The 71,979-nt window shown below is 45.4% G+C and overlaps 1 protein-coding gene across 1 annotated transcript; it reads right to left on the bottom strand.

The window, feature by feature from the left end:
- Positions 1-17,656: 17,656 nt before the first annotated feature.
- Positions 17,657-47,757, bottom strand: LOC140197183 (uncharacterized). The gene is made up of 5 exons (XM_072257095.1): positions 47,669-47,757; positions 36,145-36,528; positions 27,347-27,736; positions 25,270-25,369; positions 17,657-19,489 (listed from the first exon to the last, which is right to left on the bottom strand). The coding sequence occupies exons 1-5, from the start codon at positions 47,727-47,729 to the stop codon at positions 19,474-19,476; spliced, it is 951 nt and encodes a 316-aa protein (XP_072113196.1). The 5' UTR covers positions 47,730-47,757; the 3' UTR covers positions 17,657-19,473.
- Between the last annotated feature and the right edge of the window lie 24,222 nt (positions 47,758-71,979).

Genomic DNA, 71,979 nt, shown 5'->3' with positions numbered 1-71,979 from the left:
TCTCCCTGTAACCTTTGATACCCTGGCCAACCTCCACTTAATACATATACCCAATAACTTGGCCTCCTCAGCCATTTGTGGCAATCAATTGCACAGATTCACCGCCCTTTAGCTAAAGTATATCCGCCTCATCTCTGTGCTAAAGAGACACCCTGGTGTTCTGAGGCTGTGCCCTCTGGTCCTAGACTTCCCCACTATAAGAAAGATCCTGTTCACATCCACTCTATCTATGGCTTTCAATTCTTGATAGGTATCAGTGAGGTCCCTCCTCATGCTTGTGAACTATATTGACTACTAGCCCAGAGCCATCAAAGACTCCTCATACTTTAACCCTTTCACTCCTTGAAATATTTGGTGAACCTCTTCTACCACCACATCTTTTCATTGATAAGGGGACCAAAACTGCTGACAACACGTCAATGCTCCAAATACAAGCCATAGTCTTAAGGGGTGTGTGTGTGTGTGTGTGTGTGTGTGTGTGTGTGTGTATGTGTGTTTGTTTGTTTGTGTGTGTGGGGGGGGGTTGGTGGTGAGTGTCGAATAGAGTGAGTAGGAGTGCAGTTTAAAAGATCGGGGCATTTTTTTTTTACATAGAATGTGTTGAGTGCATTGAGACACACTTTGCTGTTGTTCCTTTAAGTTCTAAAAATGACTTTGCTCTCTGCTCGTTTCCTTTGAGTCATAAATGTCAGTGTTGTCGTTTAACAGTTCCTCAAAATTCTACTGCAAGTGTGCAGTTTTGGGCCTCCTATCTTAGAAAGGATGTACTGATGTTGGAGAGAGTTCAGAGAAGATTTACGAGGATGATTCCTGGAATGCAGGGGCTAACATATGAGGAGCGTTTGTCGGCTCTTGGATTGTATTCATTAGAGTATAGAAGAATGAGAGGGGATCTCATAGAAACATTTCGAATGTTGAAAGGGTTGGACAGAGTAGATGTGGAAAGGTTGTTTTCCTTGGTGGGTGAGTCCAGGACAAGAGGCCATAGTCTTAGAATTAGAGGGTACCCACTTAAAACAGAGATGAGGAGAAATTTTTTTTAGCCAGAGGGTCATGGATTTGTGGGATTCGTTGCCACATACAGCTGTGGAGGCCTGATCATTTAGGGTGTTTAAGGAGGAGATTGACAGGTATCTAATTAGTCAGGGTATCAAGGGATATGGGGAAAAAGCCGGAAATTGGAACTAGATGAGTGAATAGTTTAGCTCATGGGGGAGCTGCGGAGCAGACTCAATGGGCCGAATGGCTCACTTCTGCTCCTTTGTCTTGTGATCTTGTGAAGTGAAAAAATGTCAACCTTTCAGGGTCAGGAAGTGGGAAGTCCAAAACATTGAGGTGTGGGTGAAAAATTCTGGAGTTGTCTTTGCAGGGTCCTGCTGTCAGTCCCAGGCTGGAGAATCAATAGCAGATTCATTCTTCACTTTACTTCCTCACACTAACTATGAAGTCCAGAACCTGTGGCCACAGCCATAGAATACAAGGTACCACCGAGATAAGTAGAAATTTCTCAAGCCTTGAGTAGAGAACTTAGAGTCATCTCCAGCTCAGAATGGAGAGGAGGTCAAGTATACTAAAGAAGCAGACAATTTCCTCATGCTAAATCATAAACACAAGAGATTCTGCAGATGCTGAAATCCAGAGTAACACATACAAATTGTTCGAGGAACTCAGTGAGTCGGGCAGAATTGATGAAAAGGAGTAAACAGTTGACATTTTGGAATGAGACCCTGATCTGAGGTCTCACCTAAATTGTTGACTGTTTATTCCATGCCATAGGTACTGCCTGACCCATTGAGTTCTTCCGCAATTTCCTATTGCCAAAGGGATTGAGGGTTAAGAATCCTGAATTGCATGGTTCAGCCATGATTGCATTGACTAGTAGGATTGCTACACCTATTATCTGGGCTCATGGTGGTGGGTGTGTGGAAGAGGAAGGATTGTCCCTGAGGGGGAAAGAAGGAGATGCAAATGGAGAATGCCATTTGAGGGGTAAAGCTGTGGAATGGATGGAGGAGGGCCTTCCAGTTATCGTCTCTCCCCTCCATCCACCTTTTTATTCTGGCATCTTTCCCCTTCCTTCTCAGTCATAATGAAGAATCTCGGCCTGAAACGTCAGCTAGTTATTTTTTTCCACTGATGCTGCCTGACCTGCTGAGTTCCTCCAGCATTTTGTGTGTGTTGCTCTGGATGGTGGAGGAACAACTCCTGAGAGAGAAGCAGGGACGTGGACCTGGGGGCGTGTGGGGTGCGGAGGCTGCGAAATGGAGTCTGGTTTCGGAGGAGGCACATGGGAAGGTTCCAAACATCCAATTATGGCGATACTGCCCCCAGCACATGCTTAAGTGCTGGCTATTGATGCAAATGGCACATTTCATGTGTATCCAAATCTGAATTCATGTGATCATGGACAACCTGTGTATGTTCTTTCAGATCCACTTCGGGGTTCAAAGTAAATTCATTATCAAAGTACGTATATGTCACTGTATACTCTCCTGAGATTTATTTTCTTGCAGGCATTCACAGTAGAACAAAGAAATACAATAGAACCAAAGAAAAACTGTGCACAAGGAGACAAGCAACTCATGTCCAAAATAAGACAAAATGTGCAAATACGAAATCACAATACTAATAACAATAGTGATAATAATTTATCAATTAACCAATTTCACCAATTTAACCAATCTCCCCCGGGATCAATAAAGTATGACTATGACTATGACTACTATGACTTATAATAATAATAACTAAATAAATAACACTGACAATGTGAGTTGTAGAGTCCTTAAAGAACCCCTCTTGTGCCAAGCTGAGCCACCCTCAGGGTGGAGGAGCAGCACCTTATATTCAGTCTTGGTACCCCCAAAACTGATGGCATGAACATTGATTTATCCTTCTGGTGAACAAATTTGCACCCCTCTTCTTCTATTCCCCACCTTGTCCTTTTACTTCTTCTGTCATGCCTATTACTCCCCCCTGGGTCCCCTCCTCCTTCCTTTTCTCCCATTATCCACTCTCCTCTCCTATCAGATTATTTCTTCTCCAGCCCTTGACCTTTCCCACCTACATGGCTTCACCTCTCACCCATCAGATAGCCTCTTTCTCCTCCCCCTACCTTTTTATTCTGATGTCTTCCCCCTTCCTTTCTAGTCTTGGTGAAGCGTCTTTTCTAGTGTTACATACCTCATGAATATCTGGTGACTGTCTTATAAGCATGATGTAATGGTCTTTTGGAGGTCACCTGATGTAATTTTCCCGCCGACGTGAGGTCACGTGATGACCTGTTCTCACTAGGTATATAAGGGTAGACCCCTGGTGACGCAGTTAGTTTTCAGTTAGATCGTCAGATACTCCTCTATGCTGCGTATTCTCCCTATGACACAATTTAGATTTAAAATGGAGTTTTACTTTCTATTGTAACGTACAGAACTGTTGGGCTGGCAGTTTCACCAATAGCTGCCAGCTTTGTTGGTGTACTTTCTCAGTAGTATCGGAGAGTGAAGACATTACTAAGGTACGGAACCTGAAGGAGTTGAGTAAAGCTGATATCGTTCAGTGGTATTGGAGAGGATCGACCATTATTGAATCTTCGTTCAAGAAAGAGTGTATCTGTACTCGGCACAATGACAATAAAATTGAATCTAATCTGATCTAATCTAATCTAAATAACCTCTGCTAAAGCAGAAAAGGTTGTGCAGTGTCTATTCTCCACAGGAAAAGGTCAGTTCCTTTAAACCATTTTACTTCCGTAGTCGTGAGTCCTGCTGACAAGGCAGGTTCCGGCTGGGATCAGCAGTAACGTCAGGTCTTCGAGGAATTCTTTACTTCAGGAAAGTCTCTCCTAATTGACTGTATAAATCTCTTGGACTTTCAAATTTACCATTCGAAGAACTGTGTTCCAATTTACCACTTTAAGACTGTGTTCGCACCTACTGCTTTAAGAACTAGTACTGAGTTTGGAGGTTTGTTAAATGGCCGCATAGCAGTTTACTTCCGGTTAAGGTTTTCATTTGTTTATCTTTTTACTAATGTTGAGCAGAGTTTACTAAATGTTTATTTGTTTGTAAAACCTGACTCATTTCTATATTCATTGTTGCCGGTCACGTGACACTAGAAATGTTGCCTGACTTTGCTTCAGTATTCATTATGGAAAAGGATCTTGGCGATTGTAGGGATGACTTACAGTGGATTGAAAAGCTTGAGCATATAGACATTAAGAAAGAGGATGTGCTGGAGCTTTTGGAATGCATGAAGTTGGGTAAGTCTCCAGGACTGAACGAGATGTACCCCAGGCTACTGTGGGAGGCGAGGGAGGAGATTGCTGAATCTCTGGCAATGATCTTTGCATCATCAATGGGGATGGGGGAGGTTCCGGAGGATTCGAGGGTTGCAGATGTTGTTCCTTTATTCAAGAAAGAAAGTAGCAATAGCCCAGGAAATTATAGACCGGTGAGTCTTACTTCAGTGGTTGGTACTTTTAGGGAAAAGATCCTGAGAGGCAGGATTTATGAACATTTGGAAAGGCATATGATTAGGAATAGTCAGCATGACTTTGTCAAAGGCAGGTTGTGCCTTGCAAACCTGATAGAATTTTTTGAGGATGTGACTAAACACATTAATGAAGGTAGAGCAGTAAATGTAGTGTATATGGATTTCAGCAAGGCATTTGATAAAGTACCCCATGCAAGGCTTATTGAGAAAGTAAGGAGGCATGGGATCCAAGGGCACCTTGCTTTGTGGATCCAGAATTGGCTTGCACACAGAAGGCAAAAAGTGGTTGTAGTTGGGTCATATTCTGCATGCACGTCGGTGACCATAGTCATAGTCATACTTTATTGATCCTGGGGGGAGCTGGATTTTCATTACAGTTGCTCCATAAATAATAAATAGTAATAAAACCATAAATAGTTAAAGAGTAATATGTAAATTATGCCAGGAAATAAGTCGAGGACCAGCCTATTGGTTCTGGGGGTTTCTTGGATGTGGCTTGGACAGGACAAGAGACTACTAGACAGGACAAGGGAACCCCAGAAATATCTAGGCTTTATCGAGGCACAGTAAGGCTCCGGTCTAGCTCTGGCGCTAGAACTTGACAGCAATACAGGGGAGGTTGCAGGCAAAGTCTTCAGGCAGAGGCTGCAGGCAAGCCTTCAGGCAGAATGTGAAGGGAATGGAACAGTCCAGGAACTGAAGCTGAAACAAGGATCTATTTATGTAGCCAGCCCAAAATGTGAATCAGCTGCTTCAATCAGAGCGACCAACAGAAAAAGAGAAAACCAGAAAACCTGGAATAAGGAACTATGGACCAGACCATGAACCGGAATCCGGACTTCACGGACTGGACCATGACAACTTGGACAATACAAACACCTGTGTCAGAATGCTGTTCATTGACTATAGCTCAGCATTTAATACCATCATTCCCACAATCCTGATTGAGAGATTGCCGAACCTGGGCCTCTGTATCTCCCTCTGCAACTGCATCCTCGACTTCCTAACCAGAAGACCACAATCAGCGCAGATTGGTGATAACAGATCCTCCTCACTCACATTCAATACTGGTTCACCTCAGGGGTGTGTGCTTTACCCACTGGCTGATTGATGCTTTTGTTGTTGCCTTTGAGTGGGCAGTGGGAGTCTTTGGAATTCTGACATTTTCTATCATTCATTATTTGGAGGTTTTCATTCTACTTCGTGGATGTCTGCAAAGAGTAAGAATTTCAGGTTGTATATGGAATATGTTCTCTGATATTAATTTCAACTATTGAACCACTAAACCATTGAATCGTTGCATGACAGTGAATCTTGGGGTAGAATGTGGTGATATATATGTACTTTGATAATTATTTTGAACTTTGCAGGGAATCTGGAAGCACAGTCTCAAGTCATCTGCAATCACATCAGTTCAGATTCAGATACAATTATGTATTAATTGCACATGAAATGCATCATTAGCGTGAAAAAACAGTGTGCTGGGGGGCTGGCAGTGCACAAGTGTGCTTACAATTGAAGGATCTATCCTTCCCATGAGCTTGGCCTGATATCAGAGTCCATTTCACAGCCTCCCTCGCACCCCACATGTACCCCAGCTCTTCCTCCCTGATTCCGTCTCAGGAATAGACCCTCCTATAACCATTCCACAGCCTCACCATCACCCTGCACGACATCCAGCTCCACCACCCTGTTTCTCTCTCAGGAACAGTCCCTCCTCTTCGTCCATCCACCACCCTGAGCCCAGTTAACAGATAGAGGGCATTCAGTTGTCCTGCCCTGCTCCACCTGTCCATACGGTCATGGTTGACAGTCGACTTCAGGATCCTTAACCCACAATACCTTTGGCAGTAAGACATTATGCAGGAACTCAGCAGGTCAGGCAGCATCTATGAGAGGAAGTCGACATTTTGGGCCAAGATATTTCATCATGGCTCAACTGTTTATTGCTTTCCATCGATGCTGCAAGACCTGCTGAGATCCAGCAGAATTTTTATGTGTTACTCCAGATTTCCAGTAACTGCAGAATCCCTTCTATTCATGATTTGGCATTACAAATTGTTCCTTCCTGAATATATTCTGAGACTCGGCTGCCTCTGCATTCTATGCCGGAGACAATTCTGTAAGTTCATTTCACTTGGAGACAGGGAAATATCAAGTCACTTCGGTGTGGTAGCATGTGTCTCCTTTTTGCTGTGGCCAGAGGTTTTGAACATCACATTTAGTAAGAACAACTAAAGTGAAGGATGAATCTGCTGTTGATACCCTACCCTGACACTAACTTCAGGAACCTGCAAAGACCACCCTGAGTCCTTCACCCACTCCTCACTGCTTTGGAATTCTCACTCACTGGTCTTTACTTCCTGACCCTGAATTACTGACTTTTTTGTCAGGTGCTCTAGAATATTGAGGAACTGTTAAACTGCACTTATGGCTCAAAAGAACCACACTGTTGATTCAAGGGAGGAAGAGGTCGAGCAGAGAGCAAAGTTATTCATAGAATTTAAGGAAATTACAGCAAAGTGTGTCTCAATGCACTCACCACATTCTGTGTAAAACAAACCTGTCCTGCTCTTTAAACTGCACACCCTCCCCAACCAACACACATTCACAAAGATGAAGACAGTGTCTGTACATTTTGTAGCAATGGAGCAGTTTGAGAACAGGTTGTTCTCCTTATCTGATGAAAGATGTGCTGGCATTGGAGTGGGTCTAGATGAGGGTGACACGAAAGATTCCAGGAATTAAAGGGTTAACAAATGAGGAGCGTTTGATAGCTCTGGGTCTGTACTCGCTGCAGTTTAGAAGAATGAGGGGGGTCTCACTGAATCCTGTCGAATATTCTAAGTCTGAGATACAATGGAGGTGGGAAGGGTGTTCCCTAATGTGGATGATTCTCGGACCAGAGGGCGTGGATCCGAATAGAGTGATGTCCATTTAGAACAGATCTGAACAGGAATATTTTTTGGCAGGTGGTAATGAATTGTGGATTTCATTGGCAGAAACCGCTGTGTATGCCAAATCATTGAGTATATTTAAATTTGAGGAGGATAGGTTATTGGTGTCAGGGCATCAAAGGTTACGGGAAGAAGGCCGAAGAAGAGGGATTCAGTGGGATAATAAGTTTGTCATGATGGAATATCAGAGCATAGTCGATGGGTCGAATGGCCGAATTATTCTCCTATGTGTTAGGGTCGTAACAACGAAACCCTTTATAAACTCACTGTGAACTAAGTAATGTAAACACACAGGCAACAACATGACAATACCCTATCACACACAATTCCAGATAGAGGAAGAGATACAACTGACATGAAATATGACAGATAATCAAACATTCCACAGTCAAAGGCACTTAGCTCACATGTATTCCCCATTCTGATCTTTGTTCTGAGCAACAAATGAACCTCTTGAACATCTCTGCATTGGTTTGATGCCACATCAGTGATTCATGGGGCTGAAATGAGCTGGAGGTCTGTAATTATGGATGTTTCATAGGGATTTGTGCTGGGAGTTCTGCCATTTGTGATGTACGTAAATGACCTGGATAAAAATGTAGATTGGTGGGTTATTAAATTTGTAGATAACACCACGATTAGTGGATTGTAGATTGCATAGCAGACTGGCAAAGAATACAATACGATATATATCACTTGTAGATATGGACAAAGTAATGGCAGATGGAGTTTAACTCAGACAGATGTGAGGTTTTGCACCTTGGTAGGGAAATTGCAAGGAGACAATACACTGTTAGGGCAAGACTGTCAACAGTGTTGCTGAACAGAGGGTTCTTGGCATCCAAGTTCATAGCTCAGTGAAAGTGGCGACACAGATCAATAGGGTTGTTTAGAAGGTTTATGGAATACTTGCTTTTATTAGTTGAGACATTGAATTCAAAGGCGAAGAGGTTATCTTGCAAGTTTAGGAACTCTGGCGTCCACTATCGTCTGGATATTGAGGCTTTGGAGAGAGTGCAGAAGAGATTTACCATGAAGCTTCCTGGTTTAGAGTGCATGTGTGAAGCTGGACAAACTTGGGTTTATTTTAGTGGCAGAGGCTGAGGGGAGATCTGATGAAGGTTTATAAGATCATGAGTGGCATAGATTGAGTAGAAAGGGAGTATCTTTTTTCCAGGGTATAAATGTCTAATATCAGAGGGCATCCATTGAAGGTGAGAGGGGATGTGAGAGGTAAGTTTTTTAATCAGAGAGTGTTGGATGCCTGGAAGGCGCTGTCTGGTATGGTGGTGGAGGCAAATAAATTCGAGTCATTTAGATACCACATGAATATGAGGAAGATACTGGGATATGTAGGTTGGAGGGATTACTGCTGGTTTATTTTTTAATTTATTTTTTTTTACTAGGTTTATCACAATGTTGTTTTCCAAAGGGCCTGCTCCTGTGCTGTACTGTTCTATGTTCTATTAATATATTTGCCCTGGGCTGTGTTTGACTGTTTGTATGCGTTTTGCACCTTGGGCCCAGACGAACACTGTTTCATTTGATTGTTTTCGAGTGTACGGGTGAATGACAATTAAACTTGAACCTGAACAAACTCATTAACATTTCACTCACAGCCACATGTCTCTCAATCTCATAGATCAGACGAAGGGCCTTCAATCACAAGTACTCTGCTGCTTCAAACACCGACACTTATCTTTTGTTAATCCACGGTTCATGAGCATGCCTGAATGGAACAAGTAACTCCAGTACTGGGTTGGAATTGATGCCATGGATCAATAACATCAAGCAACGGATCCATGGACCCCAGGTTGAGAAACCATGCTTGACAATTTACACAGAAGACAACTGTCTTACTAATAGAGGAAAATTATTCATTTATTATTTAGAGATACAGCAAAGGAACAAACCTGCAGCAGTTACATACACCAAAGTGACTAATTGCCCTCCCAACCCATACATCTTTGGAATGTGGGAGGTAACTGGTTCACCCAGAAGGACCCCATGCAGTCTCAGGATGAACGTACTAACTTCTTACAGACAGTGGTGGGTATTGAACCCGGGTCACTGGCACTGGTGTTTTCATGTTATCCCTGTGGCTGTGTGTGGGTACCCCATGCGTGTTCTGTTTCTTTTCCGATGCAACGAGGATGCATGGGATGGTTGGTTAATAAATTACACAGGGGCATTTTGGAGGCAGTTAATGGGCATTTGAGAGAGGATGGGTTAGAAGGAAATAGGGAGGGAATGGGACAACTGGGACCACCCTGCTGGGAGCCAGCATAGTCCAATGGCCGGATGGTCTCCCTTGGAGTAATAAGTAGGACCAAACAGTTCCTGAATTCAAGTTTCTTCCGTAGATGGAGCTAAACAATTCCATACAATACACACAGAATTCTGGAGGAACTCAGCAGGTCAGCTAGCATGTACAGGAATAAACATTCGACATTGCAGGCCGAATCCCTTCATCAGGACTGCAAAGGATGGGGAGAAGCCCGAATAAACAATGTTGGGAGGGAAAAGGGGATAAGCTAGGAGGAGATAATTGAAGCCAGTGGGTTGGGGAGGAGGGTTGATGTAAGAAGTAGGGAGGTGATAAGTGGAAAGGGCAAGGGGCTGGAGAAGGAGGGATCTTTTAGGAAATTATAATGTATCATGAGAAACGGGGAAGGACATTAGGAGGGCACCGGGGGGGTTGATAGGCAGGTGATGGGATGAAAAGATTTAAGAGGGTAGTGTGGGGTATTGAAGAAGAGGGAAGGGGAGGGGGATCAGTAGAAGCTGGAAAAATCGATGTTGTTGCTTTCAGCTTGAATGCAATCCAAACCGGATATAGTGAGCTACTCCTCCAACTGAGAGTGGCTCCATTGTGGCAGTAGATGGGACCATGGACCAACATGTCGGAATGGGAATGGGGATTTTAATTAATATGGTTAGCCCCTGGCAAATGTAACTTTTTGCAGATGGAGCGAAGGTTATCAACGAGGCAGTCCCCCAATCTCCATCAGTTGTCACCAGTGTGGAGGTGGCCACATCGGGAGCAGCAGATGTAGGTGGAACGAAGATGGTCGACAAAGCGGTCCCTCAATCTTAGCCTAGTGGTAATTTTGTGAATTAAATATATTTTTTTTACATATTGCACCTTCTTGTCTGTGGTGGCCAGTGCTATCAGGTTTGCTGTTGTGTGCTGGGGCAGCAGGCTGAGGGTAGCAGACACCAACAGAATCAACAAACTCATTCGTAAGGCCATTGATGTTGTGGGGATGGAACTGGACTCTCTGACGGTGGTGTCTGAAAAGAGGATGCTGTCCAAGCTGCATGGCATCTTGGACAATGTCTCCCATCCACTACATAATGTACTGGGTGGGCACAGGAGTACATTCAGCCAGAGACTCATTCCACCGAGATGCAACACAGAGCGTCATAGGAAGTTATTCCTGCCTGTGGCCATCAAACTTTACAACTCCTCCCTTGAAGGGTCAGACACCCTGAGCCAATAGGCTGGTCCTGGACTTATTTCCTGGAGACACCCTCCCCAACCAACGCACATTCACAAAGCTGAAGACAGTGCTTGTCCAATTTGTAGCAATGGAGCAGTTTGAGAATAGCTTGTTCTCCTTATCTGATGAAAGACGTGCTGGCATTGAGGGGTTCCAGAAGAGAGTGACAAGAAAGATTCTAGGAATGAAAGGGTTAACACATGAGGAGCCTTTGATAGCTCTGGGTCTGTACTCGCTGCAGTTTAGAAGAATGAAGGGCGTCTCACTGCATCCTGTCGAATATTCTGCCTTTCCGTTCATCCTCCTGTTTGCCGTTCATCTCCAGCAACGTTCATGCCCTCGTCTGCATCCCAACTCTATCTCCGTGCCAGTGTCCTGCATTTGGGTTCACCCATTCTTTACAACAATATCAAACAATCCATGGCCAACGTCACTCAAATTTCATGCCTTCCCCATTCAGATATGTGTCTGAAAATAGCTGAAATTCTTGACCACATCTGCATGCTTTTTTGCATTTATTTACTGCCATATGATTAGCTGATTAGGTCATTGGATTAAACAAGCAAGTGTACCTAGTAAAGTGGCCACTGGCATAAGTCACTGATATTAAATTTGACTGGATGCTTGACAATATAAAAAATGAAACATATTTCTCATTTCCTGCATCTGTACTGTTAGGATTTCCAGCAAAAATCTCTGCCTTAGTCTGTGGAAGCTTTTAAGGATACCAAACGTTTCTTTAGATACATGAACTGTAAAAGTGACGCGGAAGTGGATATTGGACTGTTGGAAAACGATCCTGGAGAGGTAGTAATGGGGGGAAATGAAATAGCGTACCGATAGAATAAGTCTTTTGAATCAGTCTTCACTGTGGAAGACACTGGCATATGGTGGAAGTTCCATGTGTCAGAGGACATGAAGTGTGAAGTCACCATTGCTAGTGAGAAGGTTCTTGGGAACAGAAAGGTCTGAAAGTAGAAGAGTCACCTGGACCCGATGGTGTACACACCAGGGTTCTGAATGGGGTGGCTGAAGAGATTGTTGAGGCAGTAATAATCATCTTTCAAGAAACACTAGGTTCTGGAATGGTTCCGAAAAACTGGAAAATTACAAATGTCACTCCACTCTTCAAAAAGGGAAAGAGACCAAAGAAAAGAATTTATAGGCCACATGATAATGTGACAGGATCCTGAAGTACCCCAATGAACTGTTGTTTTGAAGAGAGAGAGAGAGAGAGAGAGAGAGAGAGAGAGAGAGTTATTTAACACCAGCTTGTTTGTAAAAGAGAGAGAGAGAGAGATGAAGATTAACTGATTGGACGGTCACTTTAAGGCACTGGTTAACTTTTGGATGTCTGCTGAATTGGAGAGAGACGGCACCGAGCAGCTCGAAAGTCGCTATGGTGACCGAAGGCAGGCTGTTGATACTTTTCAGCGACTGTTTGCCTGCTTGCATTTCTTTCACAGACAAAGGAAGGAGGAGTTCTTTGAATGACAGTTGATGCTCAGTACGGGAAGATAAAATAGGGGTCAGATGATACAGACCTCAGACACATCATCTGGACACTGAATGAGCATTGGTGTGCCCGCTGGAAAAGTGGGGTTTGGAGGGTTGATCAGGCAGATCGATCCGTCGCTCTTGCAGTGGAAAGAAGGAAAAACGGGTTGACTGGTGGGGAGTTGTCCATGTGCCACCCTCGCCTGGGGGATAGCTCCACCACAGAAAACTGGTCCCCTTTGTTAAAGTCCCAGTCAGTGACTTTTTAAGGAGTTCAAAGGACAACGAGAAGATCGACGGCGTCAGCTCACCTGAAGACTCAAATCTCTCCCTCTCTTTCTCTCCATCACTACTCAACTCAATACCACGAACTGAACTGAACTGAACTGAACTTTACTCATCATCGTAAGACTGTATCTTTTTACCCCTAGACTTAAAGAAGTTTGGTTTTTCATACCTTTATATTCCATACTTACTTTTCTGCTGTCCAATTTGCATGCCATCTTGGACAATGTCTCCCATCCACTACATAATGTACTGGTGGGGCACAGGAGTACATTCAGCCAGAGACTCATTCCACTGAGATGCAACACTGAGCGTCATAGGAAGTCATTCCTGCCTGTGGCCATCAAACTTTACAACTCCTCCCTTGGAGGGTCAGTCACCCTGAGCCAATAGGCTGGTCCTGGACTTATTTCCTGGCATAATTTACATATTACTATTTAATTATTTATGGCTTATTACTATTTAATTATTTATGGTGCAACTGTAACAAAAACCAATTTCCCACGATTCAATAAAGTATGACTCTGACTATGACTATGTAATCATTGCTAACCTGTTTGATTTATCTACATTTATATTACTGTATTGCATAATTACTAATAAATATTATTAGTTAATAGCAATACTGGACTCCAAAGTGTTTTCTATTTCTGCTGGTTTTTTATTCCTGTCACGAGGTACGTGACAATAACATAGGACGTAGTCAGCATAGATTCTTCAAGGGAAAACCTTGCTGACAAGTGTGTTTGAATTTTTTTGAAGAGAGTGTAAGCAGGATAGATAAAGGATAATCGGTTCATGTTGTGTATTTGGATTTTCGGAAGTCCTTTGGCAAGGTGCTACACATGAGGCTGCTTAGCAAGCTACTAGCCCATGGTATTACTCTGAAGATCCTAACATGGATAAAAGTAATCAGGGCAATGAAGGATCTTGGCCCACAATGACGACTGTTTACTCTTTTCCATAGATGCTACCTAGCCTGCTGAGATCCTCTCGCATCTTGTGTGTGTTTCAGAAAGGGAGCCTTTTCTGGTTGGCTGCCGGTAACTCGTGATGTTGCACAGGGGCCTGTGTTGGGACCGATTCTTAGGTTAATGATTTCGATGAGAGAATTGTTGGCTTTGATGCACACTTTGCAGACGATACGAAGAAAGGTGGAAAGCAAGGTAGTTTTGAGGAAGTGGAGCGACTACAGCAGGACCTAGACAGATTAGGAGAATGTGGAAAGAAGTGGAGAGGGAATACATTGTCGGTAAGTGTATGCTCATGCACATTGGTAGAAGAAAAGGAAGGTTGACTTTTTAATGTAGAGAAAATACAGAGAAATTACAAATCAAAGACAGCTGAGTAAAATGACTTGGGAAGCTCATGCACACAGTCATGCAATAGAATCAACTACAGGGACCCGGATTACTTCCCGTGTGCCATCAGTCCACCAGCGGTGTCACCCAAGGACTTGGTCAATATTATATTTTAAGACCATAAGATCTTGAACTGGAACTAACTCAGTAACATCTCACACCGCAACCACATACCTCTCGATCCCCTAGGCCGGAGGAGGAGGCTGCAATCACAAGAACTCTGCTGTTTCAAACTCCTACACTTCGCTGTCGTTAATCCAAGATCCATGATCATGTCTAACAAGGACAAATGCCTCTCATACAAGGATTGCCAAACTTTTCCTTTTGTCATGGAGTAATACCCTTAAGCAAAGGGACCGTGGACCTCCAGTTGAGAAATCCTGCTCTCGAATTTACACAGAAAACTATATCTTAGTAATAGAGGACACGTTTAATTTGTTATTCAGAGATAAAGCACGGAGCAAGCTTGCGCTGCCCAAATAAACTCAAGTGTCTAATTATCCTCAGAACCATACGCCTTTGAACTGTGGGAAGTAACCAGAACATCCGGAGAAAACCCACCCGGTACCGGGAAAAACGAACAAGCTCCTCAGAAACCCCGGCGTGAATTGAACTGGCGTCACTGACACTACTGCTGCTGGCGATTTCTGTGTGAGGAATCTGCACGTTTCTACTGTGAATGTGGGTGGGTGTCCCATAGGTATTCTGGTTCTTTGCTCACGTCCCAGGATGAGTGGGATGATTAGTTAATTTCATAACATAAATTATCCCGTGTGATTGGCAGGAGACTCGGGGGCAGTTAATGGGTATTGTTGAAACAGGACGCGTTTCAAGTAAACAGAGAGGGAATGGGATAGCTGGGACCGCTCCGCTGAGAGCCAGCATTGTGCAATGTGCCGGATGTCCTCCCTTTGAGTAATAAGTGACACAGAACAGTTATTGAATTCAAATGGCATCTATAGATACAGCTAAATAATTCATTACAACACACACAAAATGTCGGAGGAAATTCAGCAGGTCAGGCAGCGTCGATGGACATGAATAAACATTTGACATTTATGGCAGAGATCATTCATCATTTTGGAAAGGAAAGGGGAAGAAGCTAGAACAAGACAGAGGAGAAATGGAAGCTAGGTGAAGCCAGGTGGGTGGGCGATGGGAGATGAAGTAAGAAGCAGGGAGGAGATAGATTAAAAAGGTAAATGGCTGCTGAAGGAAAATAAAATTCTCCGAAGAGAGGATAGTGGACCATGCGCGAAAGGAAACCACAGTGGGAGGGCCACCACGGGGATTAGCCGCTGAGGAGATGAGAGAGGTAAGGGAGTGGCAGAGTGGAGAATTGAAGAGGAGGGAACGGGAGGGGGAAGTACGGGAAGCTGGAGAAATCGGGATGCATTCCATCAAGTGCAAGGCCAGCCAAACGGAATGTAAGATGCTACTCCTCCAACAGGTAAATCCAACCTTTGGCAGGTGGAGAGAAGGTGATCGACCAAGCGGTACTCCAATGTAAGTCGGGTGTTAGATATGCAAGTTTAATAGTTATTTACACAATGCGCATTCTCACCTTCCCAAACTTTAAAAAGTTAAAAGTTTTAGTTAATACAATGCGGTTACAGGGATTAATGCCAAACATGGTGACTGCTTCGGATGGATTTAGAAAGAAGTTGTATAGTCAGCACCAAACTGCTATTCTGCCTCGTATCATTGATTCAAACATGCAAGATAGTCCTCCATAACACCCTCACTCCCCCATCGATGTACTTATTTAAACTTCTCTTAAGTGTTGTCACAATTCTGTACAGAGCAAAGTTTGTCCTGCGGACTGAAAACGTCGCCTATCTACACATCCCAATTGACCCCATGAAGTGCGTAGGCTTCGACGCCTTGCCTATTTAGGTATTTTCTGATTGCATCATGAACGTTCCAAGTGAAAACTCTCGTTCCCACAAAACTCCTTTAAAACCCTTTGTTCTCCATCTGTATAATCTTATTTTGGATCCCCTTTTATGTTAAGTCTGTTGGAAATGGGAAAGATACCAACAAGAAGCAAATCTAACTATATCAATAAATGAGGGCCAGAGATGATCCTCTACTAATATTTAAGACGAAGCACCAATGTGCAAGAAAGGAAAAGCCAACAACAAGTGGTAGATACAGGGAGTCTATCACAGGAAAAGCCCCCACCCAACACCACCCCCTACACTGAGCTGATTTACAAGCAGCGCTCGTCATCAAGGATCCCCCATCATCCAGAACATGCTTTCTTCTCTCTCTTGCCACCGGGAAGCAGATACATGACTCTCGTGTCCCACACTACCAGGCTGAGGAACAGTTATTACCCTTCAACTACCACGACCGCTGTGAATAACATCACTCAAGTTAACACAAATCTGAACACTGAATACAATTTATGGACTCAGTTTCAAGGACCCTATAGATCACGTTCTTCATCCATCCATCTACCTACCTACCTATATATCTCCATTTATCTAACTGTATAATCTGTCTATTGTTTTATGTTTGTTTCTCCCTTGTGCAAAGGTTTCCCTTCTTTTGCACATTGTTTATGTGTCAGTCATTGATTCTATTGTATTTCTTTGTTCTGCTGTGAATGCCTGTATGAAAATGAATCTTCGGATAGTCCGTGGTGATACATATGTAGTTTATTAATATATTTACCTTGAACTTTGAAGGAATATGGAAGCACATTAACAAGTTGTCGGAGATCACATGCGTTCAGGTACATTTATCGATTTAGCACACGTGAAATTCACCACTTGCGTATAAAAACAGTACTTAAAAATTCACTGGAAACAGCCCGCAAATGTGTCTACAGTTGAAAATTGGAGCCTTTCTGAGTGCTTCGCTTGAAACCAGATTCAATCCAGCAGACACCCCCCACAACACAGCTCATCCCACAAGTCCCCCAGCTCCAACGACAGTTTTCCTCTCAGGAACAGTCCCTCCTCTTCCTTCCACCCACCAGCCTGACTCCAGTTAACGTGTGTAGGCCATTTGGTCGCCCAGCCCTGCTCCACCAGTCAACACGATCCTGTTGACCATCCACTTCTCAGCTGGAGACAACAATGTATGTTCTCCATTGGCGTGTAAAGAATTTTCTGCTCAAATCTCTCAGTTCATCGCACTAGGAGGTCGAGTTATTTCTGCTGATCTCGGACTGGTTCAATGTTTCCCGAGTTTGTGGCCATAGGCTCTGGGCTTTACAGTTACTGGGATGAAATTAATGTGAAGAATGAATCAGCTATTGGTACCTCAGCCTGAGACTGGCTGCAAACCCTGCAAAGACAACACTTGTGTTCATCACTCACACCTCAGTGTTTGGACCTCCTGGCGTGCTGCACTTTCCTTCCTGGGCTTGAAATACTGACTTTTTTCACATGCTGTAGAAGGTCGAGGAACTGTTAAGCCACAACACAGACACTTACAACTGATGATATCAGGAAGCCGAGCTGAGAGCAAAGTATTCTTAGAATTTGATCAACAACAAAGTTTGCCTCAATCCACGCATCACATTTTTGTAAAACAAAGTTGCCCCAATTTTTAAACAGTCCCCCCCCCCCCGCCCACCACACACACACACACACGCAGATCTCTGTTTGTAGAGTTTGCCTGTGGACGCAGATGACTTTGGGTCGTTACTCTGTACCCGCAGTAAGTTCCCCACAACGAGTCTGTCTAGCTCATGCACCAGCACATGTGAATTCCTTCGCTGCTGGGTGAATTTCCAGACCCCACCTCGCCCACCTTTTCCGCTCCAATCAGAAAGCATGGGTCGAGAACCACGTTTCCACAACTGGCTGACCGGTGCATGTCTGTGCGCGTAGACTGGACCCAGAAAAGGTGACCAGCGCGTGTACCCAGGTCGAACAGCCCTTGGACCTCACCCCTACTCAATGTCCTAAGCCCAACAGTGGTTGCCGTCCATGCAGCGTTTACCGCCGCCTTAATGAGGCCTCCATCCACGATCGTTTTCTGGTCCCACATATTCGGCACGTTCAGCCCAGAATTGCACAACAGGTGGTAGGGTCAAAGCAGGAGGAGGCCAGTGAAAGACAGATAACATTTCTTCACGTGGAACATGGTGTTCCCGTTGGATTTCTTCAGTTAATTGGACGGTGGTTGCTCCCTAGTATGTGTAGAGCAAGAAGGACAGTGGTGTGATTAAACATTTTTACTGAGTGCTGTTAACTAGGATACACTCTGCGTAACTTACAGTGCGGGTGAGACGAACCCGGTTTGGCGTGACGAAACGCATGCGCACTCGAAACCCACTCCCAGAAGGAAGTACCAGCCGCGCCGCTGAGGCCCAATTGTTCCTCGTGAGATCGATCGGCTGCCTACAGACTCGCCACATTCTCGCAAACGAACCGATCCGATTGGATGCTTGTCCAGCGGCTGAGAATATTCAGGACAAAGGTCGATATATTTTTGATTATCTTGGAAAGTACGGGAATATGCAGGATTTGCAGGAAATGATCAGGCATGTTTGTATTTGAGAGGAGAGCAGGTACCAGCTGCCGAATGACCCAGTTTCCTTCACACCAAAAGATCCAGAACATAAAACAGCACAGCTCACTCGAGATCCGTCGGCCCACGATGTTAAGCCAACTTTCTAACCTGCTCCAGGCTCAATCTAAATTTCGGGTGACATAGTCGAGTCGCGGTTGTGGCATCGCTTTAGAGAACCAGTCAGTGATGAACCGTTGAGCTTCAATTCCCGCCGCTGAAAGAACTTTGGATTTAAAACGTCAGATTCTATTAACACATTGGACAAGGAATCGGGTCTTTTCCCAGGTGGCAAGATGTAACTAAAGGACAACTGGACAAAATTGTATTTATGCCCAGTTGCTCAAAGTCAACAACAACGAACCGGATGAGTGAAATAATTTCAACACCTCCGTCTTTGAGGGTGGCGTAGTACAAGCTGATTTGACAACAGAAGAAAGGATGCCGCTGTAGCTGTACAGGGCCTTAGGGAGAACCTATCTGAAGTTTGTGCAGTTTCGAATTTGTCTGAGTTGGGATGATTTATCAGGGAGCGAGTGCAGTGAAGGTTTACTAGGATCCCGACGGAGCAGAGCTGTTACCTGATGAGAGATTAAATCAGTTGACCCCATAGTCGCTGGAATTGAGAGGAATAACAGGAGCTCATAAAAGCGTATAAAATTCCAACAGGACAAGGCAGACTCTGAATGTCAGCGGGTCTGAAACCATAAAATGCAGAGAAGGGAAAATCGGAAAGCCATTTGGAAATCAGATTAGAAATGCCCGCACCCAGATTGGGTAGCTGATGAAGCACACACGGACGGGCAGCTGCACCTTGTGGTTAGAAAACCGGTCCTCCCAGTCTCCTGCAGTGGATCAGTCTCGTCGCTCTCTGTGGACAGAACAAAACAGTTAACATGAACCTTGATCGTTGTACAATGACAGTACATCCGACTCCCTCTCCCCAATTCACTTATAATTTTTGAAGGGATTTGGATCGAGACATGATGGGATTTCCCACAGGATAAATTTTATCGTCGGTATCAGTGTTTGACAACAAAACTGGAGATGAGCCCAAACTTTTATTCAGTTATTCAATTGGAAACTTTACAGTGACATAACAATATAGGTCGCGTTGTTGATAAGAAGATGGTCTTAGGCTGTAGGATAATATTGATAAAATAGTATGGTACTTAGATTAAGACCATAAGAGCATATAAAGTATCATCAGACTTTCTGAATTCAGCCCTTCTATTCTGCTCTGCATTCCATCGTGGTTGATTTATTATCCCTACCAAACCCCATTCTCCTGTACTTACGCCGTCAACTTTGACGCCCTTACTCATCAAGAACCCATCAATCTATGTTTTCAGGATTCCCACAGCCATTTGTGGCAATACATTCCACAGATTCACTACCTTCTGGCTCAGGAAATTCCTCGGAATATGCGTTCTAGAGGAAAATCCTTCTATGTATGGCAGAGTGAAGTTAATCCTGGCTGTGAATCAATTTCTAGGACACAGGCATTTGATTATCAGATTTCTTAGGATGAATCCGGAAGAGAGGGAAGTGGATACAAAACTCATAGGAGCTAAGTAAATGCAACATATTGGGGACAGTAACAGATCCGGGCTGTAATTTAAGGAGGAACCTGATTATCAATGATATAAGAGGCATGGAAATCATTTGAATTATTTTTCAGTGTTAATATGTTTGAAGTTGATAAGCTAAAATTTAAATTGAATTATTCTTAAGGGAGATGGCTGCAGAGATTCAGTCAAGAGCTAAATCTCCGAGAGATTTCGCCTCATGGACTAGTTTTCTGTAGACCAAGAGACCATATTCATCCTGGGTTGATTGCAGTACCTGATCCCAGTGCACGTGGGATGGGGAGAGTCGAGACTTTCCCGTATTGTTGTTTCTTCTGGGTTCCAGCCTGTCCTTTTGTGCACATCAAAATTAGATTCGTATTTGGAACACAGACCATTACAGCACAGTACAGACCCTTCGGCCCTCGATGTTATGCCACCCTGTCAGTCTTCTCTAAGCACAATCTATTACTTATCATTTTGTTATTTACAGATACAGCACCCCACCCAGTCGTGACACCCAGCAACTCAGGGATGTAGAAACCATAGAAACCATAGAAAGTACAGCACAGAAACAGGCCTTTTAGCCCTTCTTGGCTGTGCCGAACCATTTTCTGCCTAGTCCCACCGACCTGCACACGGACCGTATCCCTCCATGCACCTCCCATCCACGTATCTGTCCAATTTATTCTTAAATGTTAAAAAAGAACCCGCATTTTCCATCTCGTCTAGCATCTCATTCCATACTCCCACCACTCTCTGTGTGAAGAAGCCCCCCCTAATGTTCCCTTTAAACTTTTCCCCCCTCACCCTTAACCCATGTCCTCTGGTTTTTTTCTCCCCTTGCCTCAGTGGAAAAAGCCTGCTTGCATTCACTCTATCTATACCCATCATAATTTTATATACCTCTATCAAATCTCCCCTCATTCTTCTACGCTCCAGGGAATAAAGTCCTAACCTATTCAACCTTTCTCTGTAACCGAGTTTCTCAAGTCCCGGCAACATCCTTGTAAACCTTCTCTGCACTCTTTCAACCTTACTTATATCCTTCCTGTAATTTGGTGACCAAAGCTGAACACAATACTCCAGATTCGGCCTCACCAATGCCTTATACAACCTCATCATAACATTCCAGCTCTTATACTCCATACTTTGATTAATAAACGCCAATGTACCAAAAGCTCGCTTTACGACCCTATCTACCTGTGACACCACTTTTAGGGAATTTTCTATCTGTATTTCCAGATCCCTCTGTTCCACTGCACTCCTCAGTGCCTTACCATTAACCCTGTATGTTCGACCTTGGTTTGTCCTTCCAAAGTGCAATACCTCACACTTGTCTGTATTAAACTCCATCTGCCTTTTCAGCCCATTTTTCCAGCTGGTCCAAGTCCCGCTGCAGGCTCTGAAAACCTTCCTCACTGTCTACTACACCTCCAATCTTTGTATCATCAGCAAATTTGCTGATCCAATTTACCACATTATCATCCAGATCATTGATATAAATGACAAATAACAATGGACCCAACACTGATCCCTGTGGCACACCACTAGTCACAGGTCACTCGGTGAAGCAATTCTCTACCACCACTCTTTGGCTTCTTCCATTGAGCCAATGTCTAATCCAATTTACCACCTCTCCATGTATACCTAGCAACTGAATTTTCCTAACTAAGCTCCCATGCGGGACCTTGTTAAAGGCCTTACTGAAGTCCATGTAGACAATATCCACTGCCTTCCCTTCATCCACTTTCCTGGTAACCTCCTCGAAAAACTCCAATAGATTGGTCAAACATGACCTACTACGCAAAAAGCCATGTTGACTCTGCCTAATAAGTCCCTGTCTATCCAAATGCTTGTAGATTCTATCTCTTAGTACTCCCTCCAATAACTTACCTACAACCGACGCTAAACTTACTGGCCTATAATTTCCCAGATTAGTTTTCGATCCTTTTTTAAACAACGGAACAACATGAGCCACTCTCCAATCCTCCGGCACCTCACCTGTAGACAGCGACATTTTAAATATTTCTTCCAGGGCCCCTGCAATTCCAACACTAGTCTCCTTCAAGGTCCAAGGGAACACCCTATCAGGTCCCGGGGATTTATCCACTTTAATTTTCCTCAAGACAGCAAGCACCTCCTCCTTTTCGATCTGTACAGTTTCCATGATCTCACTACTTGTTTCCCTTAATTCCATAGACTTCACGCCAGTTTCCTTAGTAAATACAGATGCAAAAAACCTATTTAAGATCTCCCCCATTTCCTTTGGTTCCGCACATAGCCGACCACTCTGATCTTCAAGAGGACCAATTTTATCCCTTACAATCCTTTTGCTCTTAATATACCTGTAAAAGCTCTTTGGATTATCCTTCACTTTGACTGCCAAGGCAACCTCATGTCTTCTTTTAGCCCTCCTGATTTCTTTCTTAAGTATTTTCTTGCACTTCTTATACTCCTCAAGCACCTTATTTACTCCCTGCTTCTTATACATGTCATACAACTCCCTCTTCTTCTTTATCAGTGTTGCAATATCCCTTGAGAACCAAGGTTCCTTATTCCTATTCACTTTGCCTTTAATCTTGACAGGAACATACAAATTCTGCAATCTCAAAATTTCTCCTTTGAAGGCTTCCCACCTACCGATCACATCCTTGCCAGAGAACAACCTGTCCCAATCTACGCTTTTTAGATCCTTTCTCATTTCTTCAAATTTGGCCTTCTTGCAGTTCAGAACCTCAACCTTAGGACCAGATCTATCCTTGTCCATGATCAAGTTGAAACTAATGGTGTTATGATAACTGGAACCAAAGTGCTCCCCTACACAGACTTCTGTCACTTGTCCTAACTCATTTCCTAACAGGAGATCCAATATTGCATCCCCTCCAGTTGGTCCCTCTATATATTCATTTAGAAAACTTTCCTGAACACATTTTACAAACTCTAAACCATCTAGACCCCTAACAGTATGGGAGTCCCAATCAATATATGGAAAATTAAAATCCCCTACCACCACAACTTTATGTTTCCTGCAGTTGCCTGTTATCTCTCTGCAGATTTGCTCTTCCAATTCTCGTTGACTATTGGGTGGTCTGTAATACAATCCCACTAATGTGGCCATACCTTTCCTGTTTCTCAGCTCCACCCATAAGGACTCAGTAGACAAGCCCTCTAATCTGTCCTGCCTGAGCACTGCTGTAATATTTTCCCTAACAAGCAATGCTACTCCCCCACCTTTCATTCCTCTGCCTCGATCACATCTGAAACATCGGAACCCTGGAATATTAAGCTGCCAGTCCTGCCCCTCCTGTAGCCAAAACGTTATAATTCCACGTGTCAATCCGTGCCCTCAACTCATCCGCCTTCCCCGCAATACTCCTAGCATTGAAATATATACACCTCAGAAGATTTTTACCACCACTCACAACCTTTCTATTAGCGGATTTGCTTGAACTCTTAACATCATTTATTTTCACCCCAGCCACACTGTCAGCTCTGGCACTCTGGTTCCCATCCCCCTGCAAATCTAGTTTAAAGGCTCCCCAATAGCGCTAACCAACCTCCCTGAAAGGATATTGGTCCCCCTGTAGTTCAATTGTAACCCGTCTCTCTTGTACAGGTCCCACCTCCCCCAGAAGAGGTCCCAATTATCCTGAAATCTGAAACCCTGCCCCCTACACCAGTTCCTCAGCCACTTGTTCATCCTCCAGAGCATCCTATTCCTACCCTCACTGGCACGTAGCACAGGTAGCAATCCTGAGATTACCACCCTCGAGGTCGTGCTTTTCAACTTCCTACCAAGCTCTCTATACTCACTGTCCAGGACCTCCTCACTCTTCCTTGCTATGTCATTGGTACCGATGTGCACCACGACATCTGGCTGATCACCCTCCCACTTCAGAATGTCATGCAATCGATCAGAGACATCCTTGACCCTGGTACCCGGGAGGCAACAAACCATCCTGGATTCTCTGTCACGACCACAGAACCTCCTTTCTGCACCTCTAACTATCGAGTCCCCTATCACTACCGCTCTCCTCTTTATCCCCTTCCCTTCTGCACTGCAGAGCCAGACTCAGTGCCAGAGATCCGGCTACTGCAGCTTGTCCCAGGTAAGTCATCCTCCCCAACAGTATCCAATGTGGTATACTTGTTGTTGAGGGGAATGGCCACAGGGTAACCCTGCTCTGCCTGCCCTTTCCTCTTCCCTCGCCTGACAGTGACCCAATTTCCCATCCTCTGCTCCTTTGGCGTAACTATCTCCCGGTAGCTACTATCTATAATCTCCTCATTCTCCCGAATGATCCGCAGGTCATCCAGCTCCTGCTCCAGTTCCCTAACGCGGTTTGTCAGGAGCTGCAGCTGGATGCACTTCTTGCAGGTGTCATTGTCAGGGACACCAGGGGGCTCCCTGACTTCCCACATCCTGCACGAGGAGCTTTCCAACATCCTGCCTGGCATTCTCTCTACTCTAAATAATCTGAACAAAAAACTTAGCGGAACCTAGACTAATGCTAGTCTAATCACAGGACAGTTTACAATGAACAATTAATCTGATAACCGGAATTTTTTGGACTGTGGGAGGAAGCCAGAGCACCCGGAGGAAACCGACGTGCATATGGGAAGAGCGTACGTACTTTCTGACAAAGGGCGCCAGATGCTCTAACCCTTTCCTCTCATCCTGCCGAAGGGTCTCTGCAAGAAACGGCGACTGTACTTTTTTCCATAGATGCTGCTTGGCCTGCTGAGTTCCTCCAGCATTTTGTGTGAGTTGCTTTAATTTACAGCATCTGCAGGTTTTCTCTCATTTGCTTCTACATATCCTTACATTTGTCTATCATTCAGCGGGTATCTAGCGGGTACATTTAATCTGAAAGGAATCTGAAAACGCTAAACAGCCTACAAACACTTCTGCAGGAGTGCAACGAGTATTTTCTGCGGTATTCCCACAAACAGCAAACGACAAGTACTGGCAGGGACGCCTCGAGTAATTGAGACAATTCCCAACACACACCGACTGTCTCAGTGAATCGGATTTCAGTCACGTCATGGCAAGAGCCTTCAGCATTATTACGTACAGTACCTGAGTTTGTCACCGTAGAGAACGGCGCCCATCACTAAGAGGGCGACAGTTTTCAATCCGAGTGGGATGCATAACATCAGCTCGGCAGAAGCTTCTGTCCCTGAAGTGAAAGGGAGAGAGGTCAATCCAGACTCAGGCAGAGGGGGATAGACCAATAATGTAGACTGATTAAAATCTGTAGGTGCGTAGACGAATTTATAATTCAGCAGATTTATACTGAAAAAGCTACAGATATTAACATGTGTGTGAAGGAATGAAAAAAAAAGGATATTAATAAGAACGTAGAGATCAGAGTGACAAGAATTAAACATCTGAACAAAAAGTTTTAACCTGTAGTGAGCCCATAGATCATAAGGTATAGGGTGCACGTCCGGGTCGAGTCTTATCCTCCATTCCATCATGTCCAATTTGTTATCCTTCTCAAAACCATTCTCCTGCCACCTCCTGTAAAATTTGATGCCCTTTCTAATCAAAAACATCTCAATCTCTGCTTAAAGACCAAGACTTGACCTGCACAGTCGTCTGTGGCAACCAATTCCACATATTCACCATCCTCTGGCGAAAGAAATTCCTCCCCATCTCTGTTCCAAAGGGACATTGAACTATCCTGAGGCTGGGATCTCCGGTACTAGACACCCCCACTATATAAATCCTCTTGGTATGAACATAGAATTCTCCAACTTCCGGTAATTCCCTCCCCCTCCTCTTCCTCTAACCCTGTTTCACTCTGTCCCCTCGCCAGGCTGCTTATCACCTCCCTCATGGTTCCGCCTCCTTCTTCTACCCATTGTTTTCCTGCCTATGACATCCCTGCTTCCCCTCCCCCACCCCTTTGTCTTTCAAATTACTGGTCTTTCAACTGAACCTACAAGCATTATTCAAATCCTTCCTCCCCCCTTCCTTGTTCAGTTTTGACGAAGGGTTCCGGCCCGAAAGGTCGACTAATCGTTTCCACTGATGCTGCCTGACCTGCTGAGTTCCTCCAGCGTGCTATGAGTGTTACTGTAACAGCACTGTCAGTACAGTGTAGCACTACAGTGAATCAACACTATTAAAGTGTATCAACTGCATTAAAGTGGATTTTGTTTTTCCTTTGGTATAATTGTGTTTTTCTTGTAAAAAATGTAAAGATTCATGTAATAATTCATTTTTAATTTTAGTTAATGAGTGAGACTAATAAATGCATTTCCACCTCTGAGTTCTCCTCACTAAGATAGCATCGAGTCCACTGTAAAGACAAAGACTTGACCTTCACAGTCGTCTGTGGCAATGAATTCCACATATTCACCACCCTCTGGCTATAGAAATTCCTCCCCATCTCTGTTCCAAAGGGACGTCGCTCTATCGCGAGGCTGCGCTCTCCGGTACTAGACACCCCCACTATATTAATCCTCTCTACATCCACTCTTTCTCGGCCTTTCAATGTTCGATAGGTTCCAACCAGATCATCCCCCGCCCATTCTTCTAAACTCCGCGAGTACTATCCCCGAGCCATCAAACTTTGTTCATACGTTAACCCTTTCATTCCAGGAGACGTACTCGACAACCTTCTCTGGATGTGTATAGCGTATATAATACATAAATGATTGTCGTGTGATATCTTTACTCAAGCGTTCAAACACTCCCTTATTTTTAAAACAAAATTACAAATAATTGTCCTTAATGTCTACAGTGCTTTTCTCTGCTTTTCCATATTATCCCAGATGAATATTTGACAATCCCTTTCATAACTCTAGTGAGGGATCTTTACTCTATTATTAAATAAAACAAAGGGTAATGTATTTCTGTTCTGCCATTTTCCAGCCGATTCTCTCACCTTCTCTGTATTCCATTGAATCTTTCTCTACACCGTCTACCCCATTCACCTGCCCGCTTCCCACACACCCCACCCTCCGTGTGGTGTGACAGCCGAGATTCCTACACCCCCACCGCCCCCGGGCAACTGCACCTAAAGCTGACCCCTCAGCGGCGAGGCTGCAGCCGCTTCAACGTCGTGAGATGCGTCTTCCCATTCCTGCTCCCTTCCTCCCTCTTGCACCCTCCCCATACCCTGCAGAATGTGTCAATGGTTTCTTACCTGGTCTGACCTGCAGCTGGATCTCACTCTGGAACACATGGATAAATGGGGGTTTGACGTGGTCTCTGTCGAATGAATAATCATGGTTCATTTTCCTGAACGCAGCCAGACACCGGTAGCTGTGACTGTCCTCCACACTCAGCTGCTTTATCCTGATCGAGACGTTTCCCCGCTCTGGGTCCCCGACGAGCTCGTACCGAGTCACTCCGTTTTCCGCTGCCCACAATCCATTTTCATAACGCCTGAATGTGACGATGTGTCGGTAGGGATCCTTCCTCATCCACGTCACCGTGTGTGCGGTGAGGTTCTGCGGAGGCCGTGTGAACTCACAGGGTAACGTGGCCGAAGCTCCCTCGGTTCCAGTCATCACAGAGACACTCTCGCCGGGAGCTGAGGGAAGGACAGGTGCCAGAATAAATCAGTTAACCACCACCAAACATGTTTAACCACTGACAAAATTTCCAGCCTACAAAATAATAAAAACTCCCCGCAGCACCCTCCCAAATGAAAACACCCCCACATGTGTCTGACTAATTGCAAACCATTCCAACAAGAGAAACTCTTTCGAACATAAAACAGTCCCATCGGGCAGGAGGTAGAGAAGCCTAAATCTCACACCACCACGTTCAGGAACAGCTAATTCCCTTCAACCATTCAGTTGTTGAACCAATTGACACCAACACTAATCAGGAGAGTGTAACAACACTCATCAGTACAGTATAACACCACCAATCAGTACAGTGTAACACCAGCCATTACAGTGTAACAGCACAAATAAGTACACTGTAACAACACTAATCACTACAGTGTAACGACACTGATCTGTAGAGTGAAACAACACTAATCACTACAGCATAACAGCTCTAATCATGACGGTATAGCAACACTAATCATTACAGTATAACAACACTAGTCACTACACTGTAACAGCACGTAAACACAACCCAGGTTGGAGGAGCAACACCTCATATACCGTCTAGGTGCCCCTTGGTATGAACATAGAGTTCTCCAGCTTCCGGTAATTCCCTCCCCGTCTCTTTCTCTATCCCTATTTCACTCTACCCCTTCCTCCAGCTGCCTATCACGTCCCTTATGGTTCCGTCTCCTTCTTCTTCTACCCATTGTTTTCCTGCCGATGACGTCCCTGCTTCCCCTCCCCCACCCCTTTGTCTTTCAAATTACCGGTCTTTCAACTGAACCTACAAGCATTCTTCAAATCCTTCCCCCTCCTTCTTTGTTCAGTCCTGACGAAGGGTTCTGGCCTGAAAGGTCGACTCATCGTTTCCACTGATGCTGCCCGACCTGCTGAGTTCCTCCAGCATGCTATGAGTGTTACTGTAACAGCACTGTCAGTACAGTGTAGCACTACAGTGAATCAACACTATTAAAGTGTATCAACTGCATTAAAGTGGATTTTGTTTTTCCTTTGGTATAACTGTGTTTTTCTTCTAAAAATGTAAAGATGCATGTAATAATTCATTTTTAATTTAAATTAATGAGTGAGACTAATAAATGCATTTCCACCTCTGAGTTCTCCTCACTAAGATAGCATCGGGTCACCTGTAAAGACCAAGATTTGACCTTCACAGTCGTCTGTGGCAACGAATTCCACATATTCACCACCCTCTGGCTAAAGAAATTCCTCCCCATCTTTGTTCCAAAGGGACGTCGCTCTATCCTGAGGCTGGGCTCTGCGGTACTAGACACCCCCACTATATAAATCCTCTCTACATCCACTCTTTATCGGCCTTTCAATGTTCGATAGGTTTCAATCAGATCATCACCCGCCCATTCTTCTGAACTCCGTGAGTACTATCCCCGAGCCACCGATTTTCTCTGCTTTTCCATATTATCCCAGATGAATATTTGACAATCCTTTGGATTGAACACATGAATAAATGGGGGTTTGGCATGGCCTCCTCTGCACCCTCTCCATTGTAAAATCTTACTATACAGGAACTGCTGAACAACCTGAGCTGGTGTGTTTGACAGGGAATTCTACAGTGAACCCTCTCCAGTGTAAATACTGACTGTACTGAAAGTGTTCAACAGCCTGAGCTGGTGTGTTTGACAGGGAATTCTGCAGTGAACCCTCTCCAGTGTAATACTGACTGTACTGAAAGTGTTCAACAGCCTGAGCTGGTGTGTTTGACAGGGAATTCTACAGTGAACCGTCTAACCAGTGTAATACGGACTGTACTGAAAGTGTTCAACAGCCTGAGCTGGTGTGTTTGACAGGGAATTCTACAGTGAACCCTCTCCAGTGTAATACTGACTGTACTGAAAGTGTTCAACAGCCGGAGCTGGAGCGTCTGAGAAGGAATTCTACAGTGAACACTCTGCGACGTGATGTTCACTATAGAAAGTGTCCAACACCCTGATCCGGAAGAAGGTGGTTTCGTTTGGCTCTGTATATGTGTACAGTCAGGTGACAATAAACTTGAACCTGATTGCTGATTTTCTGATGCAACGCTCTGTGCCTGTGTTGCTGCTGCAACTAGAGTTTCACTGCACCTGTGCAGACACATAGAAACCATAGAAACTACAGCACAGAAACAGGCCTTTTGACCCTTCTTGGCTGTGCCGAACCATTTTCTGCCTAGTCCCACTGACCTGCACACGGACCATATCCCTCCATACACCTCCCATCCATGTATCTGCCCAATTTATTCTTAAATGTTAAAAAAGAACCCGCATTTACCACCTCGTCTGGCAGCTCATTCCATACTCCCACCACTCTCTGTGTGAAGAAGCCCCCCCTAATGTTCCCTTTGAACTTTTCCCCCCTCACCTTAACCCATGTCCTCTGGTTTTTTTCTCCCCTTGCCTCAGTGGAAAAAGCCTGCTTGCATTCACTCTATCTATACCCATCATAAATTTATATACCTCTATCAAATCTCCCCTCATTCTTCTACGCTCCAGGGAATAAAGTCCTAACCTATTCAACCTTTCTCTATAACTGAGTTTCTCAAGTCCCGGCAACATCCTCGTAAACCTTCTCTGCACTCTTTCAACCTTATTTATATCCTTCCTGTAATTTGGTGACCAAAACTGAACACAATACACAGATTCGGCCTCACCAATGCCTTATACAACCTCATCATAACATTCCAGCTCTTGTACTCAATACTTTGATTAATAAAGGCCAATGTACCAAAAACTCTCTTTACAACCCTATCTATCTGTGATGCCACTTTAAGGGAATTTTGTATCTGTATTCCCAGATCCCTCTGTTCCACTGCACTCCTCAGTGCCTTACCATTAACCCTGTGTGTTCTACATTGGTTTGTCCTTCCAACATGCAATACCTCACACTTGTCTGTATTAAACTGCATCTGCCAGTTTTCAGCCCATTTTTTCCAGCTGGTCCAAGTCCCTCTGCAGGCTCTGAAAACCTTCCTCACTGTCTACTACACCTCCAATCTTTGTATCATCAGCAAATTTGCTGATCCAATTTACCACATTATCATCCAGATCATTGATATAGATGACAAATAACAATGGACTCAGCACTGATCCCTGTGGCATACCACTGTTCACAGGCCTCCACTCGGAGAAGCAATTCTCTACTACCACTCTTTGGCTTCTTCCATTGAGCCAATGTCTAATCCAATTTACCACCTCTCCATGTATACCTAGTGACTGAATTTTCCTAACTAACCTCCCATGTGGGACCTTGTCAAAGGCCTTACTGAAGTCCATGTAGACAATATCCACTGCCTTCCCTTCATCCACTTTCCTGGTAACCTCCTCGAAAAACTCCAAATAGATTGGTCAAACATGACCTACCATGCACAAAGCCATGTTGACTCTCCCTAACAAGTCCCTGTCTATCCTAATGCTTGTAGATTCTGTCTCTTAGTACTCCCTCCAATAACTTACCTACTACCGACGTTAAATTTACTGGCTTATAATTTCTCGGATTATTTTTCGATCCTTTTTTAAACAACAGAACAACATGAGCCACTCTCCAATCCTCCGGCACCTCACCTGTAGACAGCGACATTTTAAATATTTCTGCCAGGGCCCCTGCAATTTCAACACTAATCTCCTTCAAGGTCCGAGGGAACACCCTGTCAGGTCCCGGGGATTTATCCACTTTAATTTTCCTCAAGACAGTAAGCACCTCCTCCTTTTCAATCTGTACAGTTTCCATGATCTCACTACTTGTTTCCCTTAATTCCATAGACTTCATGCCAGTTTCCCTAGTAAATACAGACGCAAAAAATGTATTTAAGATCTCCCCATTTCCTTTGGTTCCGCACATAGCCGACCACTCTGATCTTCAAGAGGACCAATTTTATCCCTTACAATCCTTTTGCTCTTAATATACCTGTAAAAGCTCTTTGGATTATCCTTCACTTTGACTGCCAAGGCAACCTCATGTTTTCTTTTAGCCCTCCTGATTTCTTTCTTAAGGATTTTCTTGCACTTCTTATACTCCTCAAGCACCTTATTTACTCCCTGCTTCCTATACATGTTATACAACTCCCTCTTCTTCTTTATCAGTGTTGCAATATCCCTTGAGAACCAAGGTTCCTTATTCCTATTCGCTTTGCCTTTAATCCTGATGGGAACATACAAATTCTGCACTCTCAAAATTTCTCCTTTGAAGGCTTCCCACCTACCGATCACATCCTTGCCAGAGAACAACCTGTCCCAATCCACGCTTTTTAGATCCTTTCTCATTTCTTCAAATTTGGCGTTCTTCCAGTTAAGAACCTCAACCCTAGGACCAGATCTATCCTTGTCCATGATCAAGTTGAAACTAATGGTGTTATGATCACTGGAACCAAAGTGCTCCCCTACACAGACTTCTGTCACTTGTCCTAATTCGTTTCCTAACAGGAGATCCAATATTGCATCCCCTCTAGTTGGTCCCTCTATATATTGATTTAGAAAACTTTTCTGAACACATTTTACAAACTCTAAACCATCTAGACCCCTAACAGTATGGGAGACCCAATCAATATATGGAAAATTAAAATCCCCTACCACCACAACTTTATGTTTCCTGTAGTTGCCTGCTATCTCTCTGCAGATTTGCTCTTCCAATTCTCGTTGACTATTGGGTGGTCTGTAATACAATCCCAATAATGTAGCCATACCTTTCCTGTTTCTCAACTCCACCCATAAGGACTCAGTAGACAAGCCCTCTAATCTGTCTTGCCTGAGCACTGCTGTAATATTTTCCCTAACAAGCAATGCTACTCCCCCACCTTTCATTCCTCTGCCTCGATCGCATCCGAAACATCGGAACCCTGAAATATTAAGCTGCCAGTCCTGCCCCTTCTGTAGCCAAGCTTCACTAATTGCTATAACGTCATAATTCCATGTGTCAATCCATGCCCTCAGCTCATCCGCCTTCCCCACAATACTCCTAGCATTGAAATATATACACCTCAGAAGATTTTTACCACCACTCACAACCTTTGTATTAGCGGATTTGCTTGAAATTTTAACATCATTTATTTTCACCCCAGCCACTCTGTCAGCTCTGGCACTCTGGTTCCCATCCCCCTGCAAATCTAGTTTAAAGCCTCCCCAACTGCATTAACAAACCTCCCTGAAAGGATATTGGTTCCCCTGTAGTTCAAGTGTAACTGTACAAGAGAGGTCCCACCTGCCCCAGAATAGGTCCCAATTATCATGAAATCTGAAACCCTGCTCCCTACACCAGTTCCTCAGCCACTTGTTCATCCTCCAGAGCATCCTATTCCTACCCTCACTGGCATGTAGCACAGGTAGCAATCCTGAGATTACCACCCTCGAGGTCCTGCTTTTCAACTTCCTCTCTATACTCACTCTCCAGGACCTCCTCACTCTTCCTTGCTATGTGATTGGTACCGATGTGCACCACGACATCTGGCTGATCACTCTCCCACTTCAGAATGTCATGCAATTGATCAGAGACATCCTTGACCCTGGTACCCGGGAGGCAACAAACCATCCTGGATTCTCTGTCACGACCACAGAACCTCCTATCTGCACCTCTAACTATCGAGTCCCCTATCACTACCGCTGTCCTCTTTCCCCCCTCCCTTCTGCACTGCAGAGCCAGACTCAGTGTCAGAGATCCGGCTACTGCAGCTTGTCCCAAATAAGTCATCCCCCCCAACAGTATCCAATGCGATATACTTGTTGTTGAGGGGAATGGCCACAGGGGAACCCTGCTCTGCCTGCCCTTTCCTCTTCCCTTGCCTGACAGTGACCCAATTTCCTGGCCTCTGCTCCTTTGGTGTAACTACCTCCCTGTAGCTACTATCTATAATCTCCTCATTCTCCCGAATGATTTGCAGGTCATCCAGCTCCTGCTCCAGTTCCCTAACGCGGTTTGTCAGGAGCTGCAGCTGGATGCACTTCTTGCAGGTGTCGTTGTCAGGGACACCGGAGGGCTCCCTGACTTCCCACATCCTGCAAGAGGAGCATTCCAGCATCCTGCCTGGCATTCTCTCTATGCTAGACAATCTGAATAAAAAACTTACCGGAACCTACCCTGGCCTCTGCCTGTTCTCGCCGAAGCCTGTTTGAGCCAAAGCCGTCCCACTCTGACTCAATCCAGTCCGACGATGGCCACTACAACGATGGCCGCTGTATATGGTGGTTGCTTTTTAAACCTTGGTGTGCTACGTCACGCGCCTGCGCAGACGTGCAATGAAAATTGTTCCTGCAGCAGCAATAAGTTCAGTTCCGCTCACCTCATTATACGAAGGACGAGGAAGCTTTAGAGAAGATGTAGAGGAGATCTGCCAGGATGCTGCCTGGACCAGAGAGCATGTTTAATGAGGAAAGGTTGAGCAAGCTGGAGACTCTCTCTTGGGAGTGTGACGAGAATACACATAAAATTAAGATGTTTGCTGGCCTGGGTTAGCATCAGTGGCATCAGCAGTTGGTCTGCCACCTGTCCTCAGGGGAAGGAGAGATAAGGAACAATGAAGCAGCATCTGGAGATGTGTAATGAAGGGACGGGAGAGAGAGCTGTTTGGAGCGGCTCCCTCTTTGAACCCTGAACTGTTTGAAGTGATGGACAGGCGATACCCCAGCAGGGGGATAAAAAGGGACAGGTTCGCTAAGGCAGGACACACACGACACCCGAGGTAACGAGACCCTGGAAGCGGTGCACCTCTGACGAGTCGGTGGGAAGTACCGGACCTTAAACGCAAAGGGTGGAAAGGTACGATCAGCGGGAACCCGGTGTGTGTCCACCCTCGCTTGGGTGCCGGGTTCACTGCAGAGGATCGACCGCATCTGGAGGAGGGGTCACAGTCGGTGACCTCAGGTGACATCGCGGAGGACCCGCCCGAAAGCCGCTTGTGAGCAATATCGCCGGTCTGTGAGTGGAAGCCGTTTCTGAATGATCAGTCGTACTCTCTCTCCCTCCCCCCACGTTGTCCATCGCCATGGCAACGATTACTGCGAACTGAACTATTAAATCGAACTGGACTTTTGTGTCACTTTGAAATTGGTCATTTACCCCTAGACAATGATAGAGCTTGATTGATGCTGTTATCTTAATTCTGTGCACATGTGTGTTTATCATTGCTGAACTGTTGCATTCATTATCCTTTCGATTACTGTGTTGCTTGTTTCTTTAATAAAACTTTCTTAGTTCTAGTAATCCAGACTCCAACTGAGTGATCCATTTCTGCTGGTTTGGCAACCCAGTTATGGGGTACGTAACAGGAGTGAAGAAAGATGAGAGGTGACCTGATAGAGGTGAAAAAGATGATAAGAGGCATAATGGAGCAGACAGCCAGAGACTTTTCCAGGGGTAGAAATGGCTAATATAAAGGAGCATCATTTTCAGGTGATTGGAGGAAAGTATAGGGGGGATGTCAGAGGTAGGTTCATTACACAGAGAGTGGTGGGTGTGTAGAACACCTCGCCGGGTATGTGGCAGAGGTAGGCACATTTAAGCACATTTTAGACAGTCGCCCATGTCGAACAGGTCAAAGGGTAGAGGCCAGACTAAGAGTGTTCTGCAAGCAGGTCGGTGACAAGTGGTGGTCCGTAGGGATCTGTGCCAGGACCCCTCCTCTTTGTGATTTTTATAAATGACCCGGAGGAGGATGTAGAGGGGTCAGTTTGTGCTTAGGACACAACATTGGGAGGTGTTGTGGATAGTCTGGAGGTCTGTCAGAGGTTACAGTGGAACATCGATAGGATGCAGAACTGGGCTGAGAAGTAGCAGATGGACTTTAACCCAGATAAGTGTGAAGTGGCTCATTTCGGTAGGTCAAATTTGAAGACAGAGACAGAGAGAGAGAGAGAGAGAGAAAGAGCAAGACAGAGAGAGAGAGACTCTGAGACAGGTACACGGATGTTGTAGAAATGGAGGGGTATGTGGGAGGGGGAGGGGAGAGAGGGAGAGGGGGAGTCTCTCAGACAGGTACGCAGATGTTATAGAAATGGAGGGGTATGTGGGAGGGGGAAGAGGAGGAGGAGGGGAGGAGGGGGAGAAGGGGGAGGGGAGGAGGGGAGGAGGGGAGGGGAGAGGGGGAGGGGAGGGGGAGACTTTCAGACAGGTACACGGTTGTTGTAGAAATGGAGGGGTTCGTGGGAGGCAAGGGTTAGATTGATCTTGGAGCAGGTTTAAGAGCTAGCACAACATTGTGGGCTGAAAGGCCTGTACGGTGCCGTAGTGTTCTATGTGATGTGCACATGACAATCACGTGTAATTTGACATGATTATCCTGCAAAATGTACTTGTAGATTATGAATAAAATATGTTTTCAGGGAAATAAAATGTGAAATGATTAGTGTACTTTTACAGCTCAATGTTTGAACATCGTCCTCACCTCTCACAGACAGATCTGTTAGAACCGCCGTTTCAAATTTATCAATATTGAGCTCCACCCGGCACTGATACCGACCACCGTCACTCCGGTTCAGACGCTGCACCATTATCGAGGCATCTCTCTGACTGAGGTTCCCCACGAATCCGAACCGCCCTCCTCCAGTCTTCAGTGTTGTTGTATCGCACCAGGAGCGGCCAGAACTGGGATAGGTGCAGTTAAATACCGGTTTTCTGGCACCTTGTTCTGTCTTGTACCAGATCACGGTGCCGGAAGGGACGAGGTCAGTGGGTGGGTGGGTGAAAGTCCACGGTAACACAGCGGAGGCTCCTTCCACCGCTGAGACCACATCAGCGCCGGACATTGACCAACCATTGAGTGAATAGTCTGCAGAGAGAGAGAGAGAGAGAGAGAGATACTGGGAGTGAGTGAGGCAGGGATTGATTGAGTGAGTGCGAGAGAGGAGGAGAGAGGGAGAGAGAGAGAGAGGCAGAGAGAGGGGGAGAGAGGGATGGGGGAGGCGGGGAGGGGGAGAGAGAGGAGAGACATAAGGAGGGGAAAGAGGGGGAGGGGAGGGGGAGGGGGAGGGGGAGGGGGGAGGGAGGGGGAGGGAGGGAGGGAGAGGAGAGGGGGAGAGGAGAGGGGGAGAGAGGGAGGAGGAGGGAGAGGGGGAGAGGGAGGGAGGGGAGGGAGAGAGGGGGAGGGGGAGGGAGGGAGAGAGAGAGGGAAGGGGAGAGGAGAGGGGGAGGGAGAGAGGGGGAGAGGGAGGGAGAGAGGGGGAGGGGAGGGAGGGAGAGAGAGAGAAGGAGGGGGAGGGTAGAGGAGAGGGCGAGGGGAATGCAGAGGGGGAGGAGGAGCGGAAGAAGAGGGGAGGGGGAGGGGGGAAGGAGGGGGAGGGGGAGGGGAGGGGGCAGACAGGGGGAGGGGCGGGGAGAGAGCGAGAGAGAGAGAGAGAGGATAAGCAGTGGTCGATATTTGAACAACAAACAATCTGCATCTGTGGGGGTAAAAGAACACTGAAGTTTTGGGCTTGCATCAGGACTGATAGAGGACTGTTGAATAGTCAGAGGAAAAGGAAAGCGCAGTCTGAGGGGATTGGCAAATTGAGCAGCCATGAGATTGGAGTCTGATGTGATTGATGGATTGAGCAGGGGAGAGTCAGGAGTCTGTGGTGATGGTAGATTGAGGAGGGATAAGACAGGACTGATATGATTGATGAATTGAGGAGGAGTGGAAAAATGAGTCAGTGATTGATGGATTGAGGAGGGTTGAGACAGTAGTGTGAAGAGGTAGATGGATTGAGGAGGGGAGAGTCAGGAGTCTGAGATGATTTATGGATTGAGGAAGAGTGAGACTGGTTTCTGAGGTGATAAATGGATTGAGGAGAGGGGAGACAGGGGACTGAGGTGACTGAAGGATTGGGGAGGGATGATAAAGGAGTCTGAGTTTATTGATGGATTGCTGAGGAGTGAGAGAGCAGTCTGAAGTGACTTTTGGATTGAGGAGAGGTAAGACAGGAGTCTGAGGTGATTGATTGATAGCGGAGAGGTGAGGCAGTGATCTCAGGTGGCTGAAGGATTGAGGAGATACGTGACAGGAGATTGAAGTGATTGATGGGTTGAGGAGGAGTGAGACGGGTCTGAGGTGATTGATGGATTGAGGAGGGGTGAATCAAGAATCTTTAGTGATTGATAGCTGAAGAGGGCTGAGGCAAGAGTATTCAGTGATGAATTGAGGATGCGACATGAGTCTGAGATGATTGAAGGATTGAGGAGGAGTGAGACGAGTATGAGGTGATTGATGGATTGAGGAGGGGTCTGACTGGAGTCTCAGTTGATTGATGGATTATGGAGGGGTGAGACAGGATTTGAAGTCATTGGTAGACTGAGGAGGGGTGAGTTAGGAGTCTGAGGTGATTGGTGTACTGAGGAGCAGGGAAGTCTGAAGTTATTGATGCATTGAGAATGGTGACACAGGAGTATGAGGTGATTGATGGTTAGAAAAGGAGTGAGATGTGTCTGAGGTGACTGATGGATAGAGGAGTGCTAAGACAATCGTCTCGGTTGATTGATGGATAGAGAAAGGTTGAGACAGGAGTCTGAGATGATTGGTGGATTGACGATGAGTGAGACTCGGGTGATTGACGGAATGAGAAGCTGCGAGAAGCATCTGTGATGACTGAAGGATTGAGAGAGGTGAGACAGGAGTGTGACGCAATGAGCGATTGTGGAGGAGTGAGACAGGAGTCTGAAGTAATTGATCGATTGAGGAGGAGTGTGAGAAGAGTCTGAGGTGACTGATAGATTGAGGAGGGGAGAGACATATTCTAAAGTTTTTTTATGGATTGTAGATTTGTGAGACAAGTCTGATATGATTCCTGTACTGAGGAATGGTCAGACAGAGTGTGAGGTGTTTGATGTATTGAGGAGGGGTGAGAAAGGAGTCTGATTTTGTTGATGGATTGAGGAGGGATTTTACTGTTGTCTCGGTTGATTGATGGATTGAGAAAGGTTGAGACAGGAGTCTGAGATGATTGGCGGATTGATGATGAGTGAGACTTGGGTGATTGATGGATGAGAAGCTATGAGAGGCATCTGTGGTGATTGGAAGACTGAGGAGGGGTGAAAGAGGAGTCAAAGGTGATTGATGGATTGAGGAGGTGTGAGACAGGTTTCTGAAGTTTTTGATGGATTGAAGATTTGTGAGACGAGTTTGATGTGATTCATGTATTGAGGAATGGTCAGACAGAATTATGAGGTAATTCGATGTATTGAGGTGTGAGACAGGAGTCTGAGGTGATTGATGGATTGAAAAGAGCTGAGATGAAAGTCTGAGTTGATTGATGGTTTGAGGAGTGGTGAGAAATGTGTCTGAAGCAATTAATGAGTTCTGGAGGGGTGAAACAGGATTCAGAAGTTTTTGAAGAATGAAGATTTGTGAGACGAGTCCGATGTGATCCATCCATTGATGACTGGTCAGACAGAAGTATGAGGTGATTGATGGATTGAAGAGGGTTGGACAAGGGTCTGAGGAAATTGATAGTTTGAGGAGGGGTGAGACAGGAGTATGAGGTGATTGATCGATTGAGGAGGGTTGAGACAGGGGACTCAGGAGATTGATGGATTGAGGAGGGGTGAGACCGGTGTCTGAGGTGATTGATAGGTTGTAGATGGGTGAGACAGGTGTCTAAGGTAATTGATGGATTACCTCAATTAATCCATAATCGAGAGACGAGTCTGAGATGATTGATGGCTTTAGGAGGGTGAGATTTGTGTCTGAGGAAACTGATCTATTAAGGAGGGGTGAGACAGGATTCTCACGTGATTGATGGTTTGAGGTGGAGTGCTAAATGTGTCTGAGGTGATTGATAGGTTGAGGAGGGGTGAGACAGGGGACTGAGGTGACTGATGGTTTGAGGAGGAGTGAGACATGAATTTCAGGTGATTGAAGGATTGAGTATGAGAAGAGACAGGAGTCTAAGGTGATTGATGAATTGAGGAAAGATGAGACATCAGACTCGGCTAATTGATAGATTACCAAGGGATGAGAAAGGAGTCTCGAGTAATTGACAGATTGAGGAGGGTGAGACGGATGTCTGAGGTGATTGATGGATTTGTGAGAGTTGAGACTGGAGATTAAAGTGATTGATGGACTGAAGAGTGGTGAGACAGAATTCTGTGGTGATTGATGGATTGAGGAGCAATGAGAAAGGATTCTGAGCATATTGGATTGAGGAGGGGTGGGAGAGGCGTTTGAATTGTTTTCTGGATTTGGGAGGGGTGCGACAGGAGTGTGAGCTGATTGATGGATTGAGGATGGGTGAGAGAGGAATCTGAGTTGATTGTTGGATTTAAGAGGGGTCAGACAAGAGTGTGAGGTCATTGATGGATTGAGTTCAGGTGAGGCAGGACGATGACGTTTTTGATGGAATGAAGTGGTGTGAGAAAGCTGTCTGAGGTTATTGCTGGATATAGGAGGCATAGAACCTGTCTGAGGTGATCAATGGAATGAAGTGAGGTCCAAATTGAATGAGCTGATTGATGAATTGAGGGGTGTGGTCAGACAGAAGTCTGTGATTAATTTATTATGGAGGTGTGAGACAGGAGTCTGAGGTGATTGAAGGATGAAGGATGGGTGAGAAAAGAATATGAGGCGTTTGATAGATTGAGAAGTGGGGAGACACGAGCCGGAGGTGATTGATGGATTGAAGAGCGGTGAGACAGTATTCTAAGGTGATTGATGAATTGAAGAAGGGCGAGACAGTAGTCTGAAGTGATTGATGGACTGAGGAGGGTTGAGGGAGGATTCCTAATGATTTGTGGATTCAGGATGGGTGGTGCTGTGTTCTGAAGTGATTGATAATTTGAGATGGGGAGAGACAGCATTCTGAAATGATTGATGAATTGAAGAGGAGAGTGACAGAGTCTAACGTGATAGGAATATTGAGTCAGTGAGGCAGCAGTCTGAGGTGCCTGATGGATTGAGGAGGATTGAGAGAGGTGTCTGGGGTGATTGATGTGTTGAGGATAGGTGAGACAGGACTCTCAGGTAATTGATGGATTGAGAAGTGTTGAGGCAAGGTTCTCAATGATTAGTGGTTTGAGGAGGGGTGAGGAAGTGGTCTGAGCTGATTGATGGATTGAGATGGGGTGAGACAGAAGTCTGAAGTGATTGGAAGAATAAAGAGGGGTGAGGCAGCAGTCTGAGGTTCCTGAAGGATTGAGGAGGGATGTGATATGTGTCTGAACTGATTGATGGATTGAGAAGGGGTGAGAGAGGTGCCTGGAGTTTATTGATGCATTGAGGAGGGTTGATACAGGGGTTGAAGGTGATCGATGGACTGAGGAGCGGTGAGAGAGGAGTCTGTGGTGATAGAGGAGGGATGGGACAGGATCCTGAGGTGATTGATAGATTGAGGAGGGATGAGACAGAAGTCTGAGGTGATAGATGGATTGAGGAGGAGTGAGACAGGAATCCGTGATTGATGGATTGAGGAAGGCTGAGTCAGGAGACTGAAATGATTGATGCATTGAGGAGTTTTGAGTCAAGTCTGAGGTCACCGGCATCTGCAGTTTAATTTGTTGTTTTGCCACAGCTGTGTACTGCAAAGGGATTAAAGGCAGATAAATCCCCAGGGCCAGATGGTCTGCATCCCAGTGTGCTTAAGGAAGTAGCCCAAGAAATAATGGATGCATTAGTGATAATTTTTCAAAACTCTTTAGATTCTGGACTAGTTCCTGAGGATTGGAGGGTGGCTAATGTAACCCCACTTTTTAAAAAAGGAGGGAGAGAGAAACCAGGGAATTATAGACCGGTTAGCCTAACATCGGTGGTGGGGAAACTGCTAGAGTCAGTTATCAAAGGTGTGACACCAGCACATTTGGAAAGCGGTGAAATCATCGGACAAAGTCAGCATGGATTTGTGAAAGGAAAATCATGTCTGATGAATCTCATGATGAATCTCATAGAATTTTTTGAGAATGTAACTAGTACAGTGGATAGGGGAGAACCAGTGGATGTGGTATATTTGGATGTTCAAAAGGCTTTTGACAAGGTCCCACACAGGAGATTGGTGTGCAAACTTAAAGCACACGGTGTTGGGGGTAAGGTATTGATGTGGATAGGGAATTGGTTGGCAGACAGGAAGCAAAGAGTGGGAATAGACAGGACCTTTTCAGAATGGCAGACAGTGCCTAGTGGGGTACCGCAAGGCTCAGTGCTGGGACCCCAGTTGTTTACAATATATATTAATAACTTGGATGAGGGAATTAAATGCAGCATCTCCAAGTTTGCGGATGACACGAAGCTGGGCGGCAATGTTAGCTGTGAGGGGATGCTAAAAGGAAGCAGGGTGACTTGGATAGGTTAGGTGAGTGGGCAAATTCATGGCAGATGCAATTTAATATGGATAAATGTGAGGTTATCCACTTTGGTGGCAAAAACAGGAAAACAGATTAGTACCTGAATCGTGGCCGATTAGGAAAAGGGGAGGTGCAATGAGACCTGGGTGTTATTATACACCAGTCCATTGAAAGTGGGCATGCAGGTACAGCAGGCGGTGAAAAAGGCGAATGCTATGCTGGCATTTATAGCGAGAGGATTCGAGTACAGGAGCAGGGAGGTACTACTGCAGTTGTACAAGGCCTTGGTGAGACCACACCTAGAGTACTGTGTGCAGTTTTGGTCCCCTAATCTGAGGAAAGACATCCTTGCCATAGAGGGAGTACAAAGAAGGTTCACCAGATTGATTCCTCAGATGGCAGGACTTTCATATGATGAAAGACTGGATGAACTAGGCTTATACTCGTTGGAATTTAGAAGATTGAGGGGGGATCAGATTGAAACGTATAAAATCCTAAAGGGATTGGACAGGCTAGAAGCAGGAAGATTGTTCCTGATGTTGGGGAAGTCCAGAACGAGAGGTCACAGTTTGAGGATAGAGGGGAAGCCTTTTAGGACCGAGATTAGGAAAAACTTCTTCACACAGAGAGTGGTGAATCTGTGGAATTCTCTGCCACAGGAAACAGTTGAGGCCAGTTCATTGGCTATATTTAAGAGGGAGTTAGATATGGCCCTTGTGGCTACGGGGATCAGGGGGTGTGGAGGGAAGGGCTGGTGCAGGGTTCTGAGTTGGATAATCAGCCATGATCATACTGAATGGCGGTGCAGGCTCGAAGGGCTGAATGGCCTACTCCTGCACCTATTTTCTATGTTTCTATGTTTGTATAAAAATAAAAGCTATTATTTACAGCAAATATATATAAATAATTCAAATAAATTATCAGTGCAAAGGCTTTGCTGTTGTCCAGGTGAGCCAAGGCCACGTGAGAAGCCGGTGAGATTGCATTCACTGTAGACCTGTTGTGGTGACAGGCAAATTGCCATGGACCCAGGTTCTTCCTGAGGCAGGAGTGGACTCCAACCGAGAGCGACCTCTCACGGCATTTCATGGCAGTAGATGTGAGTGCCCCTGGATGAGGGTCATTAAGGCAGCTCACCCTGTTCTGCTTGGGCACCAGTATGATTGTTATCCTTTTGAAGCAGGTGGGGACCTCTAACTGCAGTCGTGAGGGATTGAAGATATCCTTCATCTTCCCCACCAGTTGATTGACACAGGCTTTCAGAGATCCTCCAGATACACCAGTAGGGCCTGACAACTAAATGAGCAGTAGTGGATAGCCAGGACTGGGTACAGACTGTGATCCATTGGAGGGTCCAGGATGGGAGGTTTATATGTGCAATGATGGGTACTCGGGAGTGGGCTACACACTGCGGTGTGATGCTGTAAAGTCCGGAATGGGGGTCACGTCAGAATCAGAATCAAAATCAGATTTAATATAGAAAACAATAGAATAAACAACGAGATTGCATCACTGGTGTGTGTATGTCATAGAATTTGTTGCTTTGCAGCAGTAGTACAAAGCCAAATATAATAATAAAACCTATAAATTACAGTAAGTACATAAAAAATAAGAAAGCTAAATTAAATTATTGAGAAGCAGGACCACAAAGGTAGTAATCTCGGGATTATTGCCTGTGCCACCTGACAGTGAGTATAGGAATAAGGTGAAGAGGAGGATAAATGCGTGGCTAAGGGATTGGAGCAGGGGGCAAGGATTCAGATTTCTGGGTCATTGCGACCTCTTTAGGGGCAGGCGGGACCTATACAAAAAGGACAGCATTATACTTGCAAAGGCTGTTGGGGAGAGTTTAAACTAGAATTGTTGGGGGGTGGGAACCGAACTGAAGAGACAGTGGAAGAGGCGGTTGGGTCATAAATAGAAAAAGCTTGAGACAGTGTCAGAGCGAGGATGGGCAGGTGACTGTGAAGCAAGTCGCACAGGCCGATGGTTTGAGATGTGTCTATTTTAATGCAAGGAGTATTATGAACAAAGTGGATGAAGTTAGAGCGTGGATCAGTACTTGGAGCTATGTTGTGGCCATTACCGAGACTTGCGAGGCTCAGGGGCAGGAATGGTTATTTAGAGTGCCAGGCTTTAGATGTTTTAGAAAGGACATGGAGGGAGGCAAAAGAGGTGGAGACGTGGTACTGTTCGATAGTGTCACGGCTGCAGAAAAGGAGCAAGTCATAAAGGGATTCTCTACGCAGTTTCTGTGGGTGGAAGTTAGCAACAGGAAGGGGTCAATAACTCTACTGGGTGTTTTCTATAGACCACCCAATAGTAACAGGGACATCAAGGAGCAGATAGCGAGACAGATTCTGGAAATGTGTAATAATAACAGTGTTGTCATGGTGGGAGATTTTAATTTTCCAAATATCGATTGGTTCTTCCTTGAGTGAGGGGTTTAGGTGGGGTGGAGTTTGTTAGGTGTGGTCAGGAACGTTTCTTCACACAGTATATAGATAGCCTACAAGAAGAAAGGCAGTACTTGATCTGGTATTGGGAAATGAACCTGGACAGGTGTCCGATCTCCCAGTGGGAGAACATATTGGAAATAGTGATCACAATTCTATCTCTTTTACCATAGCATTGTAGAGGGATAGGAACAGGCAAGTTAGGAAAGCGTTTAATTGGAGTTAGGGGAAATATGAGGCTAACAGGCGGAATTTGGAAGCATAAATTGGAAACAGATGTCCTCAGGGAAATGTACGGAAGAAATGTGGCAAACGTTCAGGCGATATTTGCATGGAGTTCTGAGTAGGTACATTCCAATGAGACATGGAAAGGACAGGAGCGTACAAGATCTGTGGTGCACAAAGGTGGTTGGAAATCTAGTCAAGAAGAAAAGAAGAGCGTACGAAATGTTCAAAAAACTAGGTAATGATATGAATATTGAAAGATTATAAGGCTTGCAGGAAGCAGCTTAAGATAGAAATTAGGAGAGGCAGAAGGGGCCATGAGAAGGCATTGGAGGACAGGATTAAGGAAAACCCCAAGGCATTCTACAAGTATGTGAAGAGCAAGAGGATAAGATGTGAGGTTCTGAATCCTTTCCAACGATTACATATCCTTCCTTTAATGTACCACCCAGAACAGCACATAAATCTCCAAAATGTGGGCTCTCCAAAGTTTTATAAAGCTGCAACTGTTTCCATCCAGGGGGTCGGTGTGGACATGGTGGAGTAGTACAAATACCTGGGGATACGAATTGACAATAAACTGGACTGATCAAAGAACACTGAGGCTCTCTACAAGAAGGGTCAGAGCCATCTCTATTCCCTGAGGAGACTGAGGTCCTTTAGCATCTGTTGAACGATGCTGAGGATGTTCTACGAGTCTGTGGTGGCCAGTGCTATCATGTTTGCTGTTGTATGCTGGGGCAGCAGGCTGAGGGTGGCAGACACCAACAGAATCAACAAATTCATTCGTAAGGCCAGTGATGTTGTGGGGGTGGAACTGGACTCTCTGACGGTGGTGTCTGAAAAGAGGATGCTGTCCAGGTTGCATGCTATCTTGGACAATGTCTCCCATCCACTACATAACGTACTGGCTGGGCACAGGAGTACATTCAGCCAGAGACTCATTCCACCGAGATGCAGCACGGAGCGTCATAGGAAGTCATTCCTGCCTGTGGCCATCAAACTTTTCAACTCCTCCCTTGGAGGGTCAGACACCCTGAGCCAATAGGCTGGTCCTGGACTTAGTTCCATCTGGCATAACTTACATATTATTATTTAATTATTTAAGGTTTTATATTGCTATATTTATACTCTATTCTTGGTTGGTGCAACTGTAACGAAACCCAATTTCCCTCGGTATCAATAAAGCATGTCTATCTCTCTATCTGTCTATCTATCATTTTTATATTCAAGAACTCGATCAAATATACCGCAGCCAATGCTTCATCCCGACCCCCGAGCACACTGTCCAACATAATTCACAGGAGAGGGATCCGGAGCAGAAACCCCGGCACGACACACAAACATGAGACTCACCAACACTTATTGATCACGTGTGTCGTTGTATCGCACCGGGAGCGGCTGGGACTGGGAAATGTGCAGTTAAACACCAGCTTTTTAGCCCCTGATTCCACCCTGTACCAGATCACGGAGCCGAACAGGGCGACGTCAGTGGGTGGGTGGGTGAAAGTGAGTGAGAGAGAGAGAGAGAGAGAGAGAGAGAGAGAGAGGGTGCTGTGTGTGTGAGAGCGCGGAGGGAATGTGTGCGCGTGAGAGTGTGTGTGTGAGAAAGAGAGAGAGAGAGAGAGCGTGTGAGAGAGAGAGAGAGACAGAGAGACAGCGAGAACGAGAGCGAGAGGGAGGGAGAGAACACGAACAGGCACGGAGTTTCAGAACCCCACGGAACCAGATCCCGTGTTGTAGCTCCACGACGTATCGCAACGTATCGGTGGACCTGGTTTGGACATTGACCCAGCGGAGTGAGCCACAGGCTGGGTTCTGACGTGGGAAACGTCCGGTTGGGATTTATATGTATAATAACGGATTCCTGGTGTCAGGTGCAGGATGAGGGTCTGGTCTGTGAGTGGGCGGGGGTAGTTATATGTGTAATAACTGACACCCGGGAGTAGGAGGCATCGGGAGTGGGTGTTAAATGTATAATAACCGATACCTGGGAGTGGGTTACAGTCTGGGTTCTGATGTGGAAGGGGGCGGGGGGGCGATGTGGTAGTTTTATGTAGATGACGGATATCGGGGAACGGGTTACAGGATGAGATCGGGTCGTCTCAGGAATTCATTGTCTGCTTCTCGGACCTGTAGGCTTTTACAATCTTGCCGCTTCAGAGAGGAAGAGGTTGGAGATTCTGGAGCACCGGTTACGGATAGGAGAATTCTTGGAATTTCCTCAGAGCGACGGAAAGTTTACAGTTGAGTACGAGGGCATTCAGCCCATTGTTCATACTGGCCCTATGTAAGAACAACCCACGCAGTCCCATTCCCCCATCCCTTCCTCACAGCCCCGTGAATTCCATTTCAGACAGTTCCCCGCTCCCCTTTTCAACACCCACTTCCTACCCCGGCCCCACGTTTTACTCTGAATACGTGGCAGTAATGTGCCCAGGCAACTCTATAGTTCTATGGCGAATCATTTTTATTCTATAATGCCATTTCTATCCCCGTCCACCAATGGGAGAGCCTCCCTCAGTGCACACTCTTCATAATTTTGATACTCATCCGGAACCAGGACTCCATCCGACTTCCGCTGCTATAAGGAGATCATCCGGAATGTGGGTTAGAAGCAGGAGGCCACTCGGCACCTCGACACCTCACCGCCATTGAGTAAATTGATGACTGATTGGTTTAAACTCAGTGCCCTATCCTCCCGCACCGCCGATAGCCACCCGCCCCCCCACCCCACCCACGTTTATCGAGGGTTCCACCCTGGGATACCAAACCCTGGGATCCACGTGTGTGTTTCTCCAACTGCCCGACCACCAGATCACTTCCACCAGAGGGAATGTAGTGTGTCAATAAGGCGGACCAGTCTCCCAACATCCCTTCACTCCTCGGTTTAACCCAACGCTCAAACAGATGCAGAGCTGCCACAGCGGACACCCGAGCATTCGGATGAGGAAGGAGATGATGAGGACAATGGAAAACACTTACTGTGTCCCCGGACTGAGACGGATAGGAGAACCGTGCAGAGACAAACCCGGAGAGAGAGCATCGCCGACACTGCAGTCTGGTGTCCTTTCTTGTTTCCTAAAACTGAAATGCAGAAGTTGCATGAAGTTTTCGTCATTTCCTCAAAGATCCTTCCACCCTGATAAACTGGCTACAGTAAGATAAATTACTCATTTCCAACTAAACAGGGTTGGTAGTCAATTCACAAACAAGAGAAAATCTACAGATACTCGAAATCCAAGCAGCATGCTGGAAAAACGCAGCAGTCCAGGCAGCATCTATGGAAAACATGGCTCCAGGGTGATCAAGGATGGGAGCTCAACATTCAGGGATATTCAATATTCAGGAGGGATAGACAGGAAAGGAGGTGGGGTAGCATTGCTGGTTAGAGAGGAGATTAACGCAATAGAAAGGAAGGACATTAGCCGGGAGGATGTGGAATCGATATGGGTAGAGCTGCATAACACCAAGGGGCAGAAAACGCTGGTGGGAGTTGTGTACAGGCCACCTAACAGTAGTAGTGAGGTTGGGGATGGTATTAAACAGGAAATTAGAAATGCGTGCAATAAAGGAACAGCAGTTATAATGGGTGACTTCAATCTACATAAAGATTAGGTGAACCAAATTGGTAAAGGTGCTGAGGAAGAGGATTTCTTGTAATGTATGCAGGATGGTTTTTTGAACCAACATGTCGAGGAACCAACTAGAGAGCAGGCTATTCTAGACTGGGTATTGAGCAATGAGGAAAGGTTAATTAGCAATCTTGTCATGAGAGGCCCCTTGGGTAAGAGTGACCATAATATGGTGGAATTCTTCATTAAGATGGAGAGTGACATAGTTAATTCAGAAACAAAGGTTCTGAATTTAAAGAAGGGTAACTTTGAAGGTATGAGACGTGAATTAGCTAAGATAGACTGGCAAATGACACTTAAAGGGTTGACAGTGGATATGTAATGGCAAGCATTTAAAGATCGCATGAATAAACTACAACAATTGTTCATCCCAGTATGGCAAAAGAATAAATCAAGGAAGGTAGTGCACCCGTGGCTGACAAGGGAAATTAGGGATAGTATCAATTCCAAAGAAGATGCATACAAATTAGCCAGAAAAAGTGGCTCACCTGAGGACTGGGAGAAATTCAGAGTCCAGCAGAGGAGGACAAAGGGCTTAATTAGGAAAGGGAAAAAAGATTTTGAGAGAAAACTGGCAGGGAACATAAAAACTGACTGTAAAAGCTTTTATAGATATCTGAAAAGAAAAAAAGATTGGTTAAGACAAATGTAGGTCCCCTACAGACAGAAACAGGTGAATTGATTATGAGGAGCAAGGACATGGCAGACCAATTGAATAACTACTTTGGTTCTGTCTTCACTAAGGAGGACATAAATAATCTTCCGGAAATAGTAGGGGACAGAGGGTCCAGTGAGATGGAGGAACTGAGGGAAATACATGTTAGTAGGGAAGTGGTGTTAGGTAAATTGAAGGGATTAAAGACAGATAAATCCCCAGGGCCAGATGGTCTGCATCCCAGAGTGCTTAAGGAAGTAGCCCATGAAATAGTGGATGCATTAGTGATAATTTTTCAAAACTCTTTAGATTCTGGACTAGTTCCTGAGGATTGGAGAGTGGCTAATGTAACCCTACTTTTTAAAAAAGGAAGGAGAGAGAAACCGGGGAATTATAGACTGGTTAGCCGAAAATTGGTGGTGGGGAAAATGCTAGAGTCAGTTATCAAAGATGTGATAACAGCACATTTGGAAAGTGGTGAAATCATCGGACAAAGTCAGCATGGATTTGTGAAAGGAAAATCATGTCTGACGAATCTCATAGAATTTTTTGAGGATGTAACTAGTACAGTGGATAGGGAGGAACCAGTGGATGTGGTATATTTGGATTTTCAAAAGGCTTTTGACAAAGTCCCACACAGGAGATTAGTGTGCAAACTTAAAGCATACGGTATTGGGGGTAAGGTATTGATGTGGATAGAGAATTGGTTGGCAGATAGGAAGCAAAGAGTGGGAATAAACAGGACCTTTTCAGAATGGCAGGCCGTGACTAGTGGGGTACCGCAAGGCTCAGTGCTGGGACCCCAGTTGTTTACAATATATATTACTGACTTAGATGAGGGAATTAAATGCAGCATCTCCAAGTTTGCGGATGACATGAAGCTGGGCGGCAGAGTTAGCTGTGAGGAGGATGCAGGGTGACTTGGATAGGTTAGGTGAGTGGGCAAATTCATGGCAGATGCAATTTAATGTGGATAAATGTGAGGTTATCCACTTTGGTGGCAAAAACAGGAAAACAGATTATTATCTGAATGGTGGCCGATTAGGAAAAGGGGAGGTGCAACGAGACCTGGGTGTCATTATACACCAGTCATTGAAAGTGGGCATGCAGGTACAGCAAGCGGTGAAAAAGGCGAATGCTATGCTGGCATTTATAGCGAGAGGATTTGAGTACAGGAGCAGGGAGGTACTACTGCAGTTGTACAAGGCCTTGGTGAGACCACACCTAGAGTATTGTGTGCAATTTTGGTCCCCTAATCTGAGGAAAGACATTCTTGCCATAGAGGGGATACAAAGAAGGTTCACCAGATTGATTCCTGGGATGGCAGGACTTTCATATGCTGAAAGACTGGATCGACTAGGCCTATACTAGTTGAAATTTAGAAGATTGAGGGGGGATCTTATTGAAATGTATAAAATCTTAAAGGGATTGGACAAGCTAGATGTGGGAAGATTGTTCCCGATGTTGGGGAAGTCCAGAACGAGGGGTTCACAGTTTGAAGATAAAGGGGAAGCTTTTTAGGACCGAGATTAGGAAAAACTTCTTCACATAGAGAGTGGTGAATCTGTGGAATTCTCTGCCACAGGAAACAGTTGAGGCCAGTTCCTTGGCTATATTTAAGAGGGAGTTAGATATGGCCCTTGTGGCTAAAAGGATCAGGGGGTGTGGAGGGAAGGCAGCTGCAGGGTTCTGAGTTGGATGATCAGACATGATCATACTGAATGGTGGCGCAGGCTCGAAGGGCCGGATAGCCTACTCCTGCACCTATTTTCTATGTTTCTCTCAGAGAAAATCTACAGATGTTGGAAATCCAAGCAGCACATACAAAATGCTTGAAAAACTCATCAGTCCAGGCAGCATCGCCGGAAAACAGTACAGTTGATGTCTGATATGTTGTAGGAACTGACCCCTGTGCCTTCAGCCATGACCATCTGAGAACTGAGGAGGTCGCTGGGGAGTGCGGAGAGTTCAGACGTGTTTCTAATTCTGAATCTGAGAGGGCAGAGAGTAGCAAGAAAGTTTCAGTGGCACACGTGGTTATGGAGGATCCCAAAGCTTTTCAAAACTCATTTTCTTGTCTTTATCAACTCTTGACTACCTTTGGGATGCGTCTGGTGAATTTTAATAATTTATTCGAGCTTGGCAAGTATTTTGAATTGGGACAAGCGACTTTAAGTGAGGACAGCTTTGACAAAGTGTTCTGCTTCTCCGCAGGGGTGAAGGATTTATGATTGGTGGTGATCAGTATTAATGACTGGCTGGAGTCGTCACGATTCTCGCTCTGTTGTTGTGTGATCTCAATCCCTGTCATCCCAATCTGCGTATATCGTCCCCCTCAAATATCTCCAAAATAATTCCCATATTCAGCAAAATATAAAGGATGGGTAAAAATAAAACAGTAAAGTTAACACCGCAGATTATGTCTCTCTGCAATATTTCACTTCTATGCCGCTGAACGTTTTCCTACAAACACAAAGTACATTCACAAATAAGTATGATGCTATCCAGTTTCCCGGAACGAGTATACACACACCACATTGGCGTCCCGTAACGAACGGTCGGTGACGACCTTTCGCAACTGGATATCCGGTCTCAATAAAGTAGCCGAAACTATTCATGCACAAATCACACACACACACACACACACACACACACACTTCCACATTTTATATCTACTGGGTCAGGCTTCTGCCAAGTTCTGTGATATTTCGTCACCCCGTGGTCATTGACCTGAACAGATTGAAGCAAGAGATGCTGCTCTTAAAAACACTCCCATCCCCCTGGACTTCTTAAGTCTCTGGCCACACTGCGGATCACGAATGTTCCCAGGGAAAACCAGCAAATGTTGTGACTGTGACCGAAGTCACCAGAGAGAAAATAAAGCTGGTAATATAGACTTCATTATTCATCACAATAAGCAGGCATTTTTCTGGAGGCAGTCGCGGTAGAGTCTCACAAACGCAAAAGTACATCACAGTTTATGCCCTTAAGTTCAAAAGGTATTTTGCATGTTGGCCATCATAAATCAAAGTACTGAGTACAGGAATTGGCATGTTATGTTGAAGTTGTACAAGATGTTGGTGAGTATTTCTGCATTTTCGGCTGTCTACCTACAGGAAAGGTATCAACACGTTTGAAAGAGTGCCGAGAATATTTACAAGATGTTGCTGGGACTTGGCGACCTGAGCAATGGGGAAAGGTTAAGTACGTTAGGACTTTATTCACTGAAGCATAGGAGAATGAGGGGAGCTTTGATAAAGGGATACAAAATGTTGAGAGGCATGGAGAAGGTCTGTCAATCAGCCAAAAGCAGAACTTCCCGATGGCTCAACATTTTAATTCTGATTCTTATTCCCATTTTGACATGTCAGTCCATAGCTTCTCTGCCACATTCAGCATGGAGGAGCAACACCTTATAACCTATCTGGGTGTGATCCAACATGATGGCATGTATATCGATTTCTCCTTCCCGTAATTTCTCCCCCACTGGGGGCAGCGGCTCTATCTGAGACACGGTGCCCATCAAACGAAAGATTGGCTTTATTTGTCACATTTACATCAAAACATCAAGAGAAATGCGTCGTTTACTCCAACAACCAACAGTCCGAGGGATACGCTGCGAGCAGCCTGCAAGTATTACCTTTCTTCCGGCGTCATCATAGCATGCCCACAACTTACTAACCCTGACGCATATGCCTTTGGAAATCAGAGCACCAGGAGGAACACCATATGTTCACAGGGAAAAGGTAGAAACTCCTTATAGGCAGCAGCGGGAACTCAGCGCTGGCACAGTGGAAGAGTTACGTTCACTGCTATGCTACCATCTCTCGCCGTGATCTTACACGATGCCCTCAGATGCCTTTGCAGACGGCAGTGCCAACTTGATCCAGACCAACCAGGACAGGTGCTCTTTGCTGCGGAGAACCATCTGTAGACTTCCTTCGTTAGTGTACTGAAGCACAGAGAACCAAGACAAACTCCATTTAGTGAACACTAAACAACGGGGTGACCCGTTGGGGCACCCTTTGAGAGAAAGGTAGTGCAGTTTGATGTGACCAGAATGAACATTAAATTTTCCTGAATGCTATTGGTATCGCTTTGCTATGGAAACTAAAGTAGAAAACCTCAGTTTATTAAAGAAGAACGACGCGTAGCAAAGCAAATATAGCTCCTCCTCGGTTAACGAAGGACACTTTTGATGGCATCATCTCTGGTTTATCTGCCACACTTATGCCTCTCGTTGTCATTCTGGAGACATGCAGCCCTTGTATCCTCCGTATCTTCATCTTTTCTGCTGTATGTTCTTTGTCTCTGATCCTGGAGACGAGCATTTCTCAGCTGCTTTCTCTCTTCCTCTCTCCGTCTTCTGTTCCTGTTTTTTGTCATTCTGGAGATGTGCAGTCCTTGTATTCCCCGTCTCTTCATCTCTTCTGCTGTTTGTTGTTTGTCTGATCCTGGAGACGTGCATACTTCTCCTCCTCTGTCTCTTTTTCTCTCATCTTTTTTGTCCTGACTCTTTGATCCTGGAGTCGTGCGGCCCTGGCCTCATCCGTTTCTTGTTCTCTCCCTCTCCTTGCCGCTTCCCAACGACGTTTGGTGTCATCTCTTGAAGATTATGCCCCCTTCCCTTTCCACGCGGTATAATTAGGCTGACCATTTTTTTACCCTAATGCTGGATAGACGATACGAAGCAGTAATACCAAAGGATGCTGATAATTCTTGATGATGTGGTTGGCGCTCTCCTAAATGGATGTGGGTTTTATGGGTGTCTCGATGTACGTCATTAGAATAAGATTTAATTATCTCTTATTGATGGGTGGCAGTTAGATCTGTCCCAATCCTGCACATGCTGATGGTGATAAGCAGATTGTGAACCTCGAAATAGAACTGCCCTGCCCTGCCCTTGTGCTCCGGGAGGTGTCGCTGCTGAGGCTGGCCGTGCGCATGCTTCATGCTATCTCGTCCCAATTTCCATGATTGCGGATCGGCTCTCGGGTGAAAACAGGCCTGTTAATTTTGGCGAATGAGCAATTTTATACGAATATATAACCCCTAACTTTGCCTGTATTCTGTAATTTAGCGCATTTTACTTCGATTTAGCCAACTAAAGTGCCGCTGTAATGCACCGTTTGCGCTAATTGGAGGTTACAAACAGACAAACAGACAGAAGAGCATGAGGGTTTTAGTAGTATGTAGATTGTTTGATCGTGTTCAAAATCATCCCACAGATAGAATCAAAGTAAAACTCAAGTCTATTGTCTTATGTACAAGAGCACCTCATCAGGGTTCCTTTAGCTTAAGCTCCCTACTCTAATCTTGTTCATCAGGTGCCTATGATTAAGTCCAACCGAAACAAGGGACAGCCGGAAGTCCCGAAGTTCGGAGTCCACGGACCGGACCGTGAACCGAAACGCGGACTTCACGGACTGGAGCATGACAGTGGCTTCACATGTGTATTATACAGTTTAAAGAGAAAGTGCCTAGACTCGAACTCCACTCAGTACATTATACAGCCCAGCATTCCATTAGCCTTCCCAATCGTTTCTGTGCATTGTCTAGGTGTTGATAGTCATAGATCTACACCAAGACGCCCAAATCCTTCTCATACAGTACACTTTCTCACTCAAGACCTCCATCTTATTTTTATATCTAATCTTTCTACTTCCTACATTAAATACTTTACATTTACTTACATTGAATTTCATCTGCCGTTTATTTGCCCACATCTGGACTTTTTTTAGACCTCACTGCCTTGATTCTGCTGCTTGAATGTTATCAGCTTGTCCCCATAATTCTGTGTCATCGGCAGACTTTACGAATTTATTTGTTACGCGCTTATCCAAATCATTAATGTAAATTAAGAACAACAGCGGCCCCAACAGCGATCCCTGTGGAAACCCACTTTTAACATCTTTTTCGTGTGAAAATGATCTCACTATAATTTGCCTTTTTTTCTGATTTTGAGCCAATTCTACACCGATCGTATAATTTTATTATTAACCTCTCGTGGGATACCTTGTCAAAAGTCCTTCCGAAAGTCCATGTAAATGATATCTACCACTCTATTGTCATAAATTTTAGTTGTCTCTTCATAGAACTCCAGCATATTAGTAAATAATGATTTTCCCGTTGAGAACTCATGCTGACTTTGGGCTAACATACCCGTTCTTATCAGCTGCTTTTCCCACTCATTCTTTATTATTATTTCCATTATCATGACTGCGATACACTTTACGCTTACTGGTCTATAGGTACCAGGGTAAGTGCGGCCACGCTTCTTATATTCCAGACTGTTACGAGACACTCTCAAACGCGCCATCTTCCGGAATTTAGAGACCCTAATTCTCCGGAGTATGGACAGCAGGGGTGGTCCCTTTAACAATTCAGGACGGTCGTGGTAATTGGGAATTATGTTTTCCGACTCTCTACATTACACTCCAGTCCAGTTGGTGGCGGTAATGCACCTTATGTTGGACTGCCAACCACCATTTAAAGGAATGTTCAAAGCTCGATCGTAAGCCCAACCAGATATACTGTCTAGCCTTTTGTTTTGTGCTCGGTTCTCGATCCAGTTTTATTCCGTATCTCGAACCTAGCCTCGGATACTCCAGCATATGTGTCCAAACCATCCTCATTAAGGATTCTCGTCACGGTACGATTGAACCAAGAGATACACGGTCTCCAGGTAACCGTTTGTTAACATTCGCAATGTGGAACCCCGAGACACACGGGAGAGCTAGTTCGTCCCTCTGCGGAGCCATTAAATGTTCTAACAAGAAGAGATTCGACGGTGATCCGGGCTCTTGCCGCGGCACGCACAATACTCATTAGCGTTAGAATGCCAGCCGTTCCGGTTTCCTTTGGAGTGTGGAAGGGTGACCTTCATTATCTCTTTTCTGACTGGGAGAGCCCTGGCTTGGGCCACTGCGTATTGTGATTGAAGGTCGACGGGATTTATGGCCGCAGTGAGGAAGGTGTTTCATCACCCTGCCGGAACCAGCTGAGGCTCGGACCGTCTGATAAAAATTCGACAGAGTGGATAGTCAACGGCCGATAATGATATCGAGTTTCAAAACTTGGCCCAGGAAAGTGGTAGCAACGGAGAGGTCCTTGCCACTCTGTACTGCCACGGACTTCGATATTAACTGAAGGATGACATGGACTTGCGAGAGTCCGTAGAGGTTCTGATGAACCAATACATTCGTCTCGATAATCATCTGGCAGAAAGTAAATGAGACTACATCAAGATATCGAAAAGGGCTAGCCCAAGCCATAACACCATAAAACATAAGACCAGAATTAGACCATTTGGCCCATTGACTCTGCTTCGCCATTTAATCATGGCTGATCCTTTTTCCCCCTCCTCAGAACCACTCCTCAGCCTTCTCTCCATGACCTTTGTTGCTGTGTCCAATCAAGAAACTATCAAGCTCTGCCTTAAATACCCCCAACTTCCTGTCCTCAGCAGCAAACTGTGGTAATAAATTCCACAAGTGCACCAACTCTGGCGAAAGAAATTTCTTCTTATCTCTGTTTGAAATGTACGCCCCTCCATCCTGAGGCTGTGCCCTCTTGTCCTAGACTCCCTCACCTTGGGAAACATTCTTTCCACATCTCCTCTCTCTAGACCTCTCAACATTTGAAAAGTTTCAATGAGATTCCCCCTCATCCTTCTAAATTCCAGCGATTACAGACCCAAAGATATCAAAAGTTCCTCGTATGATAACCCTTTCATTCCCGGAATCGTTCTTGTGAACATCCTCCGAGGCCCCTCGAATGCCAACAATCCTTTTCTTAGCTGAGCAACCCAAACTGTTCACAATACTCAAGGTGAGGCCTCACCAGGGCATTATAAAGTTCTCGGGAATAAGGAACCTTGCTTCTCAAGGGATATTGCAACTCTGATAAAGAAGAAGAGGGAGTTGCATGACATGTATAGGAAACAGGGAGTAAATAAGGTGCTTGAGGAGTATAAGAAGTGCAAGAAAATACTTAAGAAAGAAATCAGGAGGGATAAAAGAAGGCATGAGGTTGCCTTGACAGTCAAAGTAAAGGATAATCCAAAGAGCTTTTCCAGGTATATTAAGAGCAAAAGGATGTAAGGGATAAAATTGATCCTCTTGAAGATCAGAGTGGTCGGCTATGTGCGGAACCAAGGGAAATGGGGGAGATCTTAAATAGGTTTTTTGCGTCTGTATTTACTAAGGAAACTGGCATGAAGTCTATGGAATTAAGGGAAACAAGTAGTGAGATCATAGAAACTGTACAGATCGAAAAGGAGGAGGTGCTTGCTGTCCTGAGGAAAGTTAAAGTGGATAAATCCCCGGGACCTGACAGAGTGTTCCCTCGGACCTTGAAGGAGACTAGTGTTGAAATTGCAGGGGCCCTGTCAGAAATATTTAAAATGTCGCTGTCTACAGGTGAGGTGCCGGAGGATTGGAGAGTGGCTCATGTTGTTCTATTGTTCAAAAAAGGATCGAAAAGTAATCCGGGAAATTATAGGCCAGTAAGTTTAACGTTGGTAGTAGGTAAGTTATTGGGGGGAGTACTAAGAGACAGAATCTACAAACATTTGGATAGACAGGGACTTATTAGGGAGAGTCAACATGGCTTTGTGCGTGGTAGGTCATGTTTGACCAATCTATTGGAGCTTTTCGAGGAGGTTACCAGGAAAGTGGATGAAGGGAAGGCAGTGGATATTGTCTACATGGACTTCAGTAAGGCCTTTGACAAGGTCCCGCATGGGAGGTTAGTTAGGAAAATTCAGTCGCTAGGTATATATGGAGAGGTGGTAAATTGGATTAGACATTGGCTCAATGGAAGAAGCCAAAGAGTGGTGGTAGAAAATTGCTTCTCTGAGTGGAGGCCTGTGACTAGTGGTGTGCCACAGGGATCAGTGCTGGGTCCATTGTTATTTGTCATCTATATCAATGATCTGGATGATAATGTGGTAAATTAGAACAGCAAATTTGCTGATGATACAAAGATTGGAGGTGTAGTAGACAGTGAGGAAGGTTTTCAGAGCCTGCAGAGGGACTTGGACCAGCTGGAAAAATGGGCTGAAAAATGGCAGATGGAGTTTAATACAGACAAGTGTGAGGTATTGCACGTTGGAAGGACAAACCAAGGTAGAACATACAGGGTAAATGGTAAGGCACTGAGGAGTGCAGTGGAACAGAGGGATCTGGGAATACAGATACAAAATTCCCTAAAAGTGGCATCACAGGTAGATAGGGTCGTAAAGAGAGCTTTTGGTACATTGGCCTTTATTAATCAAAGTATTGAGTATAAGAGCTGGAATGTTATGATGAGGTTGTATAAGGCATTGGTGAGGCCAAATCTGGAGTATTGCGTTCAGTTTTGGTCACCAAATTACAGGAGGGATATAAATAAGGTTGAAAGAGTGCAGAGAAGGTTTACAAGGATGTTGCCGGGACTTGAGAAACTCAGTTACAGAGTAAGGTTGAATAGGTTAGGTCTTTATTCCCTGGAGCGTAGAAGAATGAGGGGAGATTTGATAGAGATATATAAAATTATGATGGGTATAGATAGAGTGAATGCAAGCAGGTTTTTTCCACTGAGGCAAGGGGAAAAAAAAAAGAGGACATGGGTTTAGGGTGAGGGGGGAGAAGTTTAAAGGGAACATTAGTGAGGGCTTCTTCACACAGAGAGTGGTGGGAGTATGGAATGAGCTGCTAGACGAGGTGTTAAATGCGGGTTCTTTTTTAATATTTAAGAATAAATTGCACAGCTACATGGATGAGAGGTGTATGGAGGGATATGGTCCGTGTGCAGGTCAGTGGGACTAGGCAGAAAATGGTTCGGCACAGCCAAGAAGGGCCAAAAGGCCTGTTTCTGTGCTGTAGTTTCTATGGTTTCTATGGAGTGTAAAAGAATCGGTCAGACATTGTGGCCCTGTAGCAGAAGCTATCAGGACGCTGTCTGCATATTGAATCAGTGTGAAATATTCGGACTGCTGGCATTCGGCCAAATCATTTTTAACTGCTGGCATTCGGCCAAATCATTTTTAACTGGGACTTTCGGTATATCCCTGGGGCAGACGTGTCCACGTATATCGCTCATTCTTATAAGTAAAGGCAAATGAATACTGGCTATCCTCGTGCAAAGGTATGGAGAAAAGTGCTGAGAACCGATCGACTACAGTAAAGGTACTACTAGCACCTGCAGGTATAGAAGTAAGCATAATGTTGGTGTCCGGCACCAGCGGAGTGTTAGGGATGAATATCTTATTACTGGCTCTTAGGTCCTGCGCAAAACGCCATTCATTTCTCCGGCCGGTTTTCGAGATAGATAATAGAGGGGTGTTATACATGCCTGTGTCGTCACCAGCACCCCTTTGCTGAAATGAGTCAATTGCTGGAGCGACACCTTCTTTAGCTTCAGTAGATATACTGTGCTGTTTAATACAAGGCAGTGGCACGTTCTTTTTAGAGTAACTTTATGCTCCGGAGCTGTTTGGGCCTTTCCCACATGATTTTTATGTTGTGCCCATAGGTTCCCTGGTGCCCGCGCTAAGGCTCTAGGGGGAAGTAAAGGATCTTCTGGTGGTGGCTGTTGCTTTTCAAAGGTTGTTGCCCAGCTCTCGGACCTTAACATTATTCTCCCCTCCATTTCGTTAAAGAATTCTATTCGGGCTTCCTGTCTCAGTACCGGCAGAGTTATAGTATAAACAGCCTTGGTTTCTTTCGCCAATCGTTTTACCATCGTCCCGATATCTTTAGGCTTCGCTGGTGGTTTTATGGCCACTGTAAAATGAGCCATTGAGGAGCCCCTGGTCGGAATCTTTTTTATTCTGATCTTCCACTAAGTCCACCAGGAGCTCTAATCCCTCGCGACCAGGATACACACACGGTGTTGCCTTCAGCTGTACCGTTTAAATAAGAGTGTACAGCCTGGTCACAGTGCGGCTCAGTTTGTAAAGTGTAACAGACCGTGCAATGGAGCTGATTCTTGTCTCGGCTGCTGTTAGTCAAGTATTGCAGATTTTGCGTGTAGAGGTTGTTGGCTCGTCCTATCAATGTGTCACCCAGTCTCTGAACTTGCCAATCATAGAGATTGCTGTCCAGCTGGCAACAGTACAGTATGGGTTCTGAACTGTCCTTTTCTCGCCCATTCGTTAATTTTAGCATTTGAGGGACCCTAATTTGAGGAAGCTCCATGTATGTTTGTATATACCTTCAGCTGTACAGTGCAGTGTTGCCCCTAATTTACAAATGATCTGCAGACCCAGCAGGGGAAGCGGGGCTGTTTTTAGATATAATTAAGGTGTCTGTTAAAAGCTTATCCTCCATTCTCTTTTTCTCTTTTCCTGCCTCTTTTTTTTGAGTCATCTCTAGTACTGCTAAAGCTCCCTCCGCTTCAGTTCCTCTTTCCTGAGACCCTTCTCTTGTAACAGTGATGTCCGCTCCCCTGGGGGTGTCAGGTGCCTGAACGTCTGGCATGGGGGGGGGGGGTTGTAAGGAGAGGGTGCGGGTCGTCCCACGGCAGTCGTTGTCATTATTAAATCGTCTATTTCACTATTTGATGCCAGTGGGGCACTGACCGGTACAGGGAGTTGGAGATAAAGTCCCGTGGCAAGTTTCGTTTCAGCCCCAATCTTCTCTGTTTCAGGCTGCTTAATCTCCTTTTTCTTTGGAGGTTGGTGTCTTTTAGCCACCTCCTTCCATCGTTTAAAACGTCTGAACATGTAATCAGCATCCCAATTTGAGTCGCCGTCCCCATTTCAGGTGGTGTCCTTCCAGTGCTGGATTAGTTTCAAATTAAAACTTCCCCTATACAGTCAATCCCAATGTGCCCACTCACTACTGAATGTTACCGCAATACGATCATCTGAGGTCTCTCTGATTACCATACCTGCCTGGCATCCAGGCGGGTCTAAGGGGTCTCCTATTCGCTGGTGGTGCCGTTTTATCTTTTTAATCTTTTTGGCGGTCTTTTTCCTACCGGCAGTTGAGCGTTCAAACCCTTCGTCTTACCTCCGGAACTCCTGGGTTTATTAGCAGGATCCGCGCGAGCCGATCGACTGCTGACACTTCCCATTTATCCTGGTTAGGATTTTAATTTCATTTAAGACAGCACAAAGTTTCTTTATACACACTATGTACACAATGAGCGCTCACTGGTGGGGTTCCTCTGTCTTTCCACTGGTCTCTGAGTTCAGTCACGGAATTGATCGGTAGCTACCTTGGTGCTCCCACGAGCACCCCCTGCCGTCCCCCTTTCAGGTAGGACGCAAGACACCTGTCTCTCCCTTTCAACTAGGAGACTGATTTTCCTTCCCAACTTGGAAGGAGCGAACAACCTCCTGCCGTCCCCCTTCCAGCTTGAAGGCAGGGCACCAGGCTCCCCGTTTCAGCTAGGAAACAGGCCACCAGTCTCCCCTTTTCAGTAGGACGCGGTACACCAGTCTCCCCCTTTCAGCTGGGAGACAGGCCACCAGTCTCCCCGTTTCAGCTGGGAGACTGGTTTTCTTTTCCAACTTGGAAGGCACCTTTCTCTTTTGCTTCTCCTTTTTCGCCGAGGGTTCTTTTCCTAGAATCGCGTAAGAGCCGCTGTCTTGCTTCCGCTCAAGCCTACTCCCCACTGTCTTGTCTCAGCTCATCCTCATCGCCATTTGGCTGCGGAGAAATCTCAGGAGCAGAAGACAGAACAAATCAGGCCGACTCAGAGAATTGTTTCAGACTAAACTTTCTCTGTCAAAGCTATCCCATGCCTCCTTTTGTATATCTTTATCAAATCTCCTCTCACGCTTCTACATTCTAGGGAAAAAAATCCTAACCTATTCTATCTTTCCATATATCTCAGATCCTCCAGACGGAGAGACTCTTTTCCTAAAAGCGCTGTTCAGAAGCTCTGGTTAGGTTTCAGGCACGCTTTGTTCTATAGACACCGCGTACGTAACTAAAAGCACTTCACAACAACATTGCATGACCGTGAGCTTCGGCCTAAAATGTAACAAACAACGTGACTTTGAACTTGGCCTAAATTTCAAGAAACAACAGCATTACGTAAATGCAGCGCCATAACCTTTTTCTTTGGACATTATCAAGGACTTTCAGCTAAATTCTAAGAGCAAGGACTTCAGCTGACATTTAAGAGCATCCACAAGCTCTTAGGTTAACAGCTACATATCCAAAGAGTCTGAAATTCTTCCTCGCAGAGCCTAAGGCAGTGACGTTTGCTGGATGCTCTTCTGCACATCACTGTTGTAACGGCTGGTTATTTGCCTTCCCAAGGGACCATAATACATACGAGCCGATTTGACTATTTGTCCCATTTCGTCTACTCCGCCATTTCATCATGGCAGATCTATTTTCGCAATCCTACTTTGAAACCCTTCCAGTTTCAGCACATCCTTTCTAAGTTAAGGGGCCGAACACTGCTCACAATCCCCCATGTGAGGCCCTGTAGTGCTTTATAAACTCTCAACATTACAATTTTGTGCTTATATTCAACCTCTTGAAATGAACGCTAAAATCACATTTGCTTTCTTCACCACAGACTCAACCTTGCAATTAATTTTCAGGGAATCTTAAACAAGGTCTCCCAAGTCCTTTTGCTTTGCTGTTTTCTTGCATTTTCTGCATATTTTCTCTCCATTTAAAAAAAGCTTGTCAACCTTTCACTTCTTCTACCAAAGAGCATGGCCATACACTTACCGACAATGTATTCCATCTGCTACATATTTCTCCATTCGCTTAATCCGCCTAGGTCCTACTGTCGTCTCTCCACTTCTTCAATACTGCCTTCCGTTCCACTTATCTTTGTATAGTCTGCAGAGTATGTATCAAAATGAACAATTCTATCATCGCAGTCATTAACATACAACATACAAAGTGTCGGTCCCAACGCAGGCCCCTGTGGAACATGAACCAGAAAAGGCTCCCTTTATGCAAGACACGCAAGATGCGAGAGGATCTCAGCAGGCCAGGCAGCATCTATGGAAACGAGTAAACAGTCGGCATTTCGGGTCGAGACCCTTGACAGCCTTGATCTCTTTTATCCATGTTAGGATCTTCGATGTAATACTATAGGCTCATAGCTTGTTGAGCAGCTTCGTGTGTGACACCCTTTCAAAGGCCTTCTGAAAATCCAAATACACAACATGAACTGATTTTCCTTTGTCTAACCTGCTTATTCTTTCTTCAAAGAATTTCAAATACTCTTGTCAGGCAAGATGTTCCCTTGCGGGAACCATGCTGTCCACGACCTATGTTATCATGTGGCCTATAACTCCCTTTCTTCTGCCTCTTTCCCTTCTTGAAGAGTGGAGTGACATTTGCAATTTTCCAGTCTTCCGTAACCATTCCAAAACCTAGTGTTTCTTGAAAGGTCATCATTAATGCCTCAACGATCACTCTGACAACCCCTTTCAGTACCCTGGTGTGCACACCACGTGGACCAGGTGACTTTTCAACTTTCAGACCTTTCAGTTCCCAGGAACCTTCTCACTAACAATGTTAACTTCATACACTTTATGACCCCTGAAACCTGGAACTTCTACCATGTGCTAGTGTCTTCCACAATGAAGACTGATACAAAATATTTTTTCAGTTGGCACATTATTTCGTTGCTTCCCATTACTACCTCTCCAGGATCGTTTTCTGACCGTCCAATATCCACTTTCGACTCACTTTTACAGTGTATGTATCTGAAGAAACGTCTCATATACTGAAAAGCTTCCACAACCTAAGGTAGAGAGTGTTGCTGGAAATCCTAACACTATAGATGTGGTCAGGAATTTCAGATATTTTGGGAATCAAATATCAGAATGGGGGGGGGGGGTCATGATATTTCAGTGACTTTGGCCGTGGACTGTTTTAATATCCTGTAGTATTTCACGTTTGTTCTGCCTCTTCCTGTGTATGGAAGTGTTCTTGTGTGTGATGGGCCGTTTTCCCATTGTTGGCTGTGGAGTTGTATTACTTAGTTCTCAGAGTGTTTGTGAAGACATCCTCAATTACAACCGTAAAATACAAGAGCAGAATTAGGCCATTCAACCTACATAACTGCTCTGCCATCCCGTCATGATTAATTTGTTTAACCCCTCAATCCCGTTCTTCTGCCTCCTCCCCGTAACATTTGACATCCTCGTTAAAAAAGAACCTGTCTACCTCGGCTTTAAATATACACAATGACATTGCCTCCACAGCCATCTGTGACAATGAATTTCACAGATTCACTACCGCTGACTGGCGAAATTCCTCCTCATCTCTGTTATAATTGGACAGCCCTCTATTCTGAGACTGTCCCTTCTGTGGTGCAGCTTATAAGAACTGGCAAGTATGATTTACAGAGAATATGGTGAGTGCATTAAGACGCACTGCGTTGTTCTTACAAGTACTAAAAACATTTTTCGGCACCATATCTCGGAACAGATGTGTTGTCATTGGAGAGAGTTCAGAGGAGGCTCACGAGGAGGATTCCGGAATGAAGGGGTTGACATACGAGTTCCGTTTGGCAGCTTTCTGCCTGTACTCACTGGAATTTAGAAGAATGCGGGCAGATCTCATTGAAACCAACCGGATGTTGAAAGGACTATGTAGGGTGGATGTGGAGCGGCTTTTCCTCTGGTGCAGGTAACCAGAGCTAGAATTGAAGGGTGACCTTTTAGAAAAGAGGCAAGGAGAAATTTTTAGCCAGTGTATAAATCTGAGGAATGCTCTGCCACAGACTGCGGTAGAGGTCAAATCCGTGTGTAAATTTAAAGCGAAAGTTGATCGTTTCCTGCTCGGTCATGGCATCAAATGAAATGGCGACCAGGCAAATTTATGGGATTGAGTGGTTTCCGGATCAGCCTTGATGGAACGGCGGAGCAGACTCAATGGGGTGAATGGCTTAATTCTGCTCCTATGTCTTATTGACTTATTATCTAATGATGAAGTGAAGTTGATGAAGTTATTCCCTTTGGTTCATGAGCCTGATGCTTGAGGGGTAATAAGTATTCCCGACGCTCGTTCTGTAAGTCCTGAGACCCCTGTACCTTCTTCTCAATGGCAGCAATGAGAGAGAGCATGTCCTGGGTGGTAGGGGTCCCTGGTGATAGATACTACTTTCCTGCATCAACCTCCTGTGTAGATGTGTTCAATAGTGAGGAACGCTGTACCCGTGAAGGACTCTGTCGGATCAATAACATTTGTACGATTCTCCGTTGAAGGGCATTGGTGTTTCCCTGTCAGGCAGTGACGCACCCAGTCAATGTACTCACCACCTCACATCTATAGAAGTTTGGCGACGTTTTAGATGTCGTGCCGACTCTTCGCAAACACAAAGAAGTAGAGGTGCTTTGCAATTGCACATAGGTGGCGGGTCCAGGGCCGATTCTCGGAAATAATAACACGGAGGAATTTAAAGTTGCTAACCCTCTCCACCTCTGATCCTCCGATGAGGACTGGCTTATGGACCTCTGGGTTCCTCCTTCAGAAGCCAATAATCAGCTCCTTGGTCTTGCTGACATTGAGTAAGAGGTTTGTGTTACAGGACCACCCGGCCAGATTTTCAGTCTCCATCTCATATGCTGATTCGTCACCACCTTTGATTCAGCCGGTGACAACGGTGTGGTCAGCACACTTGAGACAGGCATTGAAGCTGCGCTGAGCCACACAGTCAGAAGTGTAAAGTGAGTAGAGCAGGGACTGAGCACACAGCTTCGTGATGCGCCTGCGCTGATGGAGTCCGTGAAGGGGATGTTGTTGCCAATCCAAAATGACTGAGCTCTGCGAGTGACGACATCGTGAATGAAAGTCAAGAAAACTCTTTCCCCGGAGGCTGAAGAGAGATGGCCTATGCACAGCAATACTTATGCCCTCTACAGATGTGAAATAAAGAGCATCCTAACATGTTGAATGACTGCATGGTATGGAAACTGCAGGACCCCCACCTCCTGTCGCATTCCTTCTCGGCCACCCCTCCCGCAGCACTCCACGCTGGCCATTTCCAACATCCTTTACTCCTGTCAGATTCACAAACTCGCTTTCCGCTTCACGTTGTCAAATATAGTGCTGTGCTAAAGTCTTCGGTATCCTAGGTATAAGACTTTTGCACGCTACAGTATCTCGATGTTATAAAACTTGATTACTGTAAGTGAGATTAAATCGTGGATCAGTACTTGGAGCTATGATGTTGAGGCTGTTACAGAAACTGGATGGTTCGGGGGCAGGAATGGCCACTTCGACTGCCAGGTTTTAGAAGTTTCAGAAAGGACAGGGAGGGAGGAAAAAAGGTGGGGCGGGGCATTGCTTATCAGTGATAGTGTCACGGCTGCAGAAAAGGAGGAAGACATGGAGGGATTGTGTACTGAGTCTGTGTGGGTGGAAGTTAAATACAGGGAGGGGACAAAAACACTGCTGGGTGTTTTTATACACCACCCAATAGTAAAAGGGACACTGAGAGCAGATAGGGAGACAGATTCTGAAAAGGTGCAATAATAACTGGGTTATCGTAATGGGAAATTTTAAGTTCCCCAATATTGATTGACATATCCCTGGCGCAATGGGTTTTTATGGGGTGCAGTTTGTTCGGTGTGTGCAGGAAGGTTTTCTGACACAAGTTGTAGATAAGTCTACAAGACAGGCTATATTTGATCTGGTATTGGGAAATGAACCTGGTCAGGTGTCATGTCTCCCAGTGGGAGGGCATTTTGGAGATAGTGATCACAATTCTATCTCCTTTACCATAACATTGGAGATTGATAAGAACAGACAGGTCAGGAAAATGTTTAATTGGAGTAAGGGGAATTAAGAAGCTATCAGGCAGGAACTTGGAAGCAAATATTGGGAGCAGAAGTTCTCATGGAAATGTATGACAGAAATGTGTCAAATATTCAGGGATATTTGCGTGGCGTACTGCAAATGTTGCATTCAGACAGCGGAATGATGGTAGGGTACAGAATCCATGGTGTACAAAGGCTGCTGAAATCTAGTCAAGAAGAAAAGAAAAGTTTACGAAAGGTTAAAAAAAAACAAGTTATGATAGAAATCTAGAAAATTATAAGGCTAGCAGGAAGACGCTTAAGAATGAGATCAGTAGAGTCCGAAGGGGCCATGTGAAGGCCTTGGTGAGCGGGATTAAGAAACATCCCAAGACATTCTGCAACTATGTGAAGAGCAAGAGGATAAGATGTGAGAGAATAAGATCATTCAAGTGTGACAGTGGAAAGGTGTGCATGGAACTGCGGGAGGTAGCGGATGTGCTTAATGAATACTTTGCTTCAGTATTCAGTACAGAAAAGGACCTTTGCGATTGTAGGGACGACTTACTGAGAACTGAAAAGCTTGAGCATAGAGTCATTAAGAAAGAAGATGTGCTGGAGCTTTTGGAAAGCATCAAGTTGGATAGGTCACCGGGACCGGACGGGATATTCCCTCGGCTACACCAGGAGGCGAGGGTTGAGATAGCTGAGCCTTAAGCAATGATTTTTGTATCATCAACAGGGATGGAAGAGATTCCGGAGGATTAGAGGGTTGCGGATGTTGTTCTCTTATTCAAGGAAGGGAGTAGAGATAGCCCAGGAAATTATAGACCAGTGAGTTTTACAACAGTGGTTGGTAAGTTGACGGAAAAGATCCTGAGCTGCAGGATTGACGAACATTTGGAGAGGCATAAAATGATTAGGAATAGTCAGCATGGCTTTGAAAAACGCAAGTCGTGCCTTACGAGCCTGATTGATTTTTTTGAGGATGTGACTGTCATAAGGTCAGTGGCTGGGACCGGACCCAAGTGCAAGACACAGACATTGAAGTACTAGGATACAGGGCGATGGCACGGACATGGACAGGAAAACCAGGAACCTGGAACAGGACTGAACAAGACAGCTAGGAGCCCGGGCTTGGATTCCGAACCAGAGACTGGACAAGGACCCAGTACCTGGGTCTTGCCTCTGGCTCGGACCCCAGAACTAGGCAAGGACGAGGTTTGGCAGGCAGGCAGGACGAGGCTGGAGTCTTCAAGCTAGAAGCTAGAGGCCAGAGACTTGGCTTGGCAAGAGGCTAGAGGCTAGAGGCTGGAGGCTGGAGTCTACAGGCTCGAGGCTAGGCAAGAGACGAGGCGAGGCTTGGAAGGAGGCTGGAGACTTGACTAGAGGCGCGGCTGGAGGCTGGAGCCGAGGCGAAGCAAGGATGGAGGCTGGAGTCTTGAGGCGCGGCTGCAGGCTATAGACTTGAAGCGAGGCTGGAGACTTGAGGCGAGGCCTGGCAGGCTCCTCCTAGGCAAGGCGCGGATCACCACCCGACAGGGGCAAGTTACAGGAAAGGACAGAACCAATCCCAGGTAACGGCAAGATGGCCTGGCTTACCTGGGCGGAGGCAGGGGACAGGAAGGGACAGAACCAACCGCAGGTAAAGGCAAGACGGCCTGGCTTACCTGGGCGGAGGCGAGGGACAGGAAAGGAGCTAGGAACAGGGTGGCTCCAGGACCAGACAGCAAGACAAGGCAAGGCTACTGGCAAAGCAAGGCGAGACAGAACTTCAGGCGAGGCGAGAGTTGCCGGCAAGACAAAGCAAGGCTTCAGGCGAGGAAACAGAAGGCAGAGGAAGGGATACAAGGAGTAACGACAAGAACAATCCAGCAATCACGCCCTGGTCTCTGGAGGTATTTATGCAGCCAGCCCCAACGAGCATCAGCTGACTCAATTAGCTCAACAAGGACAGAAACAGGGTAGATAGGAAAACCTGGAGCAAGGGCTGATGGACCGGACCGTGAACCGGAATATGGACTTCACGGACCGGACTATGACAGTGACTAAACACGTTGATGAAGGTAGGGATGTATATATGGATTTTAGCAAGACATTTGATAAGGTATCCCATGCAAAGCTTATTGATAAAGTAAGGAGGCATCAAATCAACGGGGACATTGCTTTGGGGATCCAGAATTTGCTTGACCATAGGAGGCAAAGAATCGTTGTAGACGGGTCATATTCTGCATGGAGGTCAGAATGGAAGCCTGGATAACCTGGAGGGTGGGTGGCTATCGGCGGTGGCGGAGTATCAGGCGTTCAGTTTAAAGCAGATTGTCCGCCAATTTATTCAACGGCGGTGAGATCTATGAGGTGTCGAGAAATCTCCTGGTTCTAATTTACTCCCGGATGAACTCCTTACAGTGGCAGGGGTCGGAGAGATACCTGGTTCGGGAGCAATGGGGATGATTTAAAATGATGAACGATGTGGACTGAGGGAGGCTGTTCCCATTGGTGGACGGAGTTAGAGATTACTTTATAGAATGAACGTGAATCCGCAAATAACTAAACTATTGTCTGGAGAGATTGTTTCCTCCCCAGTAGAATTCAGAGTGAAAAGCGGGTCTGGGGTAGGAACTGGGCGTTGCAACTGGCAGCGGGGCAACTGTCTGCAAAGGAATTCACGGTGCTGTGGAGAGAGAATGAGGGCAGAATGTCCTTCAATTCTGCTGTAACTGTTCCGGCACTCCGAGGTAATTCAAACAACGCTCCCGGAGCCCTCCTACATTAGAATCCTATCCGCCACCCTAACAATCGAGACCCTATGACTATTGCTCAGCCCGACGTTACACTACCCTTCTGAGGCTCAGAGCTGACCACAGTGCTATTGGTCTGGCCGCTGCTGCAGTTGCCCAGATAGGTCATGCCCCATAGCATTATTTAAAGGGGGATGCCTCCTGTTGCTGAGGGGAATCACCACGGGAGACCCTGTACTGACTTCTTTCTCCTTTTACCTCTTATCTGAACTACACCCTAGGGTTTGGCGAGAGTTAGCGGTAGAGATTGTGGAGACATTACTGATGATATTTCAAAAATCACTGGACTCTGGCATCGTCCAAGAGGGCTGGAAAATTGCAATTATTACTCCGCTGTTTAAGAGAAGAGGAAGGCAGCAGAACGGAAACTGTAGAACATTTAGCCTGGCCTCAGTGGTTGAAGATGTTGGAGTCAGTTGTTAAGGATGAGGTTCTGGGGTACTTGGTGACAGGAGACAAGATAGGACAAAGGCAGTATGTTTTTAAGGGAAAATCTCTCCTGACGAACCTGTTGGAATTCCATGTGGAGATTACACGTAGGATATATAACGGATATGCACTGGAAGTTGCATATTTGGACTTTCAGAAGGCCATTGATAAGGTGCCACACATGAGGCTGCTTGCCAAGAACAAATGATATTACAGGAAAGTTCCTGGAATGGTTAGAACTTTGGCTGATTGGTGGGAAGCAGCGAATTTGAATAAAAGTGTCTTTTTTCTGGTTAGCTCCCAGGGACCAGTGGTGTTCTGCTGGTGTCTGTGTTGGGAGCGCTTCTATCTGCATTCCATACAGCATTGATATGCTGTATATCAAAGATTTAGATGATGGATTAGAAGGCGTTGTTGCCTCACCCCTCCTTATTCTTCCAATCACTTCAGACTTCTGTCTTTCCCCATCTCAATCCATCAATCAGCTCAGACCACTGCCTCACCTCTCCTCAAACCAGTAATCATTGAGAATCCTGGCTCAACACTTCACAATCCATCAATTACCTCAGACTCCTGTCTCACCCATCCTCAACACATCAGTTACCGCAGACACCTCTCTCATCCATCCTCAATCCCTCAGGCACCTCAGACTGCTACCTCCCTGACTCAATATTCCTATCACGTCAGACTCTGTCACTCCCCTCTTCAATCCATCAATCAATCATTTCAGACTACTGTCTCACCCTTCTTCAATTCATCAATCACCTAAGAATACTGTCTCACCGCTCTTCAAACCATCAATCACCTCCGGCTCGTGTCTCCCCCCTTCTCAATCCATCAAACGCCTCATATTCTTTTCTCACCCATCTTTAATCCTTCAATCACCTTAGACTCCTGTCTCACCCCTGCGCAATAAATCAATCACAGACTCCTGTCTCACCACACCCCTCAATACATCAATCGGTTCACTCAAGTTGGACCTCACTTCATTCCATTGATCACCTCAGACAGGTTCTATGCCTCCTATATCCAGCAATAACCTCAGACAGCTTCCTCACACCTCTTCAATCCATCAAAAACGTCATCGTCCTGCCTCACCTGAACTCAATCCATCAATGACCTCGCACTCCTGTCTCACCCTTCTTAAATCCAACAATCAACTCAAACGCCTCTCCCACCCCTCCTCAATCCACCAATACGCTCAGAATCCTTTCTCATTGCTCCTCAATCCATCAATCACCACAGAATCCTTTCTCACCACTCTTCAGTCCGTCAATCACTTCAATCTCTAGTCTCAACTCTGAAATATCCATCAATCACCTCAGACATCCGTCTCACCCTCCTCAATCTATCAATCAATCGAGACTCCTTTCTCATTCCTCCGTAATCCATCAATTAGCCAAGTCTGATGTCTCACCTCTCCTCAATTCATCAATCACCTTAGACTCCTGTTTCTCTCCTACTCAATCCTTCAATCACCTCAAATTCATGTCTTACTCCTCCTCAAACCATCAGTCACCTCAGACTCCTGTCTCACCCCTCCTCAGCCTATCAATCACCTCAGACATTTCTCATTCCACCTCAATCCATCAATCACGTGACAATCCTGTCTCACCCCTCCTTAATCGATCAGTTCCCTCAGACACAAATCTCACCCTCCTAAAGCCATCAATCATCTCAGACTCCTCTATCGATTATGGATTAATTGAGGTAATCCATCAATTACCTTAGACACCTGTCTCACCCATCTACAACCTATCAATCACCTCAGACACCGGTCTCACCCCTCCTCAATCCATCAATCTCCTGAGACCCCTGTTTCAATCCTCTTCAATCCATCAATCACATCAGACTCCTGTCTCACACTTCCTCAAACTATCAATCTCCTCAGACCCTTGTCTCAACCCTCCTAAATCCATCAATTACCTCATACTTCTCTCTGACGACTTATCAATGGAGGAATCACATCGGACCCATCTCACAAATCTTCATTCTTCAAAAACTTCTGAATCCTGTTTCACACTTCCTGAACTCATTAATTGCTTCAGACTCATTTCTCACACCTC

This window comes from Mobula birostris, chromosome 5 (assembly GCF_030028105.1).
Source record: "Mobula birostris isolate sMobBir1 chromosome 5, sMobBir1.hap1, whole genome shotgun sequence".
Taxonomy (NCBI): Eukaryota; Metazoa; Chordata; class Chondrichthyes; order Myliobatiformes; family Myliobatidae; genus Mobula; species Mobula birostris.
This window is presented reverse-complemented; position numbering and strand designations above follow the sequence as displayed.

Excerpts from the sequence above, each read along its gene's own strand:
- LOC140197183 (XM_072257095.1), bottom strand. The coding sequence starts at position 47,729 with ATGCTCTCTCTCCGGGTTTGTCTCTGCACGGTTCTCCTATCCGTCTCA. Across the intron at positions 27,737-36,144 it reads AACAGATCTGTCTGTGAGAG|CTCCCGGCGAGAGTGTCTCT; the intron begins GTGAGGACGATG and ends TCCTTCCCTCAG. Across the intron at positions 25,370-27,346 it reads CCAGCTGCAGGTCAGACCAG|GGACAGAAGCTTCTGCCGAG; the intron begins GTAAGAAACCAT and ends CTTTCACTTCAG.